Source organism: Lathyrus oleraceus, chromosome 3 (genome assembly GCF_024323335.1).
Source record: "Lathyrus oleraceus cultivar Zhongwan6 chromosome 3, CAAS_Psat_ZW6_1.0, whole genome shotgun sequence".
Lineage (NCBI taxonomy): Eukaryota > Viridiplantae > Streptophyta > Magnoliopsida > Fabales > Fabaceae > Lathyrus > Lathyrus oleraceus.
This window is the reverse complement of record NC_066581.1, coordinates 513,037,225-513,109,313: the sequence shown is the minus strand read 5'-3', so window position 1 is coordinate 513,109,313 and position 72,089 is coordinate 513,037,225. Positions and strand designations below refer to the sequence as shown.

Genomic DNA, 72,089 nt, shown 5'->3' with positions numbered 1-72,089 from the left:
TTGTTGTTGATTTGTGACCATGATTGTGAGGAATGAATTGTAATTGTTATGGTTATAGCAATTGATATCTGTTGATGATGAATTTTGAATTGTTGTTGAATTTTATGTTTGTTGTATGTTAAGGGTTTGGGATGATGATTATGATGATGGTAGGGTATGAAATTGTGAATCTATAGTGTCATATCCATTCATCCCTGCTAGCTGCAGTTGCAAGGCACTTGGGCTCCATCACATTAAGTTCAATCATGGAGGTTCTATTCTGAGACATAGGTGCCTTCAAGATTAACCTTCCACCTGAAAACTCTCATCATCTTGTCTCTGATCGACACTTTGTAGTTCTTTTCGACCAATTGCCCTATGCTGAGTAAATTACTTTTCATGTTTGATATGTACAATACATTGGAAATTACTGACCTCTTGCCATCTTTTCTCATAATCAAAACATTACCAATACCTTCAGTTGCTAGAATATTGTCATTTGCAAATTTTACCATGTTCTTCATTGAGAATTTCATGTTGGCAAACCAATTTTTCCTACCAGTCATGTGTGATGAGCATCCTGAGTCCAAGTACCATTGGTCATCTCTTGTTGTGACCATCAATAACATCTCTTCTTCTCCATGCTTTGTAAACTTTACATTAGTTTCCTGATTCTTCTATTTTTCAGGAAAATCACTTGAGTAGTGACCATACTTCTAACAATTGAAACACTGAATATGACTTTTGTCAGGTTTTCGACCACCACCTCTTCCTCTACCTACATCACCACCTCTTTGGTTACTTTGGTATGAGGGTCTTCTCTGATTCGACCAACCTCCTTCTTACTGATTTTGACCAGTTGAATTTTTGTAGCCTCATTTACCTTTATTGTCGGGCCACTTCCATTTGCCTTTCGTTTCTCTTGCTGATTACACCTGCAAAACCATATCACTCTTTTACTTGCCTATAGCTCTTTCAGTCATTCTTTATTCATAAGATTCAAGCATCTCTTGAAGCTCTTCCTTTGTCAATATTGACAAATCCTTTGACTCTTCTATGACTACTACCACGTGGTCGAACTTTGGAGTCAATGACCTCAAGATCTTTGAAACAATTGATCTTGATGTCAACACTTCTCCACATACCTTAATTTAATTCACCAGTTTTGTAATCCTAGTGAAAAAATCAGTTGTTAAGAGTCCCACATCGGACAATATATGGCCTGAACATGTGTTTATAAGTAGGGGCAGTCCTCACTCTACCAACCGGTTTTGTAGGGTTGAGTTAAGCCCAATCACACATTCTTAACATGGTATCAGAGCCTCGTTTAAGATCCGGTGGGCCACCTACTATGGTTTCCGCTATCAGGCCACCCACCATTTATTTCCACGCTCCAGATGTCCAGTCCTGGACGTGAGGGGGTGTGTTAAGAGTCCCACATCGGACAATATATGGCCTGAACATGTGTCTATAAGTAGGGGCAGTCCTCACTCTACCAACCGATTTTGTAGGGTTGAGTTAGGCTCAATCACACATTCTTAACAGTTATGCTTTCATTGTCTTCCATCTGAAGTAATTCATGTGTTCTTTTGTGAGTTTGTAACCTCACCTCTTTCACCTTCTCTTCGCTTCCAAATGATTTTTCCAGAATTTCTCATGCTTTTTTCGCTGATTCAACATCACTAACATTTTCAAAATTGTCAAAATCGACACATTGATGAATTATAAAGAGAGTTTTATAATCTTTCTTCTTCAATTCTTTGTGTCGAACCTTTTCTTCATTTGTCACGTTTGTTGCAAGCGGCGTCACTCCCTCTTTCACAAGATCCCAAAGATTTTGATAGCAAAAGACAACCTTTATCTGCTTGCACCAATTCTCGTAATTCCGATTCTTCAGAATTGGGAGGCTCGCTGAAAAATGTTCGTTCGGATGATTCATCATGTTATGCTTCCAAGAATCATTCAGGCAGTGCTCTAGATACCATATGTTGGAAATTCACCAAAACTTATAGAGAATTTTGTTGCACAATTGATAATTGAAGAAAGAAATAAAAGATGAAAATTGGGGAAGAAAGAGAATTAGGGTTTTATCGAAATAGGGGAAGAAGAAGAATTTCTGCAGAGTAATTCTCTGCTCTTAAATTGATATTTATTCAACTTTTACAACTGGACTTCTGTTGTGATGTATTATCATCAATAAGGGTTACTCTCTATTTATAGATTTTGAGATTGCTCCTCAATTAAAGTCCAAAATACATAATTCTACTACCACTACAAAATTAGACTTTAGTAAAAATTCATTTTGAGATTAACTCCTTGACATTTCGACAACTAAATATTCGACAATAACATATTTTGACACCATAAATTACCATTCAACATGTTTTAGGGTTAGCACAAGCAGCCATTTTATCTATAAAAAAAACAATATATTATTATAAATAATTAAATGTTAAATATCTTATCCAATAAAACTTAGAGTGCCGTAGTGTTCCCGAAAAAGAAAATTGAATAGCTATGGAGCCACCGACCAGCCTGTTGTTGAAATAAAATCCATATCTGTTTTCTTTAATCAACATACTTCTAGTATACTGGTAAAGTTGACTTTGCATAAGTAGCAATTGCACATAAAATATCCCCAAATCTATTTAAGCATTCTAGAAGTGTGAATAACTATCACATCAATTTTCTAAATGATGGCTTATGTATTAAGTGGTTTCGTTACAAACAAACTTAAGACTTTTTAAGTTTCCACTTTTGTCTTCATCATTAAGGTAGAGGTATGTGATACTTTGAAAATGGTAGAAAAATTCGTTAAATTGACTATGGTTTAACTTATTTTAAGAGTAGGTTTTTTATCTTACTCTAAATTAAATTAAAAATTAAAAATTAAATTAATATTTTACTTAATCATTTGATTAAATCTAATTTAAAAGATATGATTTAGAATAAATTTAAAAAGTTAAGTTGAAATATATATATATATATATATATATATATATATATATATATATATATATATATATATATATATATATATATATATATATATATATATATATATATATATATATAATTTTAATCAAAAAATCTATTTTTTCAAAAAAAATCTAAAATAATTCACTTTTCAGATTAATTCTCAAACTACTTCAAAAAATGTTAAGACATAAGTATCAGATGAATTGACGCATACCCTTAATTTTAAAGAGGGGACATCAATTGAATTGGCTACAACACATGGTGTTGTCAATTCAATTAGCGACCATGTGTAAAAAGTGAGAGGAGTCGCCAATTGGTCTAGCGCTTCCGTGTATTGTGTCATTTTTTTTGTATATATAGAGGTGCTGTGTGATTCATTTTTCCACATCTACTTTTATTATATTGCAAACATGTTTCGTCTTCGTCGCCGTTATGGAAAAGTGATTTATTTGAGAGACAAGCCTCCGATGGAGATGATGTTTTGGAACATTTGTCGTTTCGAGCCACTAAAGAGGGAGTTGGTTCGTTGGTTAGACGGAAACATACCTGAAGGCGAAAAAATTAGAATATCAAGAGACTCGATGCCGTACGTGGATGAGTGCAAGTAAAAAATGATAAGGATGCTAGGGAAGTGATGTTTTGACCAAATGATATTCGTTTGATTGTTGTAATCAGTTAGAAATATTGTTTTTAAATGTTGTGGTTAAGTATTTTTATCTGTTTTGATATTTGTTGTTTGTGTTGTTTATTTAGACTTGTTCGGTTTTAAGTGTGTTTAAGTTGGAGTGATGTTTATTGTTAACCTTGTTGTAATAAAAAGTTATTAATATATCAAAATTAAAGGTTACAAAAATTGAAACGAGGTTCTAGATTATGATGCAGAAGTTGCTCCGAGATTGGGACATTTTTTTATAATTATGTCCGGGTTGACGACATATACTACATAATCTTATCATTTTATCAGTTGTATCCATTTCTATTCTAATACGCGTGCTGTTTGACCGTGCTTTTTTCTTTCTTCGCATCTCATAGTTGTGTCAAACTATGTCCCCTTGATATGGAGGCCAATATTCCTCCATTGCTAGCACTGAGAAGCTTTCGTTATAGACATTCATGACGGTAATGTCCTTGTAAACATCGGATAGATGACTGTAAGTGTCCTGGCGAGTATGTACGCATGCGACAATGACATGGGAGCAAGGAATGCGGAAGACCTTGAACTTACAATCGCATCAACTTTTGTTTAGTCTCATAACATAGGATAAATTTGGCATCCCCTCATTGTCGTCCATTGTTTCCTCTACACTGAAATTTTGCCTATGACGGTCAAAGATTATAACCGCGTGTGTGCTAGATTGATAGTTTTCTCTTTCATCAATTTCATACAACATTCACTGAATAATTGACCTGACATTAACACTGCACTCCATCTTTCACCTATGGTTGCGAAGGTCGATGCCAATCTAAAATATGTTATTCTGACCAATGCGGTTATTGATAGATTTCTAATATCTTTGAATACACCGTTCAAGCATTCCACAAGGTTTGTTGTCATGTGGCCCCATCGACAGCCTCTGTCAAATGCCCTTATCCACTGCTCTAATGGTATGTTATCCACCCACCTTCCTGCATCTGCATTAGACAGTCTAATTTCGTCACGGTAATATTGAAATGATGGTTGGGTTAGAGCATACCCTGCATTCACCCTTTTTTGCGAAGGTTCTTGTCTTTGATTGCACGCATGAATTTTTATGCGATATATCTAATGAAATAGACATGGGTAGAAGGAGGATTATGTCATCTGTTATCATGATTATTGTAAGCACTCTCAATAGCAGCATGTCTATCTGAAATCAAACAGAGATTGACTTGTGGAGCGACATGTGTTTTGAGATGACTAAGGAAGAAACTCCATCCACCAGTGGTTTTACCTTCAACCAAAACAAAGGCAATGGGAAATACATTATTGTTGTTGTCTTGTGCAACAGTCATAAGCAAACTGCCCTTGTATTTTACATATAACCATGTTCCATCAATTTGAATAATTGGCTTGCATAATGTAAAATCTTTGATGCATGGTTGAAACACCCAAAAGAGACGGTGAAATTTTTTATTTCCAGGAACACAAGTGTCGTCTGGCGTAAATGTTGGCAATGTCTCCATAATTGCAACAGTTCCCGATGCGTATGTTTTAAGTGCCCATAAAAACCGTGACAATTCTTTGTATGAATCCTCCCAATTGCCGAATATATGTTCAATATCCTTTGTCCTTGCAATCCATACTTTCTTGTAAGAGGGAGTATAATTATATTGTGTGACAAAAAACCTCGGAGAATGGAATTTACAAAAAGTTTACGACCAACGAAACTCTAACCCTTGGCAAAGCTTCGCTAGATCTGAGTGTCGAAAATGGAAGCACCGACAAGACCATGTCTTAATTGACGTTGTGATGCCAACCGAAGAAAAACTAACTTGTAATTATATGGCTTGGTACAGATCGGTTGGATTTGAGTTCCTCGCCGAGGATATGTACCTATACGACCCATGCCATGTAACTTACATACAAGAAGGTTCAATATATAACCCCTAACAACATTGCAAGACCGATTACTCACAACCCCTATCCATCAAAATTTTCGGTCCAAAAACAGACAAACCTACAACCCTAACATGCCAAACATCCAACCACAATACCAAGAGCATACCTCGTACCACCACCAACAAGTAGATCATCATCAAGATACCCAACATCACTATGCATCCAACACATCACCCTACCATAACCGCCTTAGCCAAAATACTCAACGATCATTTAACACCAACCGTCCCTCCTCCTACTATAGACAAGAATCCAAAACATCACAAAACCAAAACATGCAATAATCATATGGCCACCAAACACCAATAACTCAAACACAACCTAACTACTCTGCCATTGGTCACGAACTCAGCTATGGCGGTAGCGCTTCATTATATACATAAGAATACGCAGATTTGACTGAATATCTTAGGTAATATCCTGCAGGTGGTGGTGATATTCCTGGGCCCTCAAATCCTCAAACATCTGGGGCGAATCATCAACGTGGGTTAGGGTCACGCGTTCAGGTAGTTAGGGGATGTGGTAGCGGAGGTCAGTTAGGTCATCCCAGTCAACGACATTAGTCTTTTTGGTTATCATATGTAAATACATATTAATATTAATATCAATTGGTACGATTTTGACTTTCATCTAAAATGTACATTATTTTACACACAAAAATTACACAACACACACAGGTGCCAGATCAATTGGCGCCTCCTTCAAAACTATACACACAGGCGTTAATTGGATTGGCAGCATTAGGTGCATAAACCAATTCAATTGGCGCCACCTCTTTAACTAAGAGAGCAGACATCAATTCATTTGGTGTCACCTCTTCAAAGTGAGATAGTTTGTAAATTAAACTGAAAAGTGGATTATTTTGGATTATTTAAGTAAAACTATCTCACACACACACACACATATATATATATATATATATATATATATATATATATATATATATATATATATATATATATATATAACACATTTAATAACTCTTCACCCCCAATTAAAAATATTGATTTATAAATATATTATTTATATTAAGATATAAATATAAATAAATGAAGTAATTAGAGATTTAACTTTAGACCGTGTTTTTATAAGGTGACAAAAAGTATGTCAACACCATTTAACTCCGTCTTACATAAACGAGACAATATTATTAAGAGTGTGAGTTTAAATTTTTTATTCACACTAAAAAAACATAAGAACCGGTAGGACGAAACTTTAGGTACAACACTTCTAAAAGTTAAAAATTATAAAAAGAAAATATTATGTTAAGTTTGCGTTTGAACAAATGAGATATACGAATTAGAAGGTGCTTAGCTAAAATTTGGGCTTGTCTCGAAAATAAATGAAGACAAAACGGATATGTTTGATATACCATACTTGTTTCGTTATCTATAAATTTGCATTCATTTAAACCAATTATTATATATCATGTATCCGTTCAACTATTCAATTTCTAAAGCTTTAGATATTTTTACTTAGTATATTTTTGTGAAAAATGTGATAAAAAATTTGACTCTCCAGTCAAAATCGATTATTCAACTATATATTATTGAATTGTAATTCTTTGTGTCGAAGCGGGTTGCTCGACAGAAGCAAGGAAGTGTCGAACTACCTGGTGTGTTGAGTAATGTTAGCTATTTTGGATTTTTATAGTTGTGGGCTTTGGCTTGAGGTCCAAGTTAACCTAAATCTATAAATAGAGGAAGTAACCCTTATTTTTGTAATGAAGAGAATAAAATATTCATAACACTTGTAATTCACAATATTTTGAAGTTGCAAAGTGAATAAGAAGTTTTCCACAGTTTGTGGATAGAGAGAAAATCTGCAGAATTTTATTACTCTTCTCCTTCATCGTTCTTTACCCTCTTTCTTTCTCCATTGTTCTTCTCTTTTCATTGCTATTGTGTGGGTAATAACAATCTTGTTCATCAAAATTGATTGAAAATCTCCATAGGTTTTGGGGGATTTCCAACATCTAGTATCAAGAGCTTCGGTTTAATCGATTCGTGGGAAAAAATCACCATGGTAACGAATCATCCAACACAAGCATTTTCCAGTAAATCTTCTGATTCTCAAGAACAAAAATTATGACAATTGGTGCAAGAAGATAAATATTATGTTCTGTTATCAAGATCTTTGGGATCTTGTGAAGGAAGGAGTAACAACGCTTGCAGAAGCCATGACGGATCAAGAAAAGGTTGCACATAAAGATTTGAAGAAGAAAGATTATAAAGCTCTCTTTATAATCAATCAATGTGTTGATGCGGATAACTTTAAAAAAGTTAGTGATGCAGAGTCAGCGAAAGAAGCATGGGAAATTCAGGAGAAATCATTTGGAGGCGCGGAGAAGGTGAAAGAGGTGAGGTTACAAACTCACAAAAGAATGTATGAATTGCTTCAGATGGAAGAAAATGAAAGCATAACTGATTTTTTCACCAAGGTTATGAAACTGGTGAATCAAATCAAGGTATGTGGAGAAGTATTGATATCAAGATCTGTTATTGGAAAGATCTTGAGGTTGTTGGCTCCAAAGTTCAACCACGTGGTAGTAGCCATAGAAGAGTCGAAAGATTTGTCAAAATTGACAAAGGAAGAACTTCAAGGGACACTTGAATCTCATGAATAAAGAATGGTTGAAAGAGATGCAGGAAAGTCAAAGAGTGACATGGCTTTGCAGGCTCAATCAACAAAAGTAAGGAAAGACAAAGGTAGATGGAATGGCAACAAAGGCAGAGGAGGTTATAACAATTCGACTGGTCGAAATCAGCAAGAAGGAAACTGGTTGAATCAGAGAAAACCCTGGAACCAAGGCAACCAAAGAGGTGGTGTTGCAGGTAGAGGAAGATGTGGTGGTCAAATGTTGGTGTAAGCCCTAGAGGCCAATACCTTTTGGTACTTGTATCGAATTATTTATTAATAATAAAAGGCTTTTTCTTTATTACGTTTATTTAATAAAGTCCCTAGAATAGCTAGTCTGTTTAATGTATCAAGTATGACTTAATCATGAGATCACATTAAACATAAGGACACTATTCTTAAAGTATCCGTAGTCGAGCTTTATTGTGAAGTGGGATGACATTAAAGCATTAAGACTATTATGTATATAGACTGATGATCACATCTCATGGATCATGGATAAGGAGTTATCAAGTCTTAAACATAGGTATGAATATTAGGAGTAATATTTATACCGGATTGACCCGCTATGAGAATACTATATAGAAAGTTATGCAAAGTGTCATAAGTTATTCTCATGGTGATAATAGTGTATTCCACTCTTCGACCTGAAACCACTATGGATCCTAGATGTAGAGTCGAGTGCTTTATTGCTGATCCAACGTTGTCCGTAACTGGATAACCATAAAGACAGTTGATGGGTACTCCACAAAGCATGCTGAGGGACATGAGTGTCCTAGATGGAATTTGCCCATCCTGCGTAACAGGATAAATGTCTATGGGCCCAATATTGAACTGAACAAGGATGACACGGTCTATGCCTTGTGTTCAATATAGACATAAGGGCAAAAGGGTAATTATACACATAATTATTATCACAGATGGTTTTGTCAGATCACATGACATTTTCGTGTCTTGGGTAGCAGTGATGTGTTGCTAGATACCACTCACTGTTTATTATGTTAAATGCGTAATTTAATATAATTGCCAACGTCACGAAAACCTACAGGGTCACACACAAAGGACGGATTGATGAGAGATAGAGTAACTAAGGAATACCGTAAGGTACGGTGCCCTTAAGTGAATTATAGAACATCGTAAGGTACGGTGTACTTGAGTAGAATACGAAATATGGTAAGGTACCATGGGCTTAAGTGATTTTGGGCATATTATAAGATATGGGCCAAAATACACTTAAGTGGGCTTTTTAGCTTGAAGCCCACACAAGTGGTTCTATAAATAGAACCCTTGTGCAGAAGCATTGGTTGCGGTTGCATTCTTTTCGTTTTCTCTCACTCTCTCTCTCTCTCACTCAAAGTCTTCATTCGTACCAGCTAGCACTGAGATTGAAGGAACCCGTTCGTGTGGACTGAGTAGAGACGTTGTCATCGTTCAACGTTCGTGATCGCTTCGTGGATCTGCATCAAAGGTATTAATCGTCACAAGAGATCTGCACCAAAGGCTTCGATCATCACAAGAGGTAAATATTCTATCACTGATCATGACCATTCGTAAGGATCTTTAAAGGAGAAATTTTAATTTCCGCTGCGTTTTGGACCGCAATTCTCCTTCATCAAAAGCCAGATAAGAGTCAGATTCAGTGTTACAATTGTCAAAAGTATGGTCACTATTCTAGTGATTGTCCAAAAAAGCATAAGAATCAAGAAACTTATACAAAGCTGGCGAAACACGAAGAAGAAGAGACGCTAATGGTGGTTACAACAAGAGAAGAAGGGAGATTCAAGGATCAATGGTACTTGGACTCAGGGTGCTCATCACACATGTCTGGAAGAAAAGATTGGTTTGTCAACATAAAGCCTTCAATGAAGAACATGGTGAAATTTGCAAATGACAACACTCTAGCAACTGAAGGTGTTGGTGATGTTCTGATTATGAGGAAAGATGACAAGAGGTCAGTAATTTCAAATGTGTTTTACATACCAGGCATGAAGAGAAATTTTCTCAACATAGGGCCGTTAGTCGAAAAGAACTACAAGGTGTCGATCGAAGACAAGATGGTGAGAGTTCTCAACTCAAATGGAAGGTTGATCTTGAAGGCTCTAATGTCTCATGATAGAACCTTCAAGATTAAGCTTAATGTGATAGAGCATAAGTGCCTTGCAACAGCAACCAACAAAGATAAATGGATATGACATTATAAACTTGGCCATCTCAATTTAAAAGACATCAGAGATTTGAAGAGAAGAAATATGGTTTCAGGATTACCAGAAATCGACATTTCAAATGAAGTGTGTGAAGAATGCGTACATGCGAAGCAACATAAGAACAACTTCAGTAAGGATGCAGGAAGCAGGTCGAAGGCAATTCTTGAAGTCATATACTTTGATGTATGTGGCCCTCTCCGGGTGGATTCGATTGGAGGTAACAAATATTTTGTTACATTCATAGATGATTTCAGTCGAAAACGGTGGTCTTACCTGATCAAGAAGAAAAGTTAAGTGATCGAGGTATTTGCCAAGTTTAAATCTATGGTAAAAAGACAGAACGGTCGAAAGATCAAGATTTTGAGAACTGATGGTGGTGGAGAATATGTGTCAAAACACTTCGATGCATTATGTGTGAAAGAAGGGATTGTGCATGAGGTGGTGTCACCCTACACACCACAGCAGAATGGAGTCGCAGAGAGGAAGAATAGAATCATTATGAATATGGTTTGAAGTATGTTAAAAGGCAAGCATCTACCCAAAGAATCATGGGGAGAAGTTGTGTCAACTGTGACATATATCCTGAACAGATGTCCGACGAAGAAGCTAGAAGGAATCACGCCAGAAGAATGTTTGTCTGGTGTCAAGCCTAGCTTTAGTCATCTGAGGGTGTTTGGATCTATAACACATAGACATGTGGCAGATCAGTTGAGAAGAAAACTTGATGATAAGTCGAGTCAGATGATCCTGATAGGATATCATTTGACTGGAGGATACAAGTTGTTCGACCCAGTGAATAAGCAGGTGGTGATCAACAGGGACGTGATCATATATGAGCTTAGAGAATGAGATTGGACTGAGAATGTCAAGAAAGATTCAGTGAGAATATTTTGTGATGAACCAACTAATGAAGTCGAAAGAGAAGTTCGACATGAAGAAGTCAAAGGTGAAGCAAGTACAAGTAGACCTCAAAGAACAAGACACATGCCTGCAAGGTTACAATAATGTGTGATTACATCAGGTGATATGGTCGATGAAGAAGGTGAGCTGGTACATTATGCTTTCTATGCAGATGTTAAGCCTATCAATGCAGCTGAGACATTGAAAGATTCGAAGTGGATGAAAGCAATGGATGAAAAGCTGAAGTCAACAACACTTGGTCACTTATCGAATTGCCCCAAGACAAGAAGGCAATCAATGTGAAGTGGGTATACAAGGTAAAATTGAATCCCAAAGGAGAAGTGACTAGACACAAGGCGAGACTTGTGACAAAAGGATTTCTTCAGAAAGAAAAAATTGACTTCGATGAAGTTTTTGCACCTGTTTGTAGGATCGAAACTATCAGGTTGATTGTTGGTCTAGCAAACATGAACAACTGACAGATATGTCAGATGGATGTGAAATGTGCATTCCTTAATAGCCCCTTAGAAGAAGAAGTTTATATTGCACAACCAATTGGGTTTGTGAAACATGGTGAAAAAAGAAAGGTGTACAGGCTGCATAAAGCCCTGTACGGGCTCAAACAAGCTCCAAGAGCTTTGAACAAGAAAATAGATGGTTTTCGAAGGGAGAAGGAATTTGCGAAGTGCAAATCTGAACATGGAGTATATGTAAGAAGAAGCAATAGTGAATTGTTTATACTATGCCTCTATGTCGATAACCTGTTGATAATAGGTAGCTGCAAAAAGGAGATCGAAGACTTCAAAGGTGATCTCAACAAGGAATTCGAAATGTCAGATCTAGGTGACATTTCATACTTCCATTGGCATCGAATTCTACAAGAGTGGTATAGGTTTGATGATGAATTAAAGAAGGTATGCATGCGAAATTCTCAAGAGATTTGAGATGCAAGATTGCAACCCAACTTCGACTTCAGCTGAGCCCAGATTATAACTGTCGAAAGATTCAGATGAAGATGATGTTCATCCAACCCAATACAGAAGACTTATTGGGTCACTTCGATTCCTTTGTCACACAAGGCCTGACTTAACGTACAATGTAGGTATGGTGAGTAGGTTCATGCAGAAGCCAAAGGTATCACATCTAGCAGCGACGAAGAGGATACTAAGGTATCTGAAAGGAACTCTCGCCTATGGCATTTTGTTTCCTGCAGCCGATGAAGGAAAATAATGCAAATTAGTGGGATACACCGACTCAAATTGGTGTAGTGATGTTGAGGATCGAAAATCCACAGTTGGCTATGTGTTTATGCTAGGTGGTACACCAGTTGCTTGGAGTTCGAAAAAGGAGCCAGTAGTGACATTATCATCGTGCGAAGCAGAATACATAGTTGCGTCTCTTTGTGCATGTCAAGCAACGTGGATGGTGAATCTGGTCGAAGAGATAACAACGAAGAGTCATGGAGCAATTACCATGAAGATCGACAACATATCAGCTATCAATCTGGCGAAGAATCCGATAACACATGCTCGAAGCAAGCACAACGAGATGAGGTTCCATTATCTTCGAGAGCAAGTAGCAGATGGAAAGATTAATGTGGAACACTGCAGAACTGAGAATCAGATTGAACACATCATGACTAAGGGAGTGCATGTCAAAGTGTTTAGAAGACTTAGAGCTATGATGAATGTATATAGCTTAGACTCAATGAATTAGGTGGTGTGTTGAATTGTAATTCCTTGTGTCGAAGCAGGTTGCTCGACAGAAGCAAGGAAGTGTCGAACCACCTAGTGTGTTGAGTAATGTCTGTTATTTTGGGCTTTTATAATTTTACGTTTTTATAGTTGTGGGCTTTGGTTTGAGGTCCAAGTTAACCTAAATCTATAAATAGAGAAAATTTTACCTTGTACCCCTACAGTTAGCCCCATACCCCTACAAAATTTTAAAAATTCCCATTCTACCCTTAAGTGGTTTTAAGCAATTTACCATTTCATTTTTACCATTCAGTTGAAAATTTCAGAAATTACACTTTCACACCCCTCGCACCGGAACTCCTGCAAAAAGACTTCCGGTATGTATTTTTCCCAAACCGGAAGACTTCAAGAATGAGTTCCGGAACACATAAATCAATGAACCGGAACACTTCATGAAAGAGTTCCGGTTCAATCAGAAAAAATTTACAAAACCGGAACACTTCTTGAAAGAGTTCCGGTGAACAAATTTATACATACCGGAACTCTTTGGAGAAGTGTTCCGGTTTGTATTATATGTGTTTCGGAACTCTTTCATGGAGTGTTCCGGTTCGCTTTTTTTTTATTTTTTTTTAAATTTTTTTTATTTTGCAGGAATGGAAAATCTTCCCCAAATATGTGTAGATACTACTGATGCGTTTATGACGACGGAAAGATTTGGTACACGAGAAGAGGTTATCAGATGGATTAAAGAGGTTGGAATCAATAATAAAGTAACTGTTATTATCAGTCGTTCAGATACTGAAACGGGGAAGAGAGGGAGAAGTAACAAAATAATATTTGGTTGTGATAAAGGTGGGAAACACAAGATTAGTGATAGTGGTACCCAAAGTGCGTCCAAGAAATGTGGATGCCCATTTAAAATCAGGTCGACTCCGGCGAAAGATGGATCTGGTTGGAAGATTGATGTAAAATGTGGGTTACATAATCATGGTTTACCTGATAGATTAGAAGGTCATTCGTTTATTGGTAGGCTGACCACAGATGAGAAGCAATATGTCGCTGATTTGGCAAAGAGACATGTAGCACCTAGACACATATTGTTTTCCTTGCAAGACAATTATCCTGAGAATGTCACTCGGATTACGCAAGTATACAAGCATAAGAGTGTGATACAAAAAGAGATAAGAGGTCCTAGGAGTGAGATACAACATCTGTTTAAGTTTATTGAGGATGCAGGGTATGTGTATTGGAGTAGAAAAAAGGATGACTCGGAAGTGGTGAGAGAGATATTTTGGGCACATCCTGATTCAGTTAAATTGTTGAATATTTTTGCGATTGTGTTAGTTATGGATAACACCTACAAGACAAACAAATATAGACAACCTTTGTTTGAAATTGTTGGCATGACATCGACCGAGTTGACTTTTGCTGTTGGATTTACGTATATGGAGTCTGAGCAAACAGAGAATTTTTGCTGGGTATTGGAGAAATTAAAAGAGTTGTTTGTGAAGAAAGACATGTGTCCACAAGTGACTTTGATAGATAGAGATATTGCTTTGATGAAAGCAATTGAAGTTGTGTTTCCCAGCTCGATTAATTTGCTATGTAGATTTCACATTAACAAAAACGTTGGTGCCAAATGCAAACAACATGTGGTGAATGACCTGCAAAAGACGATAGACACATTATGGATGGAAGTTGTCTGGGTTAGTGATGAGGTTGAGTATGGTCAGCGGTTGCATCAACTTGAGCAAGCATGTGTTGATTGTAGTGGATTTATTAATTATGTGAAAGACACATGGTTGACTCCACATAGGCATAGATTTGTTGGAGCATGGATTAATCGAGTGCTACATTTGGGTAACACAACGACTAATCGGTACGTCTTATAATTTTGTATGTGTTATTTTTATATCTAATATTATTTCTATGTAATTTTTATGTGTTATTTTCAATATTTTTAGGGTTGAATCTGCTCATTGGAAGTTAAAATAGATGTTAGGAAACAGTATAGGTGACATGGTCAAATGTTGGGAAGCCATGAATAACAACTTGAGGTTACAACTGGGAAACATTAGAGCTTCTTTTCAAAAGAGTTTTTACGAACCGGAACACTTCAAAGAAGAGTTTCGGTTAGTAAAAAATAAAATGACTTCCGGAACACTTTCTTAAAGAGTTCCGGTATACATCATCCAAACCGGAAGTCTTTAAGAAAGACTTCTGGTATACAACAATCCAAACCGGAAGACTTTCTAAAAGACTTCCGGTTCAGTGCCCCTAAAAGGCAACAAACCGGAACTCTTTAGAGAAGTGTTCCGGTATACATTTAATGAACCGGAAGACTTACTCTGAGTGTTCCGGTTTACAATGCAAAAAAGCCAAATATTTCTTTTCTCCGGAACTCTTCAACGAAAATGGTAAAAAAAAATTGAAATGGAAAATATACCCTATTTATATGAGGGTATTTTGGTCAAAAAAATTTAAATGTAGGGGTATGGGGCTAACTGTAGGGGTACAAGGTAAAATTTTCATAAATAGAGGGAGTAACCCTTATTTTTGTAATGAAGAGAATAGAGTATTCATAACACTTGTAATTCACAGTATTTTGCAGTTGCAAAGTGAATAAGAAGTTTTTCATAATTTGTGGATAAAGAGAAACTCTGGAGAATTTTATTACTCTTCTCCTTCATCGTTCTTTATCCTCTTTCTTTCTCCATTGTTCTTCTCTTTTCATTGCTATTATATGGATAATAACAATCTTATTCATCAAGATTAATTGAAATTCTCGATGTATTTAGGGGGATTTCCAAGATATATTAATTACAAAAACTTCAAACATTTCTTCCTAATTTGTAATTATCATAAGAAAAAAATGTTTTTGAAGTATTTGCATTTTAAAGACAACATTTTAAAATTAAAAAACTATAATAATCAATTAAATGCCTTGCTAGAAACGGCAGAAACATTTTTGTTTCGTTGCCGATTTTGTTGATTTTGAATTTGTTAGACGCAATTTCCGTTTATTTCTTTGGTATTTTTCCTTCTTTTTATATTAATATACTATTATAGATAGGATCATTAGGATGTGTAGTGGGAAACTAGTTGAAAATACACATTTTATATTGATGTCTTTGAATATACATTTTATAACTTGTGTTGAACGGAACCATTCATCGTGTGATAAACATATAACCTGTGTTGAATGGAGATATTCATCTAAAAGTACATATAAAACGTTGGAAATTTTCAAACTCTAAAGTTATTATTGTATTAATTGAGATTATATTTAATAATAATAATAATAAATATATTTAATAATATAAAATAGAGTTTACATTTAGAGACCATTTTATAAATAATTGTTCATAATCATGGACCATGAGATATGACCATTTTTTAAATAGAATTTTCAATGATTTATCATTGGAGATCGGATTAGGTGAATGTGGACTATTGGAGACCGAATTAGGTGAATGTGAGGATGAAACACTAAGTATAATCTCTCTCTCTCTCTCTCTCTCTCTCTCTCTCTCTCTCTCTCTCTCTCTCTCTCTCTCTCTTCTCTCTCTCTCTCTCTCTCTCCCTCTCTCTCTCTTCTCTCTCTCTTCTCTCTCTCCTCTTCTCTCTCCTCTCTCTCTCTCTACTCGCGCTCTCTCTCGCTCTCTCTCTCTCTCCTCTCTCTCTCTCTTCTCTCTCTCTCTCCTCTCTCTCTATCTCTCTCTCTCTCTCTCTCTCTCTCTCTCTCTCTCTCTCTCTCTCTCTCTCTCTCTCTCTCTCTCTCTCTCTCTCTCTCTCTCTCTCTCTCTCTCTCTCTATCTCTCTCTCTCTCTCTCTCTCTCTCTCTCTCTCTCTCTCTCTCTCTCTCTCTCTCTCTCTCTCTCTCTCTCTCTCTCTCTCTCTCTCCTCTCTCTCTCTCTCTCTCTCTCTCTCTCTCTCTCTCTCTCTCTCTCTCTCTCTCTCTCTCTCTCTCTCTCTCTCTCTCTCTCTCTCTCTCTCTCTCTCTCTCTCTCTCTCTCTAATCATAGAAAATTGATTTACATATTACTCTCTTATTATCTTTATCTTTTTGGTGTTTGATTTATTACATTCAAAACTTTCAATTAATATTTTTCTAAATGGTATTCACCAATAAAAGTTATGTAAAATAACTATGTTAATAGGAGAAATTGAGAAATCTTTGATTTGAAACTTATTTAATGTTAACCATACATGTATTTTTTAATGTGAATATTGTCTATTGACATCTTTTATTTAAATGGAAGAATACTTTATATATAATATGTTTCTTTAGATTCAAGATATCTCACATTTTCTAAGAGGAAAATACATATGTAAATAGATTATCCAATGTAGTTTTTTTTATCATAACACTAGGTGGAACTCACTTCTTATATTTGTGCTTTTGAAAGTATTTTGAAAGATAGATGAAAAATGTCCACCTATCATTTTTGCAAGGTGTTTGATAGGTTAAGTTTTATGTTCTCTATCCTTTTTTATTTTTCTTTTTTATTCAATAATTTATCTTTATTATTAAAATAATAATTTTTAAAATAATTTTTTTCTGACTGAGAAATGATCAAGCACTAAATTAAAAAGAGATTGGTCATTCCTTGGGTTCAAGAGTGTCCAAAAGTAATTTTGGATAGGACAGTGTATCTTATCGAAGTGGTTTGTATATCTAATTCTAATTGAATTTGGGTTTTTTTATATTCATTTTCACCTTTATATTTATATTATTTACAACTCAAAAAATAAACAAAATGATTTATCATTTTCAATAGAATGTTTATATTAATTCGTTTTAAAAAAAAACAAATTTGTTCTATTATTCCATGTCATTCCTTGTGGATACGGCATTCGGTGTTGAAATCAATTGCGTCGACATAAGATAACGCTGCAAAATTTAAGACTTATACCAAACAATCTCAATAAAATCTCAACTATCTCTGTCAATCATAATTGAACTTTCTTTTTTTGACAAAGTATTCTTCTGTACACCATTTGCTATATATAGCATAGTCTATGATATATTATTATCATATATCACTCATCTTGCTAATTATAATTCCTACATCGTCTTCAGGTTCAATAACATGTCGAGAAGGATCGACAATATTGTTCTTTGTTTACTCTTGTTTTGTGTTCATGTCGCACTAGTTTTTGCTTCAAGCTCAGAATCAAATAATGTAAGATACAATTCTTCTTTAGTGTTTGTCTTTTGAGATTAACAAATGAACTAACTTGCTTCTATTTGTTAACTAGTGGCTAAGTCATGGTGGAGATTTATCCAACAGAAGGTATGCATCCATGGAGCATAAGATTAATCCCATAACAGCACCACACCTGAAACTGAAGTGGAAATTCTTTGCAGGACAAGATATTACGGCGACGCCGACGATATATGATGGTGTAATTTATTTTCCGAGTTGGAATGGTAATATTTATGCGTTAAAAGAAGATGATGGGTCAGTTGTTTGGGAGAAAAATGTGAAGGAGTTGACAGGTTTAAATGCAAGTGTGTTTATTTTTAATGCAAATGGAACGGTTTCTAGAGTGAGTCCAAGTGTGGCTGGAGATTTATTGATTCTGGGAATTTATGGACCAGCTGTTATTATTGGTTTGAATAGAACAACTGGTGAGCTTGTTTGGTTGACAAAGTTGGAGAGTCACTATAGATCATTTATTACCATGTCTGGAACATATTACAATGGGTTAGTATCCTCTTACTCTTGATCTTGTTTTTTTTTAATGTTTTGAGAATCGGATCGAGCTGGTTCTGGTTCTGGTTCGTAACTTGATTGAAGTTTGGTTCGATTTGTATAGGAGTTACTATGTTGGAACATCTTCACTAGAAGAACAAGTAGCAATTGATAAATGTTGCACATTTCGCGGAAGCTTTGTGAAACTTGATGCTAAAACCGGTGCCATCTTATGGCAAACGTACATGTTGCCGGATAATAAAGGAAAACAAGATCAATATGCAGGAGCCGCTATCTGGGGAAGTAGTCCTTCCATTGATGTTTATCGAAAACATGTTTATATTGCCACTGGAAATCTCTACTCTGCCCCACAAAACATACTTGATTGTCAAGAAAGACAAAATAATCAAACTACTCCGGTTGAAACAGACGAGTGTATCGAACCAGAAAACCACTCCAATTCGATGCTGGCTCTTGATTTGGACACTGGTAAAATCAAATGGTTCAAACAGTTAGGAGGCTTGGATGTATGGTTTATTGCATGTAACAACGCTTCAACTCCTAACTGTCCGCCTCAAGGTCCATTACCAGATTCTGATTTCGGAGAGGCGCCGATGATGTTAACTACATATGTAAACGGAACACAGAAAGATATTGTTGTTGCTGTTCAGAAAAGTGGATTTGCGTGGGCATTGGATCGCAATAACGGAACCCTTCTATGGTTTAAGGTAACAACACTCTCTCTGATAGTCTAATATCAGAAAACATGATATTGAATGTCTTAACTAATTTAATAATGAACTCGAAACATTGCAGCAAGCAGGGCCTAGTGGAACGGGCGGAGGAGGAATATGGGGTGCATCGACCGATGAAAGAAGAGTTTATACCAATAGTGCGAATTCAAATAAGGATAATTTCCAACTTTTACCGTCAAATTTGAATACAACAACGGGAGGATGGGTCGCGATGGATCCTAGAAACGGAGAGATTCTATGGTCCACGGCTAACCCTGGAAATAGTACAGTTAGTGGCCCTGTCAGTGTGGCAAATGATGTTCTTTTTGGTGGATCCACTGATTTATCAGGACACATATACGCAATCAACGCGCGAAATGGAAAAATCTTATGGTCTTATGCAACTGGAGGTAGCGTGTATGGAGGCATGTCGATTAGCGATGGATGTGTTTATTCGGGTCATGGATATAATGTATCTCTAGGAGTTTTCTCTAACTATACCGGTGGAACCTCGCTGTTTGCCTTTTGTGTCTAAATAGTTTATGTTCTTCATCATTGTCTAGAGGTAAAATAAATAATGTATGACAATGATACTCAAATTTGTAAAGTTTTATGAGAGGTGTGCAATAGTAGTATCATCTTCAACTTAATGTGTGACAGCATTTGTATCTTACTAAATGCAGACCAGTTTGATGCAATAGTAGTATCATCTTCAACACAGTGATAGCAGAACTCAAATTCTAAAAGAGCATATTAGAAGCACTCAAACAAACTTAGTCAATGTCTCAATCAAGATGTCATTATTTACATTGAAGCATTCATCCCATTGTCAATCCAAAAAAGAAAACTTGAAACAACAAGACTTAAACCCACCACAATCACATTTTTCTAATTCCACATTTTTTGTTACAAATCTTTCTCTTTTAAGCCTTTCCTTTATCGGGTGTGAAAAGTGTAATTTATGGATTATAAGTTAGTCTTCTAGCAAATTCCATCGAAGTCACAATTTGTGTAATTATCGAAATATGTTAGCTTGTTGGTTAACTTGGTATATTGAATTTGGTCAATCTATTGAACCAATTATTTAGTATGTTAGTTAAAAGTTAGGGTTTAATTTTCTTATAAAAATAGCATACTAGTCATCACTTCTTCATCAATTCCTGATAATCCTAATTAAAGGGAGAAAGTGGTGTGGTTAAGATTCAATTGTAAACATTATTCTCTAATATGTAATTGAATCAAGAATCCAGTTTTTATACCACCTTGAATTGTTTTTTCTCTTTCTTCTCTCTTTCCTTTTACCTTGTGGATTTCTTGTAGATCAAGAAACCGATCATACTCTGTTTCTCAGTCATCGATTTCACAACAAATTGGTGTAGTGAGTGTGGAGGATAAGATGTCGTCAACAAAATATGAGATTGAAAAATTCACCGGTGTAAATGATTTCGGTTTGTGGCGCTTGAAGATGGAAGCCCCACTAGTTAAGTAGGGTTTGTTAGAAGCGTTGAAAGGATCGTAGAAGATGGATGCTTCCCTAACGGAGAAGTAGAAGACGACGATGATTGAGAAAGCCCCCGGTGCCATTATATTGAGCCTTGGCAATAAGGTTCTCCGGTAGGCCTCGAAGAAGAAGACGACAACGGGTCCCGTACTTAGCATGTCCCTTGCATGTCATACTGTTGCATGAGATTTGGGAGTGTCTGAGGCGGATATGCAGGAGGAGTTTGGCATCAACAAAGGACACACACCTTTGTATGTCTTGGCTTCAGAAGACGTACGACGGGCTTGTAGCGATTGGGAGTTATGAGGCAACCGCTAAGACGTACATATTACATATAGTAGCATGTACTCTCTTTGTGGACAAGTCTAGTGTTTATATCGATGCCCGATACGTGTGCCTCTTCAGTAGGCTCGAGGACACTAGTTGGATTTGGGTGTGTGCTGCATTGACACTTCTGTATACAGCCCTTGAAGTGACGACGGTCTTTGAGACCAAACAATTTGTTAGCTATTTGAGTCTGTTACATGTATACTTGAAATTTTCATTTGTTGTTGATTTCTTATTTAATTGTTACGAATAACATTTCTTATATATTATGTGATATGTCTCTATTTTGATATTCGTGCTAGATATACGAGCATTTCCCCATCATCTGTGACAGGAGGATGCAACATTTCTTAACGGGGTCCCCACGAGCGAAGAGATGGAAGACCAGACAGGCACATCCCGATGGTGTTGCTGAGTACAGGAAGAGGCTCAATGCGCTGATTGTAGATGATGTCATATGGACACCATACATTGGTCATAGAGTCCACTGTGAGTTTGAGGAGTCGTCATTATATTCAGGTTATATGCGGTGGGAGACCATGGTTGCTAGACACTTGCTTGAGAGGTGTCCGCGATAGTATGGTTATGTTTAGAGTATTCCACTATCATCTCCATATATACCATCTGCAGGTATTGATCAGTGGTTTTAGAGTAACTTCATCAGCTTCGGTCGTGCCATTAGAGATCGAGCAATTAAGGTTCATTACCCATTATAATGTGAGGATGGTTACTTAGAGTGGTACCTCACTGTATCACACCCTTAGATCATCTCACCTACTACTGATATAGGGTCTTTTGATGTTGGGGTACCTGTTGATGACGTGCCTGTTGGTGTAAGCCCTAGAGGCCAATACTTTTGGTACTTGTATCGAATTATTTATTAATAATAAAAGGCTTTTTCTTTATTATGGTTATTTAATAAAGTCCCTAGAATAGCTAGTCCGTTTAATGTATCAAGTGTGACTTGATCATGAGAGCACATTAAACATAAGGACAATATTCTTAAAGTATCCGTAGTCGAGCTTTAGTGTGAAGTGGGATAACATTAAAGCATTAAGACTATTATGTTTGTAGACTGATGATCACATCTCATGGATCATGGATAAAAAGTTATCAAGTCTTAAACATAGGTATGAATATTAGGGGTAATATTTATACCGGATTGACCCGCTATGAGAATACTATATAGAAAGTTATGCAAAGTGTCATAAGTTATTCTCATGGTGATAATGGTGTATACCACTCTTCGACCTGAAACCACTATGGACCCTAGATGTGGAGTCGAGTGCTTTATTGTTGATCCAACGTTGTCCGTAACTGGATAACCATAAAGACAGTTGATGGGTACTCCACGAAGCATGCTGAGGGACATGAGTGACCTAGATGGAATTTGCCCATCCTGCATAACAGGATAAATGTCTATGGGCCCAATATTGAACTGGACAAGGATGATACGGTCTATGCCTTGTGTTCAATATAGACATAAGGGCAAAAGGGTAATTATACACATAAGTATTATCACAGAAGGTTTTGTCAGATCACATGACATTTTCGTGTCTTGGGTAGCAGTGATGTGTTCCTAGATACCGCTCACTGTTTATTATGTTAAATGCGTGATTTAATATAATTGCCAATGTCACAAAAACCTACAGGGTCACACACAAAGGACGGATTGATGAGAGATAGAGTAACTAAGGAATACCGTAAGGTACGGTGCCCTTAAGTGAATTATAGAACATCGTAAGGTACAATGTACTTGAGTAGAATACGAAATATGGTAAGGTACCATGGGCTTAAGTGATTTTGGGCATATTATAAGATATGGGTCAAAATACACTTAAGTGGGCTTTTTAGCTTGAAGCCCACACAAGTGGTTCTATAAATAGAACCCTTGTGCAAAAGCATTCATTAGCGGTTGCATTATTTTCGTTTTCTCTCTCTCTCTCTCTCTCTCTCTCTCTCTCTCTCTCTCTCTCTCTCTCACACACACACACTCAAAGCCTTCATTCGTACCAGCTAGCACTGAGATTGAAGGAATCCGTTCGTGTGGATTGAGTAGAGACGTTGTCATCGTTCAACGTTCGTGATCGCTCCGTGGATCTGCACCAAAGGTTTCAATCGTCACAAGAGGTAAATATTCTATCACTGATCATGACCATTCGTAAGGATCTCTAAAGGAGAAAATTTTAATTTCCGCTGCGCTTTGGATAGCAATTCTCCTTCAGTGGTATCAGAGCCACTTACGAAACCATGAATCGAATAGCTGTTTAATTTCTGTATTAATATGATTAAAAGACAGAATGAATCAATTAATTAAACGGGTAATTAAATTTGGCATCATGAGTGTACGAGTTGGATGATTGATGTTGACTATGCTTCGGAACCGACATTAGTATGGTGAAGCAGCGATACATCGATCGTCCATATGTTACGCAATTGAGACCGATCAACTTATATATGATATAAGTAATCCTAATGCAAAGTACGGTATGTATGATATACTGTTTCTGTTTCGTTCATTCAAACACTAAGTGGTTGTTTTCCTTTGAGCGATCAATGGTCATTTGCTTCGGAATCTGACATTAGTATGGTGAAGCAATGACCTGTTGATCGATCATACTGAATCAACAATCGAGGTGTGTTTGACGGTCTGAAATTGGTGCATTAGGGTTAGTGACGGCGCAAGGGTTGTGCCGTCAAGGAGTTGTGAATTTAGGGCTTTGTGGAACACGTCTGTTGATTGTTTCAAAGTTCTGTTATTTTGGGCGCGTGACGTTCGTCACGAGCTTGTGACGATCGTAACAAGCTGGACGTGACGGTCGTCACGTGCTTTGTGATAGTCGTCACACTCACAAATTCAGAATTCTAGGCGTTTCTGTTTTTGGCCGCGTGACGCTCGCCATGGGCCTGTGACGGTCGTAACAAGCTTGTGACGGTCGTAACATGCTTGTGACGGTCGTCACACTCACAGAGTCAGAATTCTCGGGGTTTCTATTTTGTGACTGCGTAGTATGATCGATCGCCGAAATTTAATTTGGTTTTAATAAATTAAAAGAATTAAAAAATAATAATAATAATAATGTGTTTATCATTATTGCCTTATGGTGATCAGTTATGGCCTTAGTCTTCCTTCATTTTGTTTTGGGTTTTTAAATACGACCTGCGTGTCGTGCCTCTCCTTTTAATCTCTTAATGTAACTTCTTTTCTCATCTCAATCCCTCGCATGTAAAACGAGTTTCTTCTGTAATGTAATGTTATGAAGAAAGAAAAGAAGACAATGTTATGAAGAAAGAGAGGAATTCAATATCAAAGGAGGACAACCTTGAAGATCTTGCTTGGAGAAGCTTAGAGAAGAATTCAATATCAAAGGAGGACAACCTTGAAGATCAAAGGAGGACAACCTTGAAGGTCTTGCTTGGAGAAGCTTAGATCGTTATTAGGTTTACTTAGGTTCTCTCATTGGCTTGGGAGAACAATTGCGCTAGGGGCCATAACTGTTTCATTGTGTATGTTGATGCATGTGTATGTATGTTGATGCATGTGAATATATGTTGATGCATGTGAGAGACGATTTATATGATAAATAAGCCGGTGAGATCATAACAATTACAATTCCCTCAAATTAAATATTAAGTTTATGCTTTCCAAGTTTTAACACTCATCAAGACTAGTAATGGATAATGTAGGTTTCGCCTACGCGAGGTGCATGATCTATATATTAGTAAGGTGCGATGGGATAATTGTAATATCCAACTGTTAAACAATGGGTCAAACTTAACTAAACAAATTATAATAAGATTATATATATGTTTAGAAGCAAGAGTTGGGAATGATCCATATGATGGATTGGAATAAGGAGTTATTCACCCAACTGAAATTTTCGAGAGTTGTATGAGATACAATTGGAAGGAGTTCCTACCTAAATAACCTAGTTTTGTGTAATCCGCCTACGCGGACTTAGAACGAAGTGAAATATGGATCTCGACCCACTAGAAAATCTTCCAACGGGATTTTCCGAATCAAATGATGAGGGTCATTTGTTTTGAGTAAAATAGTGGGAGCATATTTAATTAAAGGCCTAATTAAATATGTCAATGATACTTATATTTTCATTAATCCTTGTGTAGATTACCATGACAGCAAACACCTCTAACAACATCTTGCGATCAATCCTTGATAAGGAAAAATTGTCTGGGACAAATTTTCTGGATTGGCACCGAAACCTGAGGATTGTCCTCAAACATGATAAAAAGCTGTATGTCTTGGAGACACTTGTTCCTGAAGAGGAACCTCCTAGTTCTGCACCTAAGGCAGAAAGAGATGCTTATAAGAAGCATGTCGATGATGCCAATGAAACTGCTTGTCTCATGCTAGCTACCATGAACTCAGAATTGCAAAAGCAACATGAGAACATGGCAGCGTTCGATATGATCGAACACTTGAAGATGCTCTATCAAGAGCAAGCAAGGCATGAGAGGTTTGAAGTTTCAAAAGCCCTTTTCCAAAGCAAGTTAGCTGAGGGAGCCCCTGTAGGTCCCCATGTACTCAAGATGATTGGGTATGTGGAAAACCTTGAGAGATTGGGTTTTCCCCTCGAAAAGGAACTTGCGACTGATTTGATCTTGCAATCGTTGCCAGATAGTTTCAGTCAATTTGTCCTAAATTTCAATATGATAGATATGGACAAATCTCTTCCTGAACTGCTCGCCATGTTAAGAACAGCTGAGCAGAATCTGAAGACAAAAGGGAAGTCCATTCTGATGATCGGAAATGGAAAGAGACAGAACAAAAGGCCCACTAAGCAGGGTGATAAAGGGAAAGGCAAGGAAGTTGCCAAACCCAGACCCACTGTTGCTGCTTTGAAGCCTAGTGGAGGCATAGCAAAGGCAGGCACCTGCTTCCATTGCGGTAAGACCGGTCACTGGAAGAGAAACTGCCCAAAGTACCTGGAAGATACGAAGAATGGAGTAGAGACTTCAACTTCAGGTATTTTTGTTATTAAAATATATTTTTCTACTTCTGCATCATGGGTATTAGATACTGGATGCGGTTCTCACATTTGTACAAATGTGCAGGGGCTGAAAAGGAGTAGAGATTTGTCAAAAGGTGAAGTTGACCTACGAGTTGGCAATGGAGCAAAGGTTGCTACTTTAGCCGTAGGATCTTATGTATTGACTTTACCTAGTGGTTTTATAATTCAGTTAGAGAACTGTTATTATATACCTGCAATTAGCAGGAATATTATTTCCATTTCTTGTTTGGACAAGTTTGGTTTTTCATTTATAATAAAGAACAATTGTTGCTCAATTTATTTGAATGATATATTCTATGCTACTGCACAAATAAGCAATGGACTATATGTCCTTAATCTCGAAATGCCTATTAATAACATTAATACTAAAAGGGTGAAACCTAACGAGTTAAAACCAACTAGGTAAGAATATTAAACTCTTCGATCAGATCGAGGTGGTGAGTATTTAAGCCTAGAGTTTGATGACCATCTGAAAGAGTGTGAGATCCTATCCCAACTTACTCCTCCTGGAACACCCCACTGGAATGGTGTATCTGAGAGAAGAAATCGAACCCTGTTAGACATGGTCCGATCCATGATGAGTCACGCCGATCTTCCAAACTCCTTTTGGGGACATGCACTATTGACAACAACTTACACACTTAACCGTGTTCCATCCAAAAGGTTGAGAGGACACCATATGAAATATGGAGTGGTAAGATACCACATATGTCTTGCATGAAGATTTGGGGTTGCGAAGTTTATGTGAAACGACATATTTCAACTAAGCTTGAGCCCAAATCCGAAAAATGCTTATTTATGGGGTATCCTAAAGAAACAAGAGGGTATTACTTCTACAATCCTTCTGAGGGCAAAGTGTTTATCTCTCGAACTGGAGTTTTCCTAGAAAAGGATTTTATTTCCAAAGGAACCAATGGGAGGAAAGTAGAGCTTGGAGAAATTCAAGAATCACAAAGCATTGATACACCTATGGAGGAATTAGAGCAGGAAACACAAGTAGTTGTGTAAGAGCAACCTGCTCAAGTAGAACAAGACCATCGTAGGTCAGGCAGGATACGTCACCTACCTGAAAGATATGGATATCTCATAACTGATCAAGGTGATGTATTACTCATGGATCAAGAACGGAGATGAGCCTTGTGTCTACAAGAAGGTTAGTGGGAGCATGATCGTTTTCCTGGTATTATATGTAGATGACATATTACTTATTGGAAACGATATCCCTACCCTACAACAAGTAAAGTCTTGGTTGGGGAAATGCTTTTCTATGAAGGACTTAGGTGAAGCAGCCTATATATTAGGAATCAGAATGCAATCTGGTTATGTGTTTTGCTTAAATGGTGGCGCTGTGAGCTAGAAAAGTTCAAAGCAAGATACAGTTGTTGATTCTACAACCGAGGCCGAGTATATTGCTGCCTCAAGTGCAGCAAAGGAAGTTGTTTGGATCAAAAAGTTCATTAGTGAACTTGGCGTGGTTCCTAGCATTATGGATCCCATTGGTCTCTATTATGATAACAATGGTGCTATCGCACAAGCTAAGGAGCCTAGATCTCACCAACGATCCAAACAATACTTAGGCGTTATCATCTCATTCGAGAGATAATAGATAGAGGAGATGTGAAAATATGCAGAGTACCTACACTTGACAATATTGCTGACCCACTGACAAAGCCTCTTGCGCAGCAGAAGCATGATGGCCATACTAGATTTATGGGTACACTACGCCAAATAAGGGAAAAGAGGGCGCTTTTTTTGGCCTATAACAACGCTTTAAAGCGCCCTCTAATCTGGCGCTGGCATAGGTAAAGATAGCGCTTTTTTTCCTGGTGAAAGCGCTCTCTAAAGTGGCTCTTTAAGCCCTTTAAGGGCCACTTTAGAGGGCGCTTTTTAAAGAAAGCGCCCTCTAAAGTGGAAACTTTTAAGGGTTTAGAGGGCGCTTTTACTGGAAAGCGCCCTCTAAAGTGGAAACTTTTAAGGGTTTAGAGGGCGCTTTTACTGGAAAGCGCCCTCTAAAGTGGAAATTTAAAGGGTTTAGAGGGCGCTTATTTTGGAAAGCGCCCTCTAAAGTGGGTGGTTATTTAATTTTTTTTTTTTTAAAACGCTATATTTTTTATTTATTTTAGACAACCTGTATATTGAAGCAGTACACCTAAAACTGTATAATTTGAAGCCTTTTTCACACATTGCATTCAACAAGCCTTATATACAACAATCCATACATATACAACAATCCACTGATATATAATCGTTTAACTTCTAAAGATTCTAAATATACAACCAATTCATACAAGTAATAATTTCAATAAATGCATACAAATCCTATAACTTCATCCAATCACGTGGATCTCTCTGCCTTGATCTACTGGCTTGTTTATCTATACTTAGTATATTCCTCAAAACTTTTTCACTTGAACTTGCTTGCCCTGCCTTGATCCAGATTCAAGCATTGCCTCTAAAAGAGCAACGTCTCTCGCACCCTCGACAAAAGAGAGGCGGTGCTCGGGTACAAACTGACTACCCTTCTGCAAAATAGAAATAAATTAGACTAGAGAATTCATACTAGCATGGACATTTAATTGAGGATAAGAAAGGAATGTAATGAACAAAAATATATGCTACGAGTTTGACACAAAACTATAAAATTAGAAGGTGGAATTGTGGAAGCATTTTGCAGGAATCTTAATACCTTGAGGGTGTTTTCAGAAACATCATTAAAAAAAGCTTTTAATTCTTCAGTTACTCCAATGAATGGGAAAAATGAGCTTTTGCATTGTCCATTAGCATCATATAATGAAACCTATATAGCATCATAACGTCAGAAAACAATAAAGATAACTGAAAGTGATTTGAATAAATTAATTGCAACTTTAGTGGATATTGAAGGAGAAGTTCAGATCTACCTAAGCTATTACTTTTGAAAACCTATAGTGTAACTTATAACTATAGTATATACCAGGTATCCGTGTTGTCCTTGGAATCCTCGCTCAATTTGAAGGGTTCCATTCGTGCCAACAACTCGCCACAAGATCTATAATGTGTTTAATGCCATGATTAAAGACTTGAATGAAAAATGCATGAATAATGAACATATCTACTGTTTGGGATGTGTAGCACGCGTGCACGTGTGTGTTTGTAAGATGAGGGATCATTTACCACATGCCTTGGGGGATCTGGAGGAGACAACCATTACAAATACTCCTGAGCATCCATTCTCCAAATGACTGATGAAAAACATTCCAAAAATAATTCACATTTCTGTCGAGTATTTGTAAAGTCATTTCTGGAAAATAGAGGCTTACAAGACAGATGATAAATTATCTGGTGGTGATAAGATCAAATCCACATGCGATGTCATAGCTGAAACTGAAACTACCTCACACCCAACAAGCTGTCGAGAATAAAAGGAGACGGCCATTAAATTATTATAAGATTCAGAACCCAGAAAGTCCCATTTGATTTAGGTTTCAGAGTGGTTCATTCATAGTTAGTAAGAAAGTTTTGATAAAGAGTGGTTCATTCATAATTTAAGATTCAGATGCCAGAAAGTCCCACTTGATTTTACTACACCAATGATAATCAGAGTTTTCTGCAACATAAATTGCATTAGGAAATACAGAAGAACACAAGTTAATGAATAAAATTGTCTGTGACTTAGACAGTAAAATTTTGAATATTACCATTCTTAACCCCGCAATGAAATGCACACCCATATCGAGAATAAAGCCTCCCTGCCAGAAAGAAAAAAATGATAACTTCACATAAGGAACCAAATAATGTTGAGAAAAACAGGATAAAATTGGTATGCAAAATGCTAATAACACAGGAAGTTAATAAAAAGTTTCAGAATTTTAAATAGCCAGTGCTAGTATAGCCTGATTTAGGAAATACAGAAAACCATAATGAATGTTAATGAATATAGGCCAGAAGTTCTTAGTACTCCATCGGCGATGTCAAATAAACTAAAAAGAATTCATATCTGAGAAAGAAATCTCAGACTTATTTTGATAAAGTGTGTAAATTTAGGAAACATATTCAATTATTAAATTATAAAGTAGATTTTCCCCCCTACATTTTTATGCCAGAATAGTAGAGTTGATTAAGTGATTCAAAGCTACGCCAGATACTCTCCTGTACTAAAACAAATACTGAATGTGTAACTTAATTTCAAAGCACATACAATAAAACTGCGTCTCCAAGAACTTGAAAAGTATGGGTTTGAACTGTTCATTGATCCTTCTACAATAACTTGGACACTCATCATTTTGCCAATGTCAGCAATTAGCTTCTTGCCCTGCCAAACAAACTACGTAAATGGACAGGCAGATTCATAGGTTAAAATGTCAAAACAGAAACAAAAATACCTCAATTAAGGCGGGTTTAAAACGATAATTTTCAGCCACAGACCAAATTATTTGGCCAGGAGCATCAGCAGAAATCGATTTGTACGTAGATAATGCAGTTTCCAGCTCATTTATACCTGCAGTATCAGATTAATGTTAATCAAGTTGAGAGTTTAGGATAAGGTAACTGAAACTTTCATATAGTAGGGAAGGAGAGAATATATGTGGATCACCTAATAAAAAGAAAGAGAACGGCAACAATATTAATAGTAAAAGAGAATCTCTACCAAGGGCCAGCAAAAGTTAGAGCCACTACTTACAAGATGCTGCAGGTTTCTCTTCATATCCACAAAATCAGCCACCAACACACACAGTACATTCAAATAAAGAGGAAATATAGTCAGAGGCACAAAAAGATTAATAACAAAATTATGATTATCAAATGTTAACCCATAATGCCTACTTTTTCTACATCGAGAAACAAATGGAACAGTTGGTGAAATTTAACCCATAATGCCTAGTCTCCATTGCTAGCATTGCAACACAATAATTATTGTTGAGAATACTCAATAAATGTATGAACCAAGAAAAATGAAACCAAAAATGAACAGTAGCGAACGTCATAAGAGAAACCAAGTAATATGAAGATTAGAAAAATACCTATGGTGTCAAAATCGAACAGCTAACAACGAATTAATAGAAGGAGGAAACGTCGTAGATCTAACAGAGGTGGAAGGAGAACGCCTTAGAAGTAGCGAAAATCGTAGCAGTGAGAACCCTAACGTGAAAAAGGATTAGAAAAATACCTATGGTGTCAAAATCGAACAGCTAACAACGAATTAATAGAAGGAGGAAACGTCGTAGATCTAACAGAGGTGGAAGGAGAACGCCTTAGAAGTAGCGAAAATCGTAGCAGTGAGAACCCTAACGTGAAAAAGAACGAAAATAACAGAGAGTGAAATAACAAAACGCGCAGTATGTTATAATTTTAATGTTTACTAAAGGGGACCTTAGAGGGCGCTTGTGGAAAAAAAGCGCCCTCTAAAGGGGGCCTAAGAGGGCGCTTATGAAAGCGCTCTCTAAGGCTTTCCAAAAGCGCTTTATAAACTGGAAATGCACATGGACTTATAGAGCGCTTTTTTAAAAGCGCCCTCTAAGGGTAACCTTAAAGGACGCTTTCTAAAAAGCGCCCTGTATTGTTGTCCCTCTATCTCCTCCTTATTTTTTAGCTTCACCTTAGAGGGCGCTTTATTACAAAAGCGCCCTCTAAAGTGCGTTGTCTATTCCAATTTTTGGCGTAGTGGTATTAAGGGTATGCCTGATTGGCTCTAGTGCTAGTGGGAGATTGTTGGTGTAAGCCCTAGAGGCTAATACTTTTGGTACTTGTATCAAATTATTTATTAATAATAAAAGGTTTTTTCTTTATTATGGTTATTTAATAAAGTCCCTAGAATAGCTAGTCCGTTTAATGTATCAAGTGTGACTTGATCATGAGAGCACATTAAACATAAGGACACTATTCTTAAAGTATCCGTAGTCGAGCTTTAGTGTGAAGTGGGATAACATTAAAGCATTAAGACTATTATGTTTGTAGACTGATGATCACATCTCATGGATCATGGATAAAGAGTTATCAAGTCTTAAACATATGTATGAATATTAGGAGTAATATTTATACCGGATTGACCCGCTATGAGAATACTATATAGAAAATTATGCAAAGTGTCATAAGTTATTCTCATGGTGATAATGGTGTATACCACTCTTCGACCTGAAACCACTATGGACCCTAGATGTGGAGTCGAGTGCTTTATTGCTGATCCAACGTTGTCCGTAACTGGATAACCATAAAGACAGTTGATGGGTACTCCACGAAGCATGCTGAGGGACATGAGTGACCTAGATGGAATTTGCCCATCCTGCATAACAGGATAAATGTCTATGGGCCCAATATTGAACTGGACAAGGATGACACGGTCTATGCCTTGTGTTCAATATAGACATAAGGGCAAAAGGGTAATTATACACATAAGTATTATCACAGAAGGTTTTGTCAGATCACATGACATTTTCGTGTCTTGGGTAGCAGTGATGTGTTGCTAGATACCGCTCACTGTTTATTATGTTAAATGCGTGATTTAATATAATTGTCAATGTCACGAAAACCTACAGGGTCACACACAAAGGACGGATTGATGAGAGATAGAGTAACTAAGGAATACCGTAAGGTACGGTGCCCTTAAGTGAATTATAGAACATCGTAAGGTACGATGTACTTGAGTAGAATACGAAATATGGTAAGGTACCATGGGCTTAAGTGATTTTGGGCATATTATAAGATATGGGCCAAAATACACTTAAGTGGACTTTTTAGCTTGAAGCCCACACAAGTGGTTCTATAAATAGAACCCTTGTGCAAAAGCATTCATTAGCGGTTGCATTATTTTCGTTTTCTCTCTCTCTCTCTCTCTCACTCAAAGCCTTCATTCGTACCAGCTAGCACTGAGATTGAAGGAATCCGTTCGTGTGGACTGAGTAGAGACGTTGTCATCGTTCAACGTTCATGATTGCTCCGTGGATCTGCACCAAAGGTTTCAATCGTCACAAGAGGTAAATATTCTATCACTGATCATGACCATTCGTAAGGATCTCTAAAGGAGAAAATTTTAATTTCCGCTGCGCTTTGGATAGCAATTCTCCTTCAGTGCCCATCTCCTGCAATTTCATTTAGGTTGAAATTTTCGATAGACACAAATAAATTTTAAATTTTCAAAAATTAATGAAACCAACCAAAATTTTTAAAATAAGTAGTATACCAGAAATTTAAAATGTACTATCGAAAATTTTAAAATATACCAAAAATATTGTTAAGCCTACCAAAAATTTCGTTTAAAATTTTCATTCAATATTTAATTAGAGAAGCTTGGACAATATGAAAGCACGGTGTCACGTATAAATTAAGGGTGTCAAGTTAAATACACTTGCAAATAGTGATTCCTTTGAAAATAACCCAACATTCTCATGGGGTCCAGCCCAATCTATATCTGTTACGAATACTAAAAACGACGTCGTATCCTAGTGAAGCAAACCAACCTCTGGTTTTCACCCTCTCATCAATGTTCAACAAAAAACCCAGTTCCTTTAAACAAAAAAACTCAAAAACCCTGAAATGGGTTATCTAAGAAAAGCTTCAAAAACCCTAAACCAATCAAATTGCATTTCATTGCTATTCAATTTCAATTTCAATTTAACCCCATTAACAAGTAGAATAACCCATCAACGATTTTCCTTAACTCGCGCACTTTTCTGTACCCAATCACGCCAAAATAGCACCAAAGAGAAACCCATTATAGATTTGAGTCAGTACCCTCCAGAGCTTGTGAGAAATTTCTCGATAATTGCGCATGTGGATCATGGAAAATCTACTCTTGCTGATCGACTTTTGGAACTCACTGGAACTATTAAGAAAGGACTTGGTCAGCCTCAGTATCTTGATAAATTGCAGGTTTTGTTATAAATTATCTATTTTTTCATCTGGGTATGGTTGGTTGTAATGTTATATGAAATAGGTATTGTTCAAAATTGTTGCTTTTTTAAATATGTGTTTTGGGGCTTAACTAGGATGTGGAATGCGACAATGTGTTGGCTTTGAAGAGAAAAAATATCAAAATTTTATCCCATGTTATATTCCATGAAGCACCACCAGCACGAACATCGACACCGACACATGTAGACACTGAATGCTAATTTGTAAATTTGAAAGTGATTGTATGAAACTATATGAGCTAGTGTTAAGTTGGTATTGTACGTTCACTCTAAAGTATCAGTGATAGTTAGGTTATTGGGTTTGTTTGGATTGGTTATTGGAGGTTATTTATTGGCATACACAATTATGACAATATTTGGCATAACCTATGAAAATACTAGTAGCTTATGGTATTTACATAAACTGTTTTTAAGCATATTTTCGTTAGCTCTATAGGATAGCCGATGAAAACTGCTGGATATAGTTAGACATTGATTAGAATTAGTCAAAGTTATTAGGTTTCAGCGGAATAGTGTAGCTGTGGTAGGTTTCAGCGCGACGCTAATTGCGGCCCCAAACCTCTATTGTGTCTCCTATTAGGATTTCGATGATAAATTCCTCAAATTCATTTTTTTTAAACCTCGTCTTTTTTTAGGGTATTTATGAGTATTTATGTTTGTACACTGGGTTTTAGTCTTTGCAATAGCGGCATTTCCCGCTATCTGCTATAATGCTATATCATTTTAGGGGGCTGGTGCTACAGTTGTCTGAGATTAAACTAACAACATAGAACCAAACATGACAATATTGTTATGTTTCTTGGTTTTTATGTCATATGTTACTTAATTGGTGAAGTTTGAACTTTGTTCTAGGTGGAGAGAGAAAGGGGGATCACGGTTAAAGCTCAGACAGCAACAATGTTCTATAAGAACATCATAAACGGTGTTGATTGTAGTGATGGAAAGGAACCACATAATTATTTGCTGAATCTTATTGACACTCCTGGACATGTAGATTTCAGTTATGAAGTGTCAAGGTCACTAGCTGCTTGTCAAGGTGTGCTTTTGGTTGTTGATGCAGCTCAAGGAGTTCAAGCACAAACCGTTGCTAACTTTTACCTTGCCTTTGAATCTAACTTATCAATTATACCGGTCATAAACAAGATAGACCAGCCAACCGCTGATCCTGACCGTGTTAAATCGCAATTGAAATCGATGTTTGATCTTGACCCTAGCGATGCATTGCTAACATCGGCTAAAACTGGGATGGGTCTTGAACATGTTCTTCCAGCAGTCATAGAGCGTATACCCCCGCCTCCTGGGAAGAGTGATTCTTCTTTACGCATGCTTTTACTTGATTCGTATTTTGATGAATACAGAGGGGTGATATGCCATGTTGCTGTCGTTGATGGTGCCCTGCGCAAGGGGGATAAGATCTCTTCAGCGGCCACTGGTAAGTCATATGAAGCTTTGGATATAGGCATCATGCATCCTGAACTTACTCCTACTGGAATCTTGTTTACTGGACAAGTCGGTTATGTTATAAGTGGCATGCGGTCAACCAAAGAGGCACGTATCGGAGATACAATTTACCATTCACGAAGCGCCATGGATATGGAACCTCTTCCAGGTAAAGCGGGTCTTTTACCTCCTTTCTTTGGAAAAATGGTTGTTAACATTTTCTTTAATTCTTAATAATTTAATAATTTAAAATTGTAGGCTTCAAAGCAGCAAAACATATGGTTTTTTCTGGTCTTTTTCCAGCGGACGGATCTGATTTTGAACTACTCAACCATGCAATAGAGAAGCTTACATGCAATGATGCCAGTGTCTCTGTCGCTAAAGAAACTAGCACTGCTCTAGGTCTAGGGTTCAGGTCTGTTATCAATTTCTTATAGAATGGGACGCTAATTTTTGGTTCTTACAAAATTTGAAACACATTTAACTTCACAAGGAATAGATTTTTAATGTTTATTTTTTATATTCAATCAGGTGTGGATTTTTAGGCCTTCTGCACATGGATGTTTTTCATCAAAGGCTTGAACAGGTAACATCTCATCCAATGTGGAACTTTAATATATTCATTTTGTTCAAATTATTATCGGTGTCAATGTGTCTGTGTCGTGTCGTGTCCGGTGTCCGTGTTTCATAGACAGCGAGTCATTGACAAAGGCATGTTTGTGTAAACAGGAATATGGAGCCCATATCATCTCAACCGTTCCTACCGTGCCTTATATATACGAGTATGCTGATGGAAGGTAGATTAACAAAGTTGTTTTTATCAGTCTAGGTTCGTCGGCGTTTACTAATATAGTCTATGTTTTTGTTCAGCAAATTAGAAGTTCAGAATCCTGCTGCATTACCGTCTAATCCCAAGCAACGAGTGGTAGCCTGTTGGGAACCCACAGTAATAGCTACTATAGTTATTCCTAGTGAGTAAGCTCTTGCACAACCCCAAACAAAAGAATAATTTTGCGTCTTTCAGAGCTGATATTTATCATCTTAAATAATTGTTTAATCTAAGGTATGTTGGAGCTGTTATCACCCTTGTCTCCGAGCGTAGGGGTGAACAGTTAGAGTACTCGTTCATTGACAGGTAAGCTTTTATGAGTTCAGTCTACAAAATCTTTCACAACTTTTACTTGGTCTCTCAAAATTGACAACCTTGATCTCTGGCCAAAAGCAATGACCCCTTAATTATTTTTCTCGTGCAGTCAACGGGTTTTCATGAAGTATCGTCTTCCTTTGAGGGAAATTGTTATCGACTTTTATAACGAATTGAAGAGTATAACATCAGGCTATGCATCATTTGATTATGAAGACTCAGAGTAAGTACCCCCATCCTTTTCCCTTTCTTTATAACCGCTCGCGTTATCATTGTTCATAACTCGATGGGGTGCAATTACAGTTATCAGGCATCTGATCTGGTGAAACTCGATATTCTCTTGAATGGACAACCAGTAGATGCAATGGCAACCATTGTTCATAACTCAAAAGCATATCGTGTTGGACGTGAGTTGGTCGAGAAATTGAAGAAAGTCATAGACAGGTAATTTGGTTCATGAAATTATTTTCTTTAATTCTCACACCTCTTCATGAGCTTTAAACTCGTCTAAAAAATCATCTGAAATTTCAATCAGGCAAATGTTCGAGATATCCGTACAAGCCGCCATCGGGTCAAAAATTATAGCAAGAGAGACGTAAGTTTCTGTCTCAAATATTATGCTAATATGTCTTTTTGTAAAGGTTACATAAATAATCTTGATCAGATTTGAGATTATTAAATAAGTCATTAACTAGCCTTGCTCATAACTCTTCTATTTTGCCATGCTGAAATTCTTCACATTTATTGCAGTATTACAGCTATGAGAAAAAATGTTCTTGCGAAATGTTACGGCGGTGATATTACGCGAAAGAGGAAGCTTTTGGAGAAGCAAAAAGAAGGGAAAAAGCGAATGAAACGTGTCGGTTCCGTTGATATACCGCAAGAAGCATTCCATGAACTATTGAAGGTTTCATAGAAGTCGTTCGAATTAAACCAAACCGCGCATTAGATATTGGTAATTAATTACTTCATTTTTTTTAAGTTCCCTTTTCAATAAAGTTAATATGATCTAGCAGTTGAAAGAATTGCAGAGAGTATAGTGACTAGTGAATTTAACAACTTGATATGTTTTGTTGTTATTACGAAAAGCATTATTAAGAATTAAAATGTTCTAGCTCCAAAACTCTAGTAGACTTTTGGTTTAATAGATTTTTTTATGCAATGACTTATTTTAAGTATTGTTTAGTGCAACATGACTTCTTTAATGTTTATGCAATCATATTTGAACATTTGATTGTGACCTTGTCACTTAAAAATTTAGGTTTCGACACATTTAATGTTTAGTTTACAAAAGAAAAATAAAGTGAAGTTATCATAAGATATGGTCAAATTTCATGACGATGATTACACCATGATACTATGTTAGATAAGGGATGTATTGCTCTTTCTCTAGTTCATTATAACACTTTTTCTTAAGTTGTTTCACATCACTCTTTCTCTATCTGCATAAAGAAACTCCAACGTGATAAGATGATAAGATGAGGTGTTTTATTCCAATAAATATATTTAGTCAAAAACATAAGTAAAGGTAAAGTTAAAAATAGTGTGTTTTTAATGTACTTGATTCATTTTCTTAAATAGTGTTTATTATCATTTTTTTGGGTTTAATATTCTTTTTTATTTTGTATTTCATAGGTTAACTCAGCGATTATTTTAGTTCTTTAACTTAAAAAAAAGTATCATATCAATCTCTTAATTGTTCAAAATAGACTATGTTAATCCTTTTTATTTTGTAGTGACAAATTTAATGACTAATTTTTGTAATTTTTCGTTGTTAATTAGAAGATGACTAGCTTGATATATTTCGAAGAGTTGGAGGATAAATATAAATACTATTTTAAGTTAAGGGATAAAAAGAACTCGAAGTTAACATGAAAACAAAAAAGTTGATATATTTTGAAGAGTTGAAGGATAAATATAAATAGGTATAATTAGTCATTAGATCCCTTAAATTAATTTAAAGTTTTGATTTAGTCTCTTAACAAAAAAAAATGTTACATTTTGGTTCCTTAAAATTAGTTCCGCTGGCATTATTGGTCCATTCAGTTGATTTTGCAAAGAAAACGTTAAGGGTTGTCAACGTGGTGTGACAACTAAGTAATTTCTAAAAGAATGACTCAACAAAAGGATTAAAAAACTAAGTAATTTCTAAAAGAATGACTCAACAAAAGGATTAAAAAACTTTGATTTAAGGATTTCACTTGTATTAAACTCTGCCTCTTCTTTCATTCATGCTTTCAAAACGTGTTTCTAGAAGTTGTTGTCTCTTTTATTTAAGTTGATTCTTGTTTCATTCATCTTTTTTTCTGGAAATTTTCTTTCTTGCATTTCCATATGCGTTTTAATCAAGCTTGTTTTCAAGTTTCATTCTACTTATCTGGATTTTAAAGTTGCGTTTCTAGGATTTTCATCTTCTTAAATGCCAAATTTGTCAAGTAGTGCTTCAATGTCAAACAATCATTCCATTGGAACAACTAACTCGGTTCTTCGTATAAATAAGAGGAAAGAGTGGTTTTGCCAAGATGAATGTGTCCTTCATACTGTGAGTGACATGAACAGTGTGAACTTTAGGAAATAATTTTGGGGTTGTAGAAATTGCATAAATCATATGAATAAGGGTTATAGTTTCTTCAAATGGTTAGATGACAAAATTGTTGATGAAATGAATTTGAAGATTCAAAGACAAAAGAAGAAAATTTATAAATTGAAGAATGAGGTCTCCACACTAGAGGATGGTTGAAAATGTTCATTGCGGTTGAGATTTTGAGCTTAGTGTTGAATGTTATTTTTGTAACAATGTATTTTTAAATTGAAATTTTATCTGTCATGAGTTTATGAGTGTATTCTATTTGTCATGAGTTTATGACTGCAACCAATATTGTCATAAGTTTATGTATTTTGTGTGCCATGAGTTTATAAATGTACTTTTGTGTCATGAGTTTATGAGTGAATTGTATATGTCATGATGTTATGAGTGCAACAACACTGTCATGAGTTAATGTATTTTGTGTGCCATGAATTGTATATGTCATAAGAAATTTGTAATTGTGTAACATATCAGAATAGAAATACATATAATTTGGAATTGTGTAACATAACCATACTATTCCATATCATTTCAATAATCATCAACAAAATTACATAATTTAATTCAAAATGGAATTATAAGCCATATGATACACAAAGTGTCATTATAAGTCATAAGCTACAAAAGTGACATTATAAGCCATATGATATGCAAAAGTGACATTATAAGCCATAAGCTACACAAAGTGTCATTATAAGTCATAAACTACAAAAGTGGCATTATAAGTCATGTGATAGACAAAAGTGACATTATAAGCCATAAGCTACAAAGTGAGATTATAAGTCATTATATCAACCAGTGCACGTCAAAACAACAAAACATAATTATTATGGTCGACTCAGAACAGGTTTTAGGCATTTTTGAAGTCTCCTTTTCTTTTTGGGTGCTTGCTGAGTTGAAGTTGCATATGGTGTTGACTGAGTTGAAGTTGTAGGTGGTGTTGGTTGAGTTAAAGTCCTCCTTAGTAGCAAAAAAAGGTCCATAATTTCCAATTATAATCCTCCATTCTTTTTAGAAGCTTGAATATTTGAAAATTATCTTCTAAAATCTCTTCATCTCAACTATAGTACTCTTGAGGTAACTAAGCACTATCATATTCCTCAATGTCACTCAATCCTCTAACGCTTTCCTTTGGAACCTCGCCTTCATTCACATAATCAATTCAACCACTACCTTCAACTGATTCTTCCACCTCCCTTTGTTTCATTGGTCTCCCAACCTTTCCCCCCCCCCCCCCCCCCCTTACCTTTTCCTTTGCTCTTCCCCTTTCCTTTACCTTTGCACCCCCATTTCCTTTTCCTTTACCTTTGCACTTCCCTTTTCTTTTGCCATCCTCAATATTTACTACAATCTCTTCACCAACTCCTATATCATCCTCATCTAAAATTTCAAAGTTCACATTCAAAGCATTGTCATCTCCACCACCACCACCATATTTTTGGTTACATTCTAGTATCTCATCATCTTCTTGGTTACAAATTAGTCTCTTAACTACTAAATTATTTTGAACACGTACCAGATAAGCTGTGTCATCTAATACATCATCTTTTTTATCACATACCATATAATCAGTGGCCCCTTCCAAAGTAATATCCACTATTGCATCCTCACACTCAATGGTCCCCTACAAAGTAACATCCTCACATGAATCTTCTTGGTCAATGCCCTTAGTGACCCCCTCCAAATTAACATCCTCACATGAAGATTATTGGTTAACTACATCTCCATCTTCTACACAAGTGGTCTCTCCTTCATCAAACTTGTCACTTAGATTATTCAAATCTTTAAAAGTACCAAAATCATCAAAAGTACATTTTACACCATTATTCAAATCATCCAAATTGTCGTCTTCTAAACTATTCAGATCCTCCAAACCATCCTTATTTCTTACCTCACATTCTTTATCCTTTTCATTGGGTCATACATTATTTTCTAGAGAGAGTATTGGCTCTTCAATGTAATATGATTGTGAGAGTGGATGAATGACATATAAATGCATATTCTCATTAATCAGTGCTATGATTTTCATTCTATTTTTCCTGATTATCTTTCAATAAAACTAGCTCATTAATATCCATTGCATCATAATACCACAAACTCTCCATTTTTGGATTCCCTAAATCGTTTAAACCACTCAGAACCTCAAAGTAACTCCAGAAATCAGGGTATACTTCCTAAACCTTCTCTAACTCCTTGTAACCTAATCTCTTAAACTCAAAAACCACACCTTCATGATGAATAACACACTGAAACATATTAGTCATGCCCTAATCAGACAAAATAATGAAGAAATCATTCCTTGAAGAAGGAGAAAACAAAAAAGGTTAGCTTTTTAATATAGTAAACAGATCATCGTACCTTAGAAGAAAAGTGGAAATGAAAAATGGTGAAAACGTTTCTGTATCGTTTTCTTCATCGCTCAAAGTATCAAACATAATCGTTTTCTTCGCCGTTACAAATTTCAGAGTATGAGAAGAGTAGAAGAGTGAGCTTGTGTTCGTAACTAAAGAGTTTTAGAGAGAAAATTGTAGTTGTGTTGGTAGGTGAAGAGTTGAGAAATGATATTTCTAAAGTTGAAAATGATTTTCATAATTTAAATTTAAAAAAAAATTATTAATAATTGAAAAAAGCAAACAAATAGCCATGTCATATTTAAAAAATACATTACAACTGCCACGTAAGCGATATTTAACGTTTTTTCTAGAAAATTTATCAGAAGGGATTTGTTAGGCTAACGGAAGGACTTTAAGGGACTAGAGTGTAACGTTTTTTTAATTAAGGAACTAAATCAAAACAATAAATTAAGTTAAGGGACTCAAAGATGAATTAAGTCATATAAATACTTTTTTAAGTTAAGAGATAAAATGAACTCGAAGTTAACATAAAAACAAAAAAAAAGGTGTTATTTTATTTTAGATATAAGACAGATACAATATTATTAATAAGAATATTTTAATTTATAATAGTGTTAACTTGTACTAATATTTTAATTTAAAAAATGTTAATTTGTGCCTTAGAGCACAAGTAAAGAAACTTGATATTTAAATGATATATTAAAAATTGTGTATTCAGTTTTTTACAAATTTCAAATTGTTTAAATTTCTACCTTTAAGATATTTAACTTGTATTCATTTTTAAAAATTGTGTCCAACTAAAATGAGATACATAGAGTATTATATTTAAGGAGCATGGACATATACTCGAGATGCTTTAAATATATATTATTTCGATGTACAACAAGAAATTAATGATTTATTTACAAAGGTTGTCATGAAACTCTTCAAGACCTCAATAAGATTCGGTGGAGAAGGGGATTTACATGCAAGAGTGAAGAAGGGGGTTCTATATGCAAGATTAACACTCTTATGCCTAAGTCAGTAAGGTCAAATGGTTGTAACTTGCCAAAGTGAATAAAATTATATCTAAGTGTGGCACACAATCATACTTATATATGGATGATAGATAAAATCGTCTTGGTGAGCGTGACGTAGAATGCAAAAGACCGTCAAATTAGTTCGTAGTAAGGGTTTACATGTTCGTCACTCCTGAGTGAGAGTATTTTAAATTGAACTCTTTAAATTGGATCAGTCTTATTGGTTTTTTTATTGGTCCAAAACAATTGTTACGGGCAAAACTACAATTTATAAAGCGAATTTAGATGGATTTTCAATCCAACCCAATATCCAATTTGTTACCCAAAATTTAGACAATTTATTTTCCCATCCTTATGGTGTGGGTGACGCCTCTAAAAATCCAAAAATACCCTCTGGTTTTTTCGGAGATGCATATCCGAACGCATCAAATCTCATTTTCCCAAAAATTTAGTCCGGAGATTCATCTGCGAATATTCCTGAGGTGAATTCGAAGATGCATCTCCAAAATCTTCTTTGCATGTTTCTTGGCAAGAACATTGTCCTAAATTTGTATTTTTTATGAATTTAAAGTCATTTTAATTAGACTAACATTATCATTATTTGATTCAAACATTAATAAACACGAATATCTTAGAACAAGGTAATGCGTTAATTAAAAAAACATCCAATCATATTATAAACATTGTTCTCAAAGTATGGAAAAAAAATACTAAAACATTCCAAAATACAAATAAAATCATAACATATTGTGTTTGCCTAAGCCTAACCCCCTGCCTCCTCCTCCTCCGGCGGTAACCTAAGACATTATATGCTTTGGTAAGAATGCAATGTGCTAGGGAAACCTCATTAGCGCCACCTCTCTCAAACAGCCTGTACTATATGCCCTCATACGTAATTCAGATGATATTCTAACAGATCGATAACACATCAATCACATGGTCATCCCTGACATGGTCATTCTCCAGGATCTCCTCATGAGTAGGCCTGGGTGGATGTTCAAGAGCATCTGATGTCATGATAGGGTGTGAAACACTATATAACTAAGTCATGTAACCGCCCACATAAGATCACTGAATGATGGTTAACACACTCCGATACTCCTCTGGTACCATTTGTTTTGTCGTCGTCCAAAGAGAACCTCCGCTCATCTTGGAGTACATTTATACCAAATAGGAGGCCCCCCAGTTCCACTCGTGAATGACCGAGAATTCAATAAAATACTTAAGGTATTGCCATATCGACGTAGGTTGCATTTTTTTCCCATAAAAATGGACGTGCCTGTAGGAGAATGGCCATCCAAGGCGCAACGGAATTTAAAAATTTCTCCATTTAGTGATCCTTACGAATGGGCATGATCAGTGATAGAATCGTTACCTCTTGTGGCGATTCAAACCTTTGGTGCAGATCTCTGATAATGATCAAAACCTTTGATACAGATCCACGGGGCGATCACGAACATTGAACGATGACAACGTCTCTACTCAGTCCACACGAACGGATTCCTTCAATCGCAGTGCTAGCTGTTATGAATGAAGGCTTTGAGTGAGAGAAAGAGGGAAACAAAATTCCAAGTCTCTACTTGAATTTCTGTCTGAGTGGAGTGACAATGCTTCTACCCAAGGGGTTCTATTTATAGAACCACTTGTGTGGGCTTTAAGCCAAAAAGCCCACTTAAGTGTATTTTGCCCATATCTCATAATATGCCAAAATCACTTAAGTATTTGGTACCTTACCATATTTCGTTTCCACTTAAGTGCACCGTACCTTACGATGTTCCTTAATTATTCTATCTCTCATCAATCCGTCCTTTGTGTGTGACCCTATAGGTTTTTGCGGCGTTGGCAATTATATTAAATCACGCATTTAACATAATAAACAGTGAACGGTATCTAGCAACACATCACTGCTACCCAAGTCACGAAAATGTCATGTGATCTGACAAAACCTCCTGTGATAATAATTATGTGTATAATTACCCCTTTGCCCTTATGTCTATATTGGACACAAGGTATAGACCGTGTCACCCTTGTCCAGTTCAATATTGGGCCCATAGACATTTATCCTGTTACGCAGGATTGGCAAATTCCATCTAGGACACTCATGTCCCTCAGCATGCTTCATGGAGTACCCATCAACTGTCTTTATGGTTATCCAGTTACGGACAACGTTAGATCAGCAACAAAGCACTCGACTCTACATCTAGGATCCATAGTGGTTTCAGGTCGAAGAGTGGTATACACTATTATCACCATGAGAATAACTTATGACACTTTTGCATAACTTTCTATATAGTATTCTCATAGCGGGTCAATCCGGTATAAATATTACTCCTAATATTCATACCTATGTTTAAGACTTGATAACTCTTTATCCATGATCCATGAGATGTGATCATCAGTCTACAAACATAATAGTCTTAATGCTTTAATGTTATCCCACTTCACATTAAAGCTCAACTACGGATACTTTAAGAATAGTGCCTTTATGTTTAATGTGTTCTCATGATTAAGTCATACTTAATACATTAAACGGACTATCTATTCTAGGGACTTTATTAATCAACCATAATAAAGAAAATGCCTTTAAATAATTCGATACAAGTACCAAAAAGTATTGGCCTCTAGGGCTTACACCAACAGTGCCAACCAAGAATAAGAAGAAACACCTCAAAGCACACTCCATGTGGTAGGTATCCTGTAGATCATCGCCGTCAGCATTCTCGACCAACTCCAAGTTTTCTTCATAAACTTCTCCAAGTAAGAAAATTTGGCTTGTGCACCTCTGCTGCTCTCACACTGCATCAGGGCATCCATTGGGCCAACTCCCAAATAAAGGACCATCATCTCCTGGACTTCATTACGTTTGATCTTGGAATGATCAAGTAACCTATCCCTGATGGGAAGGTGTAGAAGCAAGCAACATCATCCAGGGTGATCTTCATCTCGCCAATGGGGAAGTGGAAAAATGGTGTTTCCTTAAGCCATCTCTCAAGAAAATCCCCCTACATGCCATGGCTAATGATCTTGTACCCGGAGCAATAAAAGCCTGCTAGACCGGAGTATTGGAGGACACTCTGGAACCAATGATCCTTAGACAAATAAAGCTTCAGAATCTTTCTGTCGTGGTTAACAGACTTTAAACAAATGTGCTCTTGTTAAAGCATGAAAATTAAAATATCAGTCGCAAGGCAAGTTTTTAAAACATATAAATAACAATCATTAACAAAAATACCTCTCCAACCTAGACATGTCCAACACCATGATCTCTATAGTATATCAGTAATGAGGGGTCAGAGGGTCCTCCTGGAAAAGAGTCTGCAAGTGGATGAACACCATCATGTGCACTATCAAAAGCTTATTCCCGACCTACGTGATCAGGGGAGACGTGCCCCTAGGATGAGGACCCATATAAATAATTCGGCTCCTAGATTTACATACAACACTCTACCTAATTTATGTTCTTCAATGATTCATTTTCTACCAAATTATTTACATCATCAAACCTTGATTGTTTGGATGGTTTTGTGAGAATATCTGAAAGTTATAGATTAATATTGAAATATTGCAGTTCTAATTTTTTATTTTATTTAATTGATCACGAGAAAATATCTCTCTCTCTCTCAACATTCATCTAATTTGAAAGTTTTACTCAATTCTCGATCACATATCTGCAACATCTCATATTGGTACATTACTGTTTGCAATTTAAGCGACTTCCACTTTATCCATTATAAAAAAAATTCAAATTCCAACATTATCAATTAAAGATTCAATTGTTTTTATCCTGAATATTTGACTAGTGAAAACATTTATGCGGCATATTCACTAGACATTTTTTAAATATATTTTTAATGCCAACTAAAGTGACAATATTTTATTTTCTTTTCAATTTTAATTATTTTTTAATTTCACATGTTTTTTTTATTTTTATTTTATTTTATTTTTTTAATTAAAATTAAAGAACTTAGTGGACAAAATTTTAAAGACTTCTAACGTGACACAGCAAGATATATGGACATGTAAGTTCACTAATGTACTTTTGAGTTTTTAATTCATAAATTAGATACTCCATTCGTCCATATTTATAAATAAAAAAATTATTTTTTTAGATTTATTATATTTAACCTATTATATAAATTAAATTCATTGATTATTTAATAAATTGAAAAAGTAAAAATTTTCATATAAATAAGATTAATGAGTCTAAAACAACAAAAAATTTAAATAACAAAGTCGAATTTGATTTTTTTTACATTTTGCCATCTCACCACATATTTTCAAGCCTCCACACACATTTTCTTAACTCGACCTCTTTCCCTATGATCTTTTCAAAGATGTTTAAGTCAACATAACTCGACCTCTTTCCCTATGATCTTTTCAAAGATGTTTAAGTCAACACGTTGATGGTGAAAAGTTTATCTTAAAATATGATGTAATCAAGTGAATATTATTGAAGGATAAAAAACCAATACACACTTAGAGAATAAGACGATTACTTATAGTCTAAGTTATCTTAACAACTTTGTAACCAATTAACAAACTCTGATAACAAACTTAATTAATTTTCTAACCATCATTATAATTTATTTGTTATTACAAAGTAACTAACACAACCTAATGAATTACACCCAACAATGGTTAAGAAAATTGAGAGTGAAAAGGGTTTCGATTATATTTGATGAGTCTTTATAGTGAGGTAGTGCATTACAAAAGATTAAAAGATTAAAACTACATTTGATGAAATTGAATCCTCTACCGTTTTTGTATAGTGAGTATATATTAATTATCACTATACAACAACGGTAGAAGATCCATATTTCATTTCGAAAGGAAAAGTTACAAGAAATGACTAACTTTTGAAAGAAGAAAATAGCTAATGATGTGTGTTCACATTTGAATCACAATGATTGATATGATTAACAATGGATGAAGATTTGCTAGCACTACTCTTAGAAACAGAAAATGGCAATGAAGGTTGAAGAAGCATGAAGTTTTTAGCCTGTGAAGTTGTTGTTGGTGACAACCTTTTGAAGTATGAACCCTTTAAGCATCCTTTGCCATTTTGATTCAACAAATTGTTTGAACTCAATTGGGGATACTCACCAAGCTTCAAACCTAAACCTAAACCATTCTCTTTAATTTCCTTTTGATTCACACCTTTGTTTGATCCTTGGCCTACAATTGATGTAACTGCAGCAGCTATAACTGAATGAAGACTTGGATCAGTGCTAATTGCTTTGCTTATTGTGTCTGCCAAAGCTTGCCTTGAAGGTGTTTGATAATTTGTCATACACTTTTGATAGAAATTTTCTTGGAAATGGTTGAAAGGCCTAATTTGAGTTTTCTCAATAGGCATTATTGTGTTATTGTTGATGAACCCTAACCCTAATTTGTTGTTGTTGTTGTTCCAAATGGTTGATGATGGTATGAAATTGGGTTGTTGTGTGGAACAAAAGTTGAGATTATTTGGAGAGAATCTTGGAATTGGAGCTATGTTTGATGATGGTGATGATAATGATGATGATGATGATAAGGATGAAGGTGAAGTTAGGTCTAAAGTGATTGTTGGAAACAAACTATTATGTGAGGAATGGTTTGGTGGAATGAAGAAATGTTGTTTTGGTGTTCTTGATTGTTCGAATTGGTGATGATTGAAATTTAGACCATTGTTGAGTAGTGTTGGTGAGTTTCCAAAGGATGTTGAATTGTTGTGATGATGAAGATTTTGATGATGTGATGATGATGATGATGTTGATGAACCTGATAACATCATTGATGCTGCAGCTGAAGTAGTGTATGCCATGGCTGATGCTGTTACTTGAAGAGGATGATTGTGTGTTCCTTCATATGTTGTGATTAAGATTGACATATCATCAGCACATCTTTGGACCTGAAATCATATACAAGAATATAAATAAGGTAAATATGTTTTCAATCTCAATAAAAATCATTATTGTTTTTCTATTTGAATGATGAATTTTACTATAGTACATAAACCTTTGAACAGAGTCGTCTCTGGTGTCCGACACGTGTTAATGTATGACACTGACACAACACCAATATATGCGATTACGTTTATCTTATTCAAATTTTCAAATTATTATCAGTGTTGATATATGTCAGTGTTGTGTCAGATGTCCATGTTTATGTCAGTGTTGTGTCAGATGTCCATGTTTATGTCAGTATTTCATATGTATATATACCTGTTTCCTAACTGGACATGCTGGTGCGACTGTGCAACGATAGTATGCTCTTGGACACGGATTTCCTTTTGCGATTTTCTGTCCATATTTCCTCCATTGGCATCCATCATTCATCTGTTTTATAGGCACACCACAAATTGTTAGACAAGAAAAAAACTCCAAATATGAATATGGTAAATTTGTAGTGTAAGTATTAATTGATACTAACCGTTGGAGTATCACATTTGGCTCTAACAGATACCCTAACTCTCTTAGTAGGCATTTGATCTGAAACTTCATCATTTACATTTATAACCTTTGTTGATTTATTTGTTGAAAATAGTGTTCCTTTTTCTTCAACTTCAACTTCCTTTGGTAATTCTTCTATGCTATTCATTGGAGTCAAATCAGATACTAACTCCATTGACAACATATATTTAGAATCTAATCCAAGACTAAGGTTAACTTCCATATCTTCTTTTTCTTTAGGCTTGTTTGAATTTTGATCAATTTTCGCCGCTTCTTTCTTATACTCATTTGGACTTCTTCCGAGACAAAGTGACACGAACTCGGGTTCTTCATCATTTTCTTCATGTGAAGTTGATGATTCCTCTACTCCCTTGTTAGAAACTTCTTTGTTAACAATGTCAAAGAAACGAAGTTGAAGGGTATTGTAGTCTTTTTCAACTCGCGATAGCATCGTCTTCAATCTTTCATTTTCTTCTTTCACCTCGCCCATCTCAGTATTAGCATATTTTAATTTATCTTCCTATATTTCAAAATCACAACGGTATGAAAACTATATAAAATAGTAAAAAGATAAACAAAACTATAGCGAATAATATAACATAAACTGCAACACTTTTCTATAACATATATAAATTTTGTTCTATAATAATCGAGTCTGAATTTGGTCTATATCTTCTTTTGTTGATATAATCATAATCCTAATACATGACAAAGAATCAAAGTAAAAGAAAAATTCAATAATGCAAAGAAAATCATTGATGAACAATACATAGATATTACAAAAGAAGAAAATAAATTAGGATTGGTGTGTACCTTTGAAACTTCTTGTTGAGTAGAGAAATCATCTTGATGGAAAATTGAAGTAACTCTCTTCTCTTCTATCTCTGAACAACTAGAGCTAGACATTTTTGAAATACCTTGTTATTTCTCAATAGTACAATCTCACATAATTAACCTCTTTATATATAAACATATTATTATTTATTTATTTTTTGACAGAGCCATATAGCCCTTTTATAAACCAATAAACTCTCATGAGCTAGACATGGAATAAAGAAATAGAAAATCACCGATCCCAAAGTTCATATAGTTCTCATTATGTAGCCAGCCATAACCCTCAAATGTCAACACCATTTGCTAAGCTAATTTTATAGGATTTTTAAAATTATTTTATTGTTAAATTAATTACATGATCTCCAAATCTAAGTCATTAATGAGGTTGAGTGGGCAAAGAAAGCTGAATTTTGTCATTCAATTTTTTTAATATGAACAAATAGTCCTTCTGTACAGCTGCATAAGCTAACCTATCAAGTCATAAAATATTACAATAGACCGAAAAATTCTTCCGTAAGAGATTTCGTCCAATTTTATATTGCAGTCGTAATTATAACTACAGACCATAGTTTTTCATAGTTTTTTCCATGACAAGTAACTATTTGAATAACTGTCGAACACTAAATTTAATCATCTCGTTCATCTGAGATTCATGCATTGATTCACCACTTTGTAGAAGTTTAGTCTCAATTTAAAATTATGACTACTTATAATACTATTATGCATGTAGCTATGTTTTGTGTGTGGACAAAATACTAAATAATGGAAACTTGGTAATGATGAGAAGACATGACATATGGGTATATGCAGTTAAAGTTGAAAAGGTATAGAGTTGGATGAGGCAAGAAAATAAAGTGAATGAGTGAATATTTGTCAATGGTGTAAGTTGGAACTTAATTACTCTGTCAAGTTTGCGGTCCATACACTTGTTGTCAACCATTGACCTTCTCACTAATTTCCATGAATATGCTATATATGGTGTTTTAAATCTTCTTTATACAACTTGAAGAAATAGTTGTTAACTAGGTTGTCTATTGGTTGAAATGGTGTATGTTAAAAAAGTCTCATATTAGTTACTATGTTAAAAAGTTTTTGGATAAGAAAGACGAGATATTTAAGTGAGTTCAGTGTGACATCATCTTTTTTTTCTAGAAATCTCTCTGGTGCACAAGTTACATTGCGGTTAGCGTAAAATTCAATTTAAAGATATATTGATATAATTAAGATTATATAATTTGTTGACTATTACACAAACATTGCTACAAGGTGTGCGATGAGATTATGTTAATGGTTAAAGAACTTTTTTTCATATATGGAAGTTGAACCATAAGTTTTCAATATGAATTGTTGGCATGCAAAAGTTTTTAATGTTAATTTAATTTCAAGTGAAATATATATATATATATATATATATACATTTATATATAATATAATAGCTCTTTTGATTTATAACTTTTGATGAAAATAATGTAAATTTTTTAAGAGGTTTAGTTTAGAGTAACTCATAATATGATCTTTTCTCTCTTTCTACCTTTAATATAAGACTCTCTTGAGTTTTTATTTTATTTTCTTTTTTAGAACAACCTCTTCAAATTTCAAAGTACATTTTACCCATATACTCTAATAATGTGCCATATTTTTTTGCAATCTTTACTAAATATTCTTATACAAATATATTTTCTATTTAAAATAAACTCATAAAATTATACAAATAGTAACTAATTTAATATTTCAACTAATTTACTTTACTGATCTTATATTTATGAACTAGGTAGTACTTCATTTGAACTACATGTACACCATTTTCAATTATGTTGGTTGAAAAAGTTTTCCATTATTTTGTATTGTAAAAGAAGATGGAGAACAATTATATATATATATATATATATATATATATATATATATATATATATATATGCTTTTTAATCTTGTATATGATTTTGTCTTTTCTTATAAGATTGTTTTAAAGTGTTACATAATGTAAATTTTCTTGTGCTGAGGAAAAAATCAAATTGTTATAAATTTTCGTATTATATTATTTGTGTTATGATTGTGTTCTTTATTGTCTATATGTCGATTTTTTTTAACAACATACGAGAATTAAATTTTACATTGACTCCGAATATATAAAATGTTATCTATATAAGAGAAGTGACTCATATAACTAATACTTTAGAGTTTATGATATTAGAGTATTGATTTTGTGTTATTCTCGAAACTCCTTTAGACATTTTAACAAATAATATTTGATATTGGACAACATCATAAAATGTTGGGAGATTTATATTTAAAAAAGATATTATTGAGTTCAAATGTGAGTATTAAGTCGAACAATAAATCTAAATAAACAAAATATTAGATATATAAGAAATGTGATTTTATCATAAATACGAAGTGTTTTAAACTCTAAAATATTGACTGATTGTTATTCTGAACACTATTATGGACCTCCTAATATTAAAACTACAAGAACCATGAATTAAATGGAATGGGTAGTTGTATATTATAAGCAACATAAGAATATTGAAAAAGCCTTTGTTCTATTTGGCATTAGAGTATTTATAGTTTTACATGAATCTTGAGTTATACACTAAATTATATAATAAATGTTGAGTTTTACATGCTTAATAAAAATAATACAATCCACCTCTCTCACACCACAAAAGAATAATCCTTAATTTGCTTTACTACCGGCCTAGGCATTGGAAAATTTGCATGTCAAGTTTCAAAGTTTGATAACCCTCAATACATTTCAATGATATATAGAGGCAATGTTACACTATTATATTATATAGATCAATATGCCTTTTGGAGCTATGTAGGATCTTCAAATTGGAGGTCAAGTAATATTCACTTTTCATATTTACCCATTCCATTTTCTACTTTTGAAAATTTGTGAAAACAGTCTTCAAAACCTTCAACGGTCAAATAATACTATTGGTTATAGGGTTTGCTTCTATTATAACTTCTTTTTCACTTAATATTTGTTAATTGTTAGAGTAATGTTATTTAACCACATTTTATATAGACACCTTAGAAAATACAAATGATATCTTTACTATTTAATATTTGTAATTAAAGTTGATAATCGAACAAGTTTGTATTGTTTAGGTTCTTCACGGGCAAGTATGTAAAAAAACAACGGTATAAAACTAGCATTGTTGAGAGCGCAAAATTGAAACATTTGAGGAGAGACGGACCCGCAGATATCATTCTTTTTTAAGACTAACGCATGCATTCGTAAAATCTGCAAAAAGAAAAAAGGATAAACATATTAGAGAGTGTTGTCTAAAAACACTTATCAGTTTTATAAAAAATACGGACAAAATATATTAGAGAGTGTTGTCTTAAAACGCTGATCAGTTTTACAAAAAATATGGACAAAACATATTAGAGAGTGTTGTCTTAAAACGCTGATCAGTTTTACAAAAAATACGAACAAAATATATTAGAGAGTGTTGTCTTAAAACGCTGATCAGTTTCACAAAAAATATAGACAAAACATATTAGAGAGTGTTGTCTTAAAACGCTGATCAGTTTTACAAAAAATACGGACAAAACATATTAGAGAGGAGTGTTGTCTTAAAACGCCGATCAATTTTAAAAAAATACGAACAAAACATATTAAAGAGTGTTGTCTTAAAATGCTGATCAGTTTAAAAAAATGGACAAAACAAACCTATCCGATGGATCGGATCTATTTTACTACCTCTCCTAATAATATAAATTTAAATCAAATATCACAAGAACTTAAATTCAAATGTTGTAGTCCATATAAGATTTTTTTTCTTTGCATTTTAAGGTTTTTTATTTATTTTTATTTTTTTAATTATGGTGAACCTAGCAAATCGCTTAAATTTTTTTATTAAAGAAAAAATAAAATTGTAATCCACTTGTCCATGTATTATTTTATTACTGCTAAGCTCTATAAGCTAACCTAACTCCTATTTTTCAAGACTAATAATTATATACTTGAAAACTTGACGAAGCAAAGGCTTAGAGATCAATTGCTTCCATATAATAATAATTAATACTTAGAAAACAATGATATATATTTCACAAGAGACTTGAAAAGGAGACTTTGTAAATAGAATGGTTGTCCAATTGTGTTACTTAATAGAAATCTAAAGATTTTCCTTCCATAGTTAATTGGCTAGCTAACGACTTTTAATGCCAAGTTGAGCTTATTTTAGTGATGTAGGTCAATGGTTTGGAACTTTGGATTAGCCTTTGAATTCAATCACTAGTTGATCTTGTGATGAGATCTATAAGTATAAATAATATGTGTGATTTATGACTGCCTATATTTTAATGAAAACTCAAAATACCCCATGTTATTAATAATTCAGAGAATGCAAATATAAGTATTTATATAATCCTTCCTCTATTTATAAGAGAAAAACACACATTTTTCATATTATAAATAATAAAAAACAAATATCAATTTTATTTTATTTAAATATTTTATCCTAAAAATACATATTTTTAAGATAAAATTAAATATAAATTGCATTTAATTTGTTTTCTCTATAATCTTTTATGAATAAAAAATCAATTAAATTTTTTATATAGAACAGATTTTTAAAAAGACACAAAAATTTAAATTTTTTTAATCAATATAAAATATTGATTTTTATTTATAAATTGTTACAATATAATATTTTGAAAAATGATTAGTCTAAAATCACTGAATAAAATGTGGATGTTAATTTATGACCAAACAAATCAAATATAATTCTAGTTATCAATTAAATATAATTTAAGAGTAAATAAGAATACTTTTTTGTTTTATTAATCTACCTCAATTGGTAGATGTAGAAATATTTGATTATAAAATTATAATTAAGTTTGAATTCTCAACGTCTCATTTAAGTTATAAGTTCGAATTGACCGCATCTTATTATTCACGTATAAATGGAGATGTAAAATTCCTTCTTCATTAGATTGAATAAAAGTGTACACGAGTTTATATATCAATGGTCTAATTTATCATTGTTATGGTGTACTAACTTCATACAATCATATAAACTAACTACCTCTAACTAACTATCATGTTAGTGGCATTTATCTTCTAACTAACTTGGTGACTTATGTAATAAGTTATCTTCACTAACTTGTTACTTTGCATGCATGAGATTATGTATGGTGTAGTACCCCCTTATAAGTTGGAGGATAGATGTTAATCATGTCCAACTTGGATAAAAGAAGATAAAATGGTTGAGGTAGAAGTGACTTGGTGAAGAAGTCAGCCAGTTAATCTTTGCTTAACACGGGAAGGAGCTTGAAAACACTAGCTTGTACTTTTCACAAACTATGTGGCAATATATTTCTAGATATTTAGGTTGTTCATAGAATACATGCTTCGCGGCAATGTATAATGCACTCAAGTTGTCACAATAAAGAACAGACTATTTGTTGCATTGAATTTGAAGGTCATGAAGAAGATAGATCAACCATTACACTTCACATGAAGTTGCTGCAAGGGCAAGTTATTCCGCTTCAGAGGAAGACCGTGAGATTGTTAATTGTTTCTTTGTGCACCAAGAAATGAGTGATTTACCAATGAAAAGGCATTGTATTGAGATAGATCTCTGTGTATCTGTGCATCCGGCCCAATTGGCATCTCAAAAATCTATCAGTTGCAAGTATGAATCTATGGAAAAGAAAATTCCACGAGCGGAGCATCCTTTGAGATACCTAAGTGTTTTGGTAGCTTCTTTGTAATGATTTGTGGTTGGATTAGTGAGGAATTGACTGAGTTGTTAAGTGATGAATCTGATGTCGGGCCTAGTAGTTGTGAGGTATATGAGTCAGCCAACAAGGCGTCTTTAAGCTGGGATGTTAGGATAAGCAAGACTCGTGTCATTCATGAGCTTGTTGAAAGGATCTGAAGGTGTGGTAACTGGTTTAGAGCCAATTAAACCTGCATCAAAAATCAAATCAAGGTAATATTTTCTTTAGAATATTGTGATGCCTTGTGTGGAATGTGCTACTTTAAGGCCAAGAAAGTATTTGAGTTGTCCAAGCTTTTTAATTTGGAAAGTTTGATAGAGAACATGTTTGATGTGATAAAATTCATCTAGTGTGTTTCCATCAATTATGATGTCATTCACATACACCAAGATAATAATAAAAGATCTCGGTGTTTTCTTAATGAAAATTGAGTGATTAGAAGTAGTTTGATGGAATAGATGAGCAAGAAGAAAAGAAGTGAGTTTTTCATACCATTTTCGACTTGCTTGTTTGAGGCCATATAAGGGCTTGATGAGTCTACATACTTAGTTGGGCTTGGTTGACTTAAGGCCTGGTGGAATAGTCATGTACACATCTTCCTGCAATTCACCATGAAGAAATGCGTTGTTGACATCTAATTGGTGAATGAACCATTTATGGATGGTTGTCAAGGCAATGACTAGTCTGGTTGTAATCACCTATGCAATGGGAGAATATATTTCAAAGTAGTTAAGGCCTTCAATTTGTTTGTATCCTTTAGCAACAAGGCGTGCCTTGAACCTTTCAAGTGTGCCATCAACATGATATTTGATCTTGTAAACCTATATGCATCCAATTGGTTTTATGTTTGGTGGTAAATCAACAACTTTCCAAGTACACGTTTTTCTCAAGTGTTGTAAGTTCAGTTTTCATTGCTTAATTACAACATTCAAACTTGCTAGCTTCAATAAAAGACTTTGGTTCTTGAAGAGTATTGATGGACATGATGAAATGATTGTATTTAGGAGATATAGGAAAATAAGATAAATAATGAGAAATTGGATAATTGGTACTTGATAAAGATGATTGATTGATATGATCACTAAATTAATTGCACAAATAATCTTTGAGGTGATTTGGTGGTCATTTTGTTCTTGTGGAGTGTTTAGGAATCAAGGTGTTGGCATATTGTCATACGGTGAACTGGACTTTTTGTGGTTTTAATCGCAATGTCGCGGTTAGCAAGAGTCGCCACCGACTTTTCTTTTATCCAATAAGGAAAGGTGGAAAAGAACAGGAAAGACCTTAATTTAGATTTTGGGTTCGGGAGGTACATTATACAAAGGGAAGGTGTTAGCACCCTTTGTATCCATGGTTATCCATGGGCTCTTAATTGCTCGATCACTTATATTATTTTTGTCTAAAAAGAGTGTTTGTGAATTGTTTGGAAAATTGTTTTGAAAAGAGAATTTAACTTTGTAATGATTCTTGTATGAATGTATACAAAGTGGTTATCTCGTTTAGTTTTGAAAATTGTTTAGAAAAATATAACTCGGTAATGATTCTAGTATGAATGTATACCAAGTGGTGATTTTCTAAAGGTATTTTGAAAGGTGTGAGGTGCGAAAAAGTGTTTTAAGTTGTGAGCCAGCAATTAAGAGTTATACCGACCCAAGGTCTTTACGGGCATTTCCTATCCTTATGAGGGTAAAACTGTCCTTATTATTGAGAAATAAGTAGTTTTATCCTTTGGATGTAAAAGGGTCATCGTAGGGTCATCGATTGGTCATTGAAGGCAACAGTTATGAGGATACCTTAGCATTCGAAGGGACTATCATCATTTAATCGTAGGCAACATCGGAGGGTCATCGAGGGACAAAGTTGTATATTCGAAGGCAACATCCGAGGGACTATAATTTATTTTATGATGATTTAACCGAAGGGTCTTTGCTAAGGGTATCCCCACATTCGCGGGACATGACCGTAATATCGTAATCGTAAGGCAACAAAGAGAGGTCCAAGATCACTTATTCAAAGACAAAGTTTTACAATTAATTAGGTGATTAGGAGGAATTCTCCCACATTAAAATTAATACATTAAAATTAATACATTAAAATTAATACATTAAAATTAATACATTAAAATTAATACATCAAAATTAATTAGGTAATTTAGGGTGAAAACTCCACAAGGGTATCCCACAAATAAAGTGGAATACCTAGCCAATAACCTTTTCCTGGGATATGTGAACCTTTTCGAAGCTCAAAAAGAAACATGTCAGAATATCAAATCAGGGTGCAATCGAAGATTACACCGGAAAAATATCGCAACAGTAAATAGGATAGGATGAATAATGCATGGCTATGATAAAAATATAAAAAAAAACAGACTAGAAAAATCAGGTACTGTCTCGTTCGCCTCTGCCTCGCCTAGCGAAGGCCAGGCGAACGGCCACAGATTTTGAATTTTGAGAAAAACAGCCCCATGTTAGGAACCTTGAACTTTATGGCATTTTATCACAGGAACAGCATGGTCAAACATTCAGGGTATTCAGGCATATTTAAATTCACATACGAAAGCAAATTATATATCAACATTTAATCATGATGCATTATATGTGTAGATATGGCCAATTGAAAGTATAAACAATAGAGATACGCAAACCTGTTTTCCAATTCAAGGTTGAAGGGATTGACCACTTGTGGTATCGGAATGAGTTAGGCGGCGGGAATTGGGCGGCGATGGCTTCGGGGCGGATGAGCTGCCTTCAGGGTTTCTTTATTCTGAATTCTCCGGGTTGGCAGGGTTCCTATGCCAAAGTTTCTATCCGTCCTTCTCTGTTCTCTCTCTTTCTTTTTCCTCAAGGCTTTGTTCCAAGGAAACCTCAGAGTGTTTTGCTTCTCTTCCTTCTTTCTCCAGTGAATCTCCCAGTGTAAACTCTAAGTCTAACTCCCAGTCCTTTTCCTCTACTGAAACTTCAGTATTTATAGACTAATTTTGTGGGTAATGGGCTTGGAATGAGGGAGACCCAAGTCCAAAATAATTTGTTATATTTTATTTATTTATTTATTTTAATTATTTAATTAATTAATTAATTAATTAAATTTTATTTTTTTTTTCCTTTTTTTTTCGTTTTTTTTTTTTTTTCCAGGAAAAATGATGGGTAAATTTTGGGGTATGACAGCTGCCCCTGTTCAATATTCTTGAACCGAGAGAGTTAGGATGGCGTGTATGCCATTCGTGGTCTGGAGGTGGAAGATTATTGAACACTAGAATGCCCCAAAAATTTGCACTTGAGGATCGACAGTTGGTCTTGATGGAGATGGGCTTAAAGATGCCATCTGGGAGGTTTGATGACGAAAGCTTCAGATCGAGCCGTACATTAGGCCAATTTGAAGACATGGGTGCCACACTGGGTCGTACATTAGACCGAATAATGAGTCATCCATTAGGCTGCCGACTTCGCTGGGGAGTCGGAGTGTGTCATATGTGTAGCACCTCAAATTTGCACCTATCATCATACATACATTTTCATATTAGGTCATAGCATATCATGGTCCATTGCATAGCATTGCATTGCCTCTTTTGCCTCAAGTGCAAGCCAATCAAGGAATTAGGTCAAACTGATCAGGAGATCAGTCAACCAAGCAAACAAGCACAATTCTCAAGGAGCCAAGGCCCTAGGATTTGTCCATCAAGTTCACATGACTTGGGGGTCCATTTGAAGTATTTTGGTCAAGGGTTGAAGGCTCAGAGGTCATCAGTTCATACACAGACAGTCTAAAACCCTAGAAAGTCAACATTCAGTCAAAGCAGTGGATGGTGGCCATTCTTGTGGAATTTGGGCACCATGATCAATAATCAAGAGTTCATATGTCTTGGGACATCATTTAAAGTCAAATTCTCAAGGAATTAGGGTTTGGAAGTCCTCAGTCAATGAGCAGACAGCCAGAAACCCTAAAAGTCAACTATTGGTCAACTGTCCATTTAATCAGTGATTTGATGATTGGAATTGGTTTGTGAGAGCTCATTCATGTCCAAATAGGCCTAATATATCATGTCAAACACCATCATGGAAGAATTTGAAGCCAGATCAAAAATTTCCAAAAATGGAAACTGGACCTGTAACTGAAACCTGCCATAAATGGAAAGTCTTGATCCTCAAACTTACATCATGATACAAGCTTCAAATGAATTTTTGCCCAACATGAAAGTTGAAGATCTTGTTCTCCCATTTCCAAAAAGTCCAAGAACTCTTAATTCCCATGTGTGGTTGGCAAGTTATGATCGAATCGATTTCAGAAAATCTTGAACTTCAAAGGGCCATATCTCTCAAACCGTTTGGCCAATTTTGGTGGGGTTTTTTCCTACAAGTCACATTTGATCCCCTCTTTCCAAAAATATAAATTTCATGAGCCAGAACTTCACCAATCAAAATGGCCTTTTTTTGACCTATCTCATTTAAATGCAAGTTTGACCAATGTTTGACTTTTTGAAATAAACATTTTTCTAACATTTGGCCAATTGGAACAGCTCAGAAAAGTCATTTAAAACATGTTTGCAAGCTCAATTATGCAGTACATGAAGCCATTCTTTAACTTGCTTGAAATTTGGATAAAAGTACAAGTTTCACTATGCTACTCCATACTCCCATGAACCTTGCCATGCTTGGTACTTCTAGCAGCATTCTTAATCATTTTTCTGTCAATTTGAAGCCTCAATTTGCAGCCAAAAAACCAGCAAAAATAAAGCCATCCCTTGCTTGCTTGGATTGAGAAAAAGTACATGTTTTCACCATACTTCCACAACCATGCTTTTACCACAACCTAGCAGCATTGTGCATCATTTCTCTGTCAGTTTGAAACACATGTTGCAGCTTAAGAAACCAGCAAAACAGAAGCCATGCCTTAGTTGCTTGAATTTTGGAAAGAAGGTACATTGTCACCATGCTACCATATCCCACAACCATGCCTTGTACTGTCCAAGAACAGACTTAAGCACCATTCTCTGTCATATTGCAAACATTAGGAGCAACAACCAAGGACATTGCAGCAAAAAATCACTTATCCACCTTGCTTTGGCATTGGAGGAAGGTCTGTCAAAATTCAAAACCATGCCATGCCTTATACCAAGCAGCAGACTTATGATGGATTTTTCTGTCAATGAAGGACAGTAGTAGCAACTGCAACCAAAACCACCCAAAAGCCTAACTCACCTTACTTGGCATTTTAGAATTTTCTTCTGGTCCAAAGCTTCCAAATAACAAAAACCCTGCCTTGCCAATCAACAGCAGCCTTGTTCATCAATTGTTCATCATTTGGATAACCTGCACACAACCAACAAACACAAAACCAACATAACAAAAAATGGACATTCTCTCAAGCATCACAGTGGCCAGGCCTTGTACTGTCACATGAAACAGCCACAAACCAACTCACTCATGCTGAATCTCTCTTACTTGCATCTCAAAAAAACTGTCAAAAACTCAAAACCACAAAAGCAATTTCTAACAGCATGATATACCTCATTTTTCCTGTCATGGCATTGCACACAAAACAGCACACCTTTTCATCATTTTGAATGAACACACACAAACCAATAGAACTTGACATTCTCTCAAGCTTCACCTTGGCCACTTTCCAAAACCTGTCAAACTCCAAACCAAGAAACATCCAACAGCAGGAGAACAAAAGCTGGCTTGGCTTGAGGCAATATGTCCCAGCATTTTCTGTCATAGCAGACACACAAACCAACATAACAAACACAAAGTCATGGCTCATTCATCCTAGAAAAAACTGTATTGACTTTGCTTTGGCACTTTTAGAATTTTCTGTCTAAACTTCCAACAAAACCTGATCTTTTGCATTGTGAGAAGTCTGTCCAAAAACCTCAGCAGAACTAAGCTTGGCCATGGATTTGCTTCACTCAAGGCAGCAGATATCATAATCTATTTTCTGTCATGTAAACACACTACTAGTAGCCACCAGCCAAACCAGTAGAGCTTGATTGATTCACACTCACCCTAAAAATCCCTCTCACTTGCATTTTCCAAAGCTCAGTCCAAACACCACAAACCAAGCCTTGCATTTGGACCATCCATTCATCATCACAAACCCTGCCATGCCAAGAGCAATATCCAACAGCAAACCAAACTTCATTTTCTGTCACTAACAAACTCTGCAGCCAACCTAACCAACAAACACCAACCATTTTTCACTCATTCTCCAAAACCTCATCCTTTGCATTTTATCAAGATCTGTCCAAAAATTTCCAAAGGGACATAACCTTGCTTTGACTGGCACAATATCCATTGACCATTTTCTGTCACCTAGCATCCATCTAACATAGAACAAACCTTGGTTCTTTCATTTGGCTCAAGAACTCACTCATTAACATTTGTTCCAAAACAGTCAAGAGCTCTCAATGACCTTGCCTTGCCTAAACATCATTCCAACAGCATCTTGAGTTGATTCCAATCACTTTCTTCCACCAGTAAGTACCTTTCCTAGCACTGCTTTGAAGAGGTGGCAGCCATGGCAGAAATTGTTTGAGCTCACTCCAAGCCATTGCAATCCAAACAACCTTCACCATTCATCATCAGGAGGGCTCTAGGGCAACTGTTTCACTTCAATAACACCAAACAACATCAAGAACACAACTGTCCTTCAATTTTTGGTATGGATTCGACCTCCCTATTTTGTCAAATTGATACATGCTTAGTGTAGGTCCATCCATGCTGGTTATCATGATGCTTTTACTTTTTGAAATGATTGCTTATTCATGAAGATATATCATTTTGAAGTTTGGTGTTAAGATATGTTTATGCTCGATTCATGAATGTGTTTTTGTTTTAATAAAAACCAATGATAGATTCTTGTTTGCCATTGCTTGATGATCATGTTGGTGTCCTCAATTGAGATTTCTGGGCAAGTTTGTGAAATTCGATTTGGGGAAGGGATGAGACATTGCTGCTACAGTGAAACCCTAGCCTTCAAAATATTTTCCCAGAAATTTCCTCCATTTTCACGTGCATGGCCTGGTTTGTTTCCAACAGCCAATCAAAACATTTCATTACCTGGCCAAAACGACCGTGTTTAATTAAGTGAATCATAGAATTACAACTTTGCCATTCTTGCTTCATTTATTCCATTTTAATTTCACATTTTATAACCAATCTTCCAAAAATCATAAATGCTTCAATTTTAATCCAATTTGAATGGGATTTTTTGTGTTGTGTTCATCATGATCTCTACATTTTTATCATTATTTTTCCAGAATTTTTGGATGAGTGGTTTTTAAATGTTGCTAGGGTTTGTGACATGTGACCAAATTTTGTACACTTTGCCAAATCAATGGTGAAATGATGAGAATGTATCCAATGGCTCCCAAATTTTTTGTGCTCAAACAAGACACACTCATGGTGATTTTGGTGTAGAGTTTGTGAATTTATCATTTGTGGTTTGTGAGTTATGATTTTTTGAATTAGGGTGTGACAATTTGTGTCACACCATTGATGTCCAACTTCATGATTTTCATTACCATGCTTCCTTACATCCAAATGACCCCAAATTTTGCATGAACCTACTCTTGTATGTCTAGTTTACATGTGAATTTTCTTGGAATTATTTGTGGCATTTCCTAATTGTTTGAGATTTTCTCCCCTGGTTGGTCAAATGTTGACTTTGTGTGACACATGTTCCCATTTCATTTGTGAAATTCTGATACTTTATTAGATGGACATGAAATTTTACATGAGATAACTAGACATCCTCATCTTTGCCATGGCTTTAGTCCCATTCATTTATCATACACCATTCTTGACTTATGATTTTTCCAAGTTGATGCATGTTTGGTTGACTTCTTTGAGCATGTTCAAAATTGCTTTGACTTTCTGATTTTCATTGACTGCCTTCCACTTGTCCAAATGAGATGAAATTTGACATGCTTACCATGCTATGTGTTAGGATTGATCATGATTTATTTGGTGATTTTTGGAAGTGTTTGAGTTTGCTTTTAATTCAAGTCTTGCTGTTGACTTCTATGAGCTTCTGTTTGCTATACCTTGACCTAAATTGTTCATGAAATGATGATGATGATTGATATGGATGTGAGCCCAATTGGTTTTGTTTCCTAATTGTTTGAACATGATTTTGGATACTTACCCCTTGCTGTTTTGACTTTCTCATTCATTTTTGACCCTAGGCTTGTCCTAGAGGTCCTGTTACTCACCTTTGAGCTTGTGTTTTCAGGTTGACCATCAAATGGCCATTGAGACCAATTCTTTTGATTGAGCTTGCTTAAAAATCATTGTCTAACTTGTTTGTTTTGTAGGTGGCTTGGCTCACATGCCCTAAGCCTTGTGCCTTGCACATCCATGTGCCTCTAATTGACTATTGGTGTCTGTTTCTGTTTGTTTTGTTTGAAGTTGCATACTAACATCTGCTTGACTGTTTCAGGTACTTTAGTTGCTTTTAGTTCCTTGTGAACTTTTGCTTTGCTTTGCTTGTATAAGCAATTTGCATTGAGGTATGTCTCTTTTACTTCATGTAGTCTGGAAGACCTGGCCTGTTACTTGGCCCGGCAACTGTCTGAAGTCCTCCTTAAGAGGCAATGTTTGTGACTGTTTAATTTTGTCCTTGCATAGAGTCAAAGACCTCCTAAGTGAAGAGGCAATTGGTGGAAGGTAGGGATATGCAATCTATCCCCCACTATTCAGTGTGTCATCTGCTTTGCTCACACCACTGTGTTGACGCATTGCGGATACAAACCCAAGATCTTGTACAATTGTACAGTTGAGTCAGTTTTAAATGTGTAGAAGGGTTCCCACTTTCTGAACCCACACATTCTTGTCTTGAGCTCTCCCAGGCCAGGGATAAGAGCTGTGAAGTCTTATCTTCACTCACCTTTCATCTGCTTCACCTTAGCCCCTCAATGGCAAGGTTAAGAGCAACATTCACCCAGTTCCAGAGGTTTGTTTGTCGAGGTTGATATGACCCCTTGACTAAAACCTAACCCTTGTTTGAGCCACTTGTCTGTGTATAGCGTGTGCTATCTGTGCTTGTAGGATTGTTTGACTTGCTTCCCGTGCAAGTTAGGATTGTTTGACTTGCTTCCTGTGCAAGTTAGGATTAGTTTAGACTTGCTTCCTGTACAAGTAGGTTTTGCTTGGCTTGCTTCCTGTGCAAGTTAAGTGTGTGTGTGGCTTGCTTCCTGTGTGAGCCATGCTTAGGATAGGTTGGCCCTTGTGCCACTTAGCTAGAAACCTTAACTTAGGGATGATTTGCATGATAACATCTAGGCTCGAGTCGTAGTCTCCCTAGTTGTGTCTCCCTCTGTTATCTGGTTAGGCTAGTCCTGTATCCCTCCGTAGGGGAACTACATCGCCCTGATCTTCATACCAGATGAAGTATGTAGGCAGGAGATTGAGCTGATCTCTCCGGGCGCCTTTTCTTTTCTTTTGTGTGTGTTTGACAGTTATAGGCTCGAGTCCCTGACTCCCTATTAACTTGTTGTGTCGTTGTGTGCTTGGAAGCTGATGTAAGTCCATCGAGTGGCATTTGGGTTCCAGAGTGTGTGTGTTTAGGTTCGGATGTCAATGTAAGTCCAGTGATTGGCATTTGGGCTCCATGTTTGCCAGTGTGCGTGTGTTTGGTTCGGATGCTGATATAAGTCCATTGATTGGCATTCAGGCTCCATGTTTGCCTTTGCTTTGTTTGTTTGTGTGCGTGTCAGCCGAGCTACGAATGCTCTGATTCTTCTCTCGTCCGAGAAGATACGTATGCATAGGATGCGATATCCTAGCGAGCATGTGTCGTTTCCCCAGTCCGAACTACTTCGACTCTGATGTCTATGCCTGATAGACTAAGTAGGCCCAGGATACGATGTCCTGCCGAGTCAGTCTTGTCTGTTTTCTTGTGTCTCTTTCAGCCAGTGTGTGAGTTTGAGCAGTGTTTAGCAACCATTTTCCTTTCTATTGTGCGTGGATCCCGTAGAGTACTACGGATGCGTAGGGGTGCTAATACCTTCCCTTCGCATAACCGACTCCCGAACCCATCCTCTTTGGTCGCGAGACCATGTTCTTTCCAGATTTACTCTGAGCGTTTCCTTTCCCTCTTTTGGGATAAATAACGCACGGTGGCGGCTCTGTTGTTCTTGTTTTCCCGCCGGTTTTTCGCGCGATGCGACAGCTGGCGACTCTGCTGGGGACATAGAGAAGTTGACCTATGCTGGTCCATCTTCCCTGAGCGAGTCTCTCCTAGCGCTCTCTAGGTTAGGGTTTTGGTTGCTTTGTGCTTTATTTATTGCATTCATTTGCATATATTTGCATTTACTGATTGCATTTATTTGTTTGCATTAATGTTTGCATTTATTCATATTCATCTGTTCACCTGGCTGGTTGTCTGTTTCTCTCTGTTGGGGTGGGAGTTACATGAGGTAAAAGGTCCAATACCCAGACCATGAGTGAAAATCTAGGATGATTAGGAATAGAGTGATTCATGGGAAGCGGGTGGTATGGCGCCACTTAGCGGAACATTGATATCACGAGCAGTTCAAACCCTGGTGGGATACTGTCGTTACATACTTCGGGTGTGTATATGATAGTATTTCTGCGAAAGGTTATTTATGCTGCGTTTCTCTCAGCTTTACCCTGGCCTAGACTACACCCGTGAGTGGGGAAGGGTTATTTCATTACAGGTACCGTTGGTGACTCGGTTCTGTTGGTGACTTGGTTCTGTTGGTGACTCTAGTTCAGACAACAGTTTTCAGTTAACCTTAAGTTGGATTTATGTTCTGATTTTGACTGAAGCTTCGACCTAGTCAGAGTTTGCACAACCAGCCAGCCGTGTCTGCATCATGTGCATCATAGCATATTTACTTTTCAAAAGAAACGCATTGAAAAAAAAAAACAAAAACAATAAAAAAAAAATAGAGAAAAAAAAAGGGGAAGAAAAAAAAACTAATCTCTGCATGCATATCATTTCTCAGGTACATTCCCGAGCTTGTCTACTGATAGAGATGGCAACAGTCCCAGAGTTGAAGCGGAAGACCTGTTCCTACAGTTTCCACCGTGAGCCGTTGACTCCGCTAGTTGAGTTGGGTAGCCTCGTGACAGACGATCGACTGAAGAGTTTTGTTGGGCGGTATGGAGATATCTTGACAGTATTGAAGACGGTAGTGGATCCAGTACCTCTGCAGACGCTTCTTCAGTTCTACGATCCAGAGCTCAGATGCTTCACTTTCCAAGATTACCAGTTAGCACCTACTCTCGAGGAGTATTCTATCCTGTTGAGTATCCCTATTCAGCATCAGACTCCCTTCTTGGACGTTCCAAAGGAGGTCGACTTCAGATTGATTGCCAGAGCCCTCCGGTTGAGTGTTGAGGAGGTCGGTAAGAATTGGAAACCCTGTGGGGAGGTTGTAGGTCTGCCTTTGAAGTTTCTTCTGAGAGTTGCCAGAAGTGAAGCAGAGAAGGGAAATTGGGAAGTTTTTCACGCTCAGCTAGCTGCCATGATCTATGGGATCATCCTATTTCCCAGTATGCCAAATTTCATTGACTTCACTGCTATCAGCATTTTCATCAGAGGGAATCCAATCCCTACTCTTCTAGCAGATACTTACTATGCCATTCACAGCAGGCATGGTAAGGGAGGAGCCATCAGGTGCTGCCTGCCTCTTCTGTTCAAATGGTTCATGTCTCTTCTGCCAGCCAGTGGACCATTTGTGGATACCCAGAGCACTCTGAAGTGGACTCAGAGGGTCATGTCGCTCACTTCCTATGACATCAGGTGGCAGTCGTACCGGATGGATGTGAAGGATGTCATCATAAGTTGTGGTGAATTCCGGAGCGTGCCACTCATAGGGACCAGAGGTTGCATCAACTACAACCCAGTTTTTTCTCTTCGCCAGCTAGGGTTTGTTATGAGTGAAAGACCGCTCGAAGCTGAGATAGCTGAGAGTTTTTGTTTTGAGAAGAAGGATGACCCTGCTAAGTTGGAGCAGATAGGGAAAGCCTGGAGAGATGTGGGAGTGAAGGATGGATCCGTCTTAGGGAAGAAGTTTGCCATTGCAATGCCCGATTACACCGATTGGGTAAAGAAGAGAGTGGAAACTTTGCTGCTACCCTATGATAGGATGAATCCGTTGCAAGTGCAACCACCTCTGATTCTTGCTGATACTGTGCCAGCTGAGCACTACAAGCAAGCCCTGATGGAGAATCGTCGTTTGAGAGGGAAGGAGCAAGATACCCAGATGGAGTTGTACAAAGCCAAAGCTGATAGGTTGAACTTGGCTCATCAACTCAGAGGAGTGCGAGAAGAAGATGCTAGCAGAGCAAGGAGCAAGAAGAGATCATATGAGGAGATAGAGTCTATGTTGGATGAGGAGCATAGGGAGCGCTTGAGACTGCAGAGAGCAGAAGCCAACTATCAGAAGAAGATCAGAGACCTAGAGAAGCAACTCAGAGACAAAGACGTCCAGTTGAAGAAGGAAGTAGACTTGAGACAGGCATCAGAGAACCACCTTGGAGGAGAAGTGGTAGAGCTTAGACGACAATTGAAGGAGAAGATTACCCCTCTACCAGAATGCTCAGAATGCTCATTGTTGATAGACCAGTGCCATTACCTGAAGACCCTCATTCCGGAAGACCGTCTGTCTTAGTTTGTATCTCTGATTGTATTTTGTTGAGAATCACCTCCAGGCTTGTTGGATGGGATTCATTTGCGTGTAAGCCATTTCTTGGATCTTTTGTTAAGAATCACCTCCAGGCTTGTTGGATGGGATTCTTTTTCTTTGTACGTTGTTTATTCAGATATTCTGTTGACATTGGTTGTATGCCTTTTTACCCTTATGTATATATAAGGATGTCAGCATTTCCTTGTATCTGGTTGTTCTCTTGTTGCTGCAGGTTGCCATCTTTTCAGGATGGGTCAGGCTCTTTGAATGCCTGAGAAATGAGCATATCATGTGCATCATACGCATCATTAGCATCATACTCATATCATTTTGCATAACAGGTGTTCTCGGTCGTGGCATCTCACTCTTGGTTCCTGTTTTAGGCAGGATAGCTGATCAACGTCCGCACCGCTACTCAACAAGACTGAATCAACAGAGAAGTATGGATCAATTTCAAGCTGAGTTGGCTGAGATGAAGGCTAGCATGGCCCAGTTTATGAATATGATGCAAGGGGTTGCGCAAGGTCAAGAAGAACTTCGAGCTATGGTTCAGAGACAAGAGGCTGCAAATCCACCGATCAACCATGCTCCGCCAGAGGGAGGCCCGGTCAATGATAACAATGTTGCTGCTGCTGTACCCATCAACAACTATGCTATAGGTGATGAGTTGGGGGGTATTCGAATCAACGGTCAACCTATTGTTCCAGATGCCGCTAATGCCAGAGTAGTCCGTGCTCCGGCCCGTAATCCTGCTACGATTGTTGACAGACAAGAGGATATGTTCTCTCTGCTCAGTGAAGACGAAGACGTTCTGGGAAGGGTTAATGAGAGAGATCGTAAAGTTGAGGCTCTTGCTGAGAAGATCCGTGCTATGGAAAGTCAAAATTCTCTCGGTTTTGATGTTACTAATATGGGATTGGTTGAAGGTTTGAGAATCCCTCACAAGTTCAAAGCACCGTCCTTCGATAAATACAACGGTACTTCTTGCCCTCGCACCCATGTGCAGGCTTATTATCGAAAAATCTCTACGTATACCGATGATGAAAAGATGTGGATGTATTTTTTCCAAGATAGTCTATCTGGAGCTTCTTTGGACTGGTACATGGAATTGAAGAGAGATTCGATCCGATGCTGGAGAGATCTGGGCGAGGCCTTCTTGAGGCAATACAAACACAACATGGACATGGCACCGAGCCGGACTCAGCTGCAGAGTCTGTGTCAGAAATCCAATGAAAGCTTCAAGGAGTATGCCCAGAGGTGGCGTGAACTGGCTGCTAGAGTTCAACCCCCTATGCTGGAGAGGGAGTTGACAGATATGTTTATCGGTACTCTTCAAGGTGTGTTTATGGACCGGATGGGGAGCTGCCCATTCGGTAGTTTTTCTGATGTTGTCATTTGTGGAGAGAGGACTGAGAGTTTGATTAAAACTGGGAAGATCCAAGATGCTGGTTCTTCTTCTTCTAAGAAGCCGTTTGTTGGGGCACCTCGTCGAAGAGAGGGTGAAACTAATGCTGTTCAACACCGCAGAGATCAGAACAGAATTGAATACCGTCAAGCTGCTGCAGTAACCATTCCGGCACCTCAACCTCGTCAGCAACAACAACAAAGAGTTCAACAACCGCAACAACAACAACAACAACAACGTCCGTATCAGCCCAAACAAAGGATGCCTGATCGACGTTTTGATTCGATACCCATGTCGTACGCCGAGCTGCTGCCCGAATTACTCAGGTTGGGGATGGTTGAGTTGCGTACAATGGCTCCGCCTACAGTATTGCCTCCTGGGTACGACGCCAACGTCCGTTGTGACTTTCACTCTGGGGCACCAGGACATCATACTGAGAAGTGTCGGGCTCTCCAGCACAAGGTTCAAGATTTGATCGATGCCAAGGCGATCAACTTCGCTCCAGTGCCTAACGTCGTAAACAACCCTATGCCTCAGCATGGTGGGCATAGAGTGAACAATATTGAGGGAAAGGAAGCTGAAGATCTGGTTGTTAGTGTTGATGATGTTCAGACTTCTCTGTTAATTGTGAAGGGCCGTCTGCTGAATGGGGGTGTCTACTCGGGTTGTGATGAGGATTGTTTGGGCTGTGCAGAATCTGAGAATGGTTGCGACCAGTTAAGGGCCGGTATCCAGGGTATGATGGATGAAGGTTGTTTGCAATTCAGTAGGGCTGTAAAAGATCGTGGAACAGTGTCAACTATCACCATTTACTTTAAACCGTCTGAAGAACGTGGACCAAGGGTCGTCAGTGCACCTGCGGCAAATGGTACCCCAGTTACCATTCCCGTGCCTGTAACCATCAGTGTTCCAGCTACCACCGTTGCGTCTGGAAGAAGGGATGTTGAGAATAGTAGAGCCGTGCCGTGGAAGTATGATAATGCTCACCGCAGTTACAGAAGGGCTGAAAGTCAGACGAGACCAGTGAATCAAACTCCAGTGACAATTGGTCTACCGAATAGAGTTCCTGCAACTGTTGGTCCGACTGTGGATAATGTAGGGGGTCCAGGAGGTTTTACCAGAAGCGGTCGTCTGTTCGCACCGCAGCCTTTGAGGGACAATAATGCTGAGGCTTCTGCCAGAGCAAAGGGTAAGCAAGCTGTGGTTGAGGAAGAACCTGTCCAGAAGGAAGCGCCCGAGGGGTCATTTGAGAAGGGCGTGGAGGAGTTTATGAAAATAATCAAGAAGAGTGACTACAAAATTGTAGATCAGTTGAATCAAACTCCGTCCAAGATTTCTATACTTTCACTGTTGTTGTGCTCTGAGGCACACCGTAATGCCTTGCTGAAGATGTTGAATCTGGCTTACGTGCCTCAGGAGATTTCTGTCAATCAACTGGAGGGTGTGATGGCCAATGTGAGCACCAGGCATGGTGTAGGTTTCACCAACCTGGACTTACCACCTGAAGGGCGAAACCATAACAAAGCCTTGCACATCACCATGGAGTGCAAGGGGGCAGTGTTGTCTCACGTATTGGTAGACACCGGGTCGTCGTTGAATGTATTGCCTAAGCAGATTCTGAGGAAGATTGATGCGGAAGGGTCTGTGCTTAATCCCAGTGACCTGATCGTTCGTGCTTTCGACGGATCCAAACGTTCTGTGTGTGGAGAGGTTACCTTGCCTGTGAAGATAGGTCCTGAGGTTTTTGATATCATCTTCTATGTTATGGACATCCAGCCCGCCTATAGTTGTTTATTGGGGCGTCCATGGATTCATGCAGCAGGGGCAGTCTCGTCGACTCTCCATCAAAAGCTCAAGTATGTCTGGAACGGTCAGATTGTGACTGTGTGCGGTGAAGAAGAGATTCTGGTGAGTCATCTATCCTCGTTCAAATATGTTGAGGTGGATGGCGAGATCCACGAAACCTTATGCCAGGCGTTTGAGACTGTGGCTCTTGAGAAAGTGGCGTACGCTGAGAAGAGGAAGCCAGGTGCTTCAATTACTTCTTACAAGCAGGCTAAGGAGGTTGTTGATTCTGGCAAAGCTGAAGGCTGGGGCAAGATGGTGGATTTGCCGGTTAAAGAAGACAAATTTGGCGTTGGTTATGAGCCTTTCCGGGCAGAGCAAAATGGTCAAGCGGGTCCGAGTACCTTTACCAGCGCTGGGCTGATGAATCATGGCGACGTCTCTGCAACCAGTAGCGAAGACTATGACGGTAATTGTGATCTGGACAACTGGGTTCGCCCGTGTGCACCAGGGGGGTCTATCAACAACTGGAC

At 36.5% G+C, this 72,089-nt stretch overlaps 4 protein-coding genes across 4 annotated transcripts; 2 read left to right on the top strand and 2 right to left on the bottom strand.

The window, feature by feature from the left end:
* Window positions 1-18,001: 18,001 nt before the first annotated feature.
* Window positions 18,002-20,285, top strand: LOC127128535 (uncharacterized). The gene is made up of 4 exons (XM_051057879.1): window positions 18,002-18,178; window positions 18,255-18,703; window positions 18,816-19,419; window positions 19,508-20,285. The coding sequence occupies exons 1-4, from the start codon at window positions 18,086-18,088 to the stop codon at window positions 19,958-19,960; spliced, it is 1,599 nt and encodes a 532-aa protein (XP_050913836.1). The 5' UTR covers window positions 18,002-18,085; the 3' UTR covers window positions 19,961-20,285.
* An 8,376-nt stretch (window positions 20,286-28,661) lies between these two features.
* LOC127131898 (uncharacterized) lies at window positions 28,662-31,080 on the bottom strand. The gene is made up of 10 exons (XM_051060786.1): window positions 31,077-31,080; window positions 30,947-30,964; window positions 30,648-30,763; window positions 30,464-30,577; window positions 29,964-30,014; window positions 29,586-29,674; window positions 29,447-29,507; window positions 29,240-29,314; window positions 28,973-29,083; window positions 28,662-28,808 (listed from the first exon to the last, which is right to left on the bottom strand). Exons 1-10 carry the CDS (start codon window positions 31,078-31,080, stop codon window positions 28,680-28,682), a joined length of 768 nt encoding a protein of 255 aa, XP_050916743.1. The 3' UTR covers window positions 28,662-28,679.
* Window positions 31,081-33,704: 2,624 nt separating this feature from the next.
* Window positions 33,705-37,934, top strand: LOC127128533 (translation factor GUF1 homolog, mitochondrial). The gene is made up of 11 exons (XM_051057876.1): window positions 33,705-34,131; window positions 35,025-35,781; window positions 35,871-36,027; window positions 36,144-36,198; window positions 36,342-36,409; window positions 36,483-36,587; window positions 36,676-36,747; window positions 36,866-36,979; window positions 37,060-37,200; window positions 37,292-37,351; window positions 37,507-37,934. The coding sequence occupies exons 1-11, from the start codon at window positions 33,796-33,798 to the stop codon at window positions 37,670-37,672; spliced, it is 2,031 nt and encodes a 676-aa protein (XP_050913833.1). The 5' UTR covers window positions 33,705-33,795; the 3' UTR covers window positions 37,673-37,934.
* Window positions 37,935-47,589: 9,655 nt separating this feature from the next.
* On the bottom strand, window positions 47,590-50,083 carry LOC127130037 (WRKY transcription factor 72A). Its single transcript, XM_051059116.1, has 4 exons — window positions 49,961-50,083; window positions 49,128-49,667; window positions 48,920-49,033; window positions 47,590-48,606 (listed from the first exon to the last, which is right to left on the bottom strand). Exons 1-4 carry the CDS (start codon window positions 50,051-50,053, stop codon window positions 47,590-47,592), a joined length of 1,764 nt encoding a protein of 587 aa, XP_050915073.1. The 5' UTR covers window positions 50,054-50,083.
* Window positions 50,084-72,089: the final 22,006 nt, after the last annotated feature.

Coding starts and splice junctions, on each gene's coding strand:
- LOC127128535 (XM_051057879.1), top strand. CDS start 18,086: ATGTCGAGAAGGATCGACAATATTGTTCTTTGTTTACTCTTGTTTTGT. Junction 18,179..18,254: donor CAAGCTCAGAATCAAATAAT/GTAAGATACAAT, acceptor TTTGTTAACTAG/TGGCTAAGTCATGGTGGAGA. Junction 18,704..18,815: donor TCTGGAACATATTACAATGG/GTTAGTATCCTC, acceptor CGATTTGTATAG/GAGTTACTATGTTGGAACAT.
- LOC127131898 (XM_051060786.1), bottom strand. Junction 29,675..29,963: donor TCATTGCGGGGTTAAGAATG/GTAATATTCAAA, acceptor TATTCTCGACAG/CTTGTTGGGTGTGAGGTAGT. Junction 29,084..29,239: donor AAGGACAACACGGATACCTG/GTATATACTATA, acceptor GATGCTATATAG/GTTTCATTATATGATGCTAA.
- LOC127128533 (XM_051057876.1), top strand. CDS start 33,796: ATGGGTTATCTAAGAAAAGCTTCAAAAACCCTAAACCAATCAAATTGC. Junction 34,132..35,024: donor AGTATCTTGATAAATTGCAG/GTTTTGTTATAA, acceptor ACTTTGTTCTAG/GTGGAGAGAGAAAGGGGGAT. Junction 37,201..37,291: donor TTGAAGAAAGTCATAGACAG/GTAATTTGGTTC, acceptor AATTTCAATCAG/GCAAATGTTCGAGATATCCG.
- LOC127130037 (XM_051059116.1), bottom strand. CDS start 50,053: ATGTCTAGCTCTAGTTGTTCAGAGATAGAAGAGAAGAGAGTTACTTCA. Junction 49,034..49,127: donor CCAAATGTGATACTCCAACG/GTTAGTATCAAT, acceptor CCTATAAAACAG/ATGAATGATGGATGCCAATG. Junction 48,607..48,919: donor CATGTCCAGTTAGGAAACAG/GTATATATACAT, acceptor ATATGATTTCAG/GTCCAAAGATGTGCTGATGA.